The sequence below is a fragment of the Mandrillus leucophaeus genome, unplaced genomic scaffold (assembly GCF_000951045.1).
Source record: "Mandrillus leucophaeus isolate KB7577 unplaced genomic scaffold, Mleu.le_1.0 Scaffold1335, whole genome shotgun sequence".
In the NCBI taxonomy this organism is placed as follows: domain Eukaryota; kingdom Metazoa; phylum Chordata; class Mammalia; order Primates; family Cercopithecidae; genus Mandrillus; species Mandrillus leucophaeus.
In genome coordinates, this window is record NW_012101294.1 from 93,078 (window position 1) to 165,166 (window position 72,089).

The following is a 72,089-nucleotide window of genomic DNA, read 5'->3' on the forward strand; positions in this document are numbered from 1 at the left end:
AGTACTGGTAGTAAAACAGATATATAGACCAAAGGAACAGAACAGAGACCTCAGAAATAACACCACACATCTACAACCACCTGATCTTCAACAAATCTGACAAAAACAAGCAATGGGGAAAAGATTCCCTATTTAACAAATGATGCTGGGAAAATTGGCTTGCCATATGTAGAAAACAGAAACTGGACCCCTTCCGTACACCTTATACAAAAATTAACATGAGATAGACTAAAGACTTAAACATAAAACCTAAAACCATAAAAACCCTAGAAGAAAACCTAGGTAGTACCATTCAGGACATAGGCATAGGCAAAGACTCATGACTAAACCACCAAAAGCATTTGCAAAAGAAGCCAAAATTGACAAATGGGATCTAATTAAACTAAAGAGTTTCTGCTCAGCAAAAGAAACTATCATCAGAGTGAAAAGGCAATCTACAGAATGGGAGAAATTTTTTGCAATCTATCCATCTGACAAAGGTCTAATATCCAGAATCTACAAGGAACTTAAATAAATTTACAAGAAGAAAACAACCCCATCAAAAAGGGGGCAAAGGATATGAACAGACACTTCCCAAAAGGAGACTTTTATGTGGCCAACAAACATATTAAAAAAAGGTCATTATCACTGGTCATTAGAGAAATGTAAATCAAGACCATAATGAGATACCATCTCATACCAGTTAGAATGGTGATCCTTAAAAAGTCTGGAAACAACAGATCCTGGTGAGGATATAGAGAAATAGGAGTGCTTTTACACTGTTGGTAGGAGTGTAAATTACTTCAACCATTGTGGAAGACAGTGTGGCAATTCCTCAAGGATCTAGAATCAGAAATAGCATTTGACTCAGCAATCCCATTATTAGGTATATACCCAAAGGATTATAAATCATTCTACTATAAAATCACATGCACACATATGTTTATTGCAGCACTATTTACAATAGCAAAGACTTGGAGCCAACCCAAATGCCCATCAATGACAGACTGCATAAAGAAAATGTGGCACATATACAACATGAAATGCTATGCAGCCATTAAAAAGAAGGAGTTCATGTGCTTTGCAGGGACATGGATGAACCTGGAAGCCACCATCCTCAGTAAACTAACACAGGAACAGAAAACCAAATACCGCATGTTCTCACTCATAAGTGGGAGTTGAACACAGGAAAGAGAACATCACACACCAGAGCCTATAGTGGGGTGAGGGGAAAGGGGAAGGAGAGCATTAGGACAAATACCTAATGCATACAGGGCTTAAAACCTAGATGATAGGTTGATAGGTGCAGCAAACCACCATGGCACATGTATACCTATGTAACAAACCTGCACATTCAGCACATGTATCCCAGAACTTAAAGTAAAATTTTTTTAAAAAAAAGAGAAACCAATTTTTCTACAAATTAATTTGAGTGCCATTTTGTTCCTACCAGGAGCTTGATGGGAATCAGAGGTTCCTGTATATTTATAAACTGTATATTTACTTTAGAATAATAAATCATATTGTATTAGTCTGTTAAAAAATTTCTCAACAGAATACTAGCAATCCAAATCCAACAAAATATAAAATTACATCATTATGAAATGGGATTTATGTCAGGAACAGAAAATTGACCCAACATATGAAAATCAAATAATTAATTTGATTAAATTGACTCAACATATTAAAATCAAATAATATACCTGAATCTGATAAAAGGACATCTATAAATAACCGACAGCAAATGCCATAGTTAGTGTTGAAGAACTAAAATTTTCCCTTAAGATTAGGAACAACACAAGGATGTCCACTCTTGCCAATTCTGTTCAACATTTTACTTGAAGATCTAATCAGGGAAATCAGGCAAGGAAAATAAAAAAGGGCCATCTAAATTAGAAAGGAAAAACTGAAAATATCTTTATGCACAGATAACACAAAGTTATATATATAAACCCTTTAAAATAAATTTTAAAAATAGAGCTAATAGTAATTTCAGCAAGGTTGCAAGATACACATAGAAGTCAATATAAATGGCCCTATTAAAAATCAGCTGTATTTCTACACTAACAATGAACAATCCAAATATAAAGAAAATCAATTTTTTTTACAGTAGCATCAAAAGAATACTTAGGAATAAATTTAACCATATAAGAGCAAGACCTGTACAATGGAAACTACAAAATATTGTTAAAAGAAATTAAAGATGACCTAAATAAATAATAAAATATTCTATGTTCATGGATCAGGAAACTTAATATGGCAATTCTCCCCAAATTTATCCACAGACTTAATGCAATAGCTATCAAAATTCTAGTGGACTTTTGCGCAAAAAATAGTAGTGCTGATCCTAAAATTTATATGAAAATATAAGGTAATGTTAAAAGAGAAACAAAAGAGAAACTTTCCAATTTCAAAACACACTACAGAGCTGCAATAATCAAGACGGTGTGACTAGCACAAGGATAGACATATAGATCAAAGGAATAGAATTCAGAGTCCAGTAATAAATCATATATGTATGGTGAGTTGATTTTCAACAAGGGTTTTAAGACTACTCAATGGGAAACAATAGTCTTTTCAACAAATGTTGCTATGGCAATTGGATATTCACATGCAACAGAATGAAACTGGGCCCCTAACTCCCACCAAATACAAAAGCAATTCAAAATAATTCAAATACCTCAGTGTAAGACCTCAAACTATAAAGCTATTATAGGATTACGTAGGTGTAAATCTTCATGGCCTTGGATTAGGCAGTGGTTTCTTAAATGACACCAAATGGGCAAGCTACAAAAAAATATAGAGATAAATTTGACTTCATCGAAATTAAAACCTTTTGTGCTTCAAAGGACACCATTTAAAAATGTAAAGACAACCACAGAATGGAGAAAATAGATGCAAATCACACCTAGTTAGGGTCTAGTATCTAGCTAATACAAAGAGCTCTGACAACTCAACAATAAAAGGATATCAACTCCATTTTAGAATGGGCAAAAGGTTTAAAGAGACATTTCTCTAAAGAAGGCATACAAATGGCCTATAAGGACATGAAAAGATTCTCAACATCACTAGCCATCAGGGAAATCCAAATGTAAATCACAATGAGATCCCACTTTATAACTACTATAATAGCTATAATCAGAAGAAAAAAAAAAGACAAGAAGTTTGGGAAAAGATGTGGAGAAATGGTAATTCTCATACATTGCTGGTGGGAATGTAAAATTGTGCAGTCACTTTGAAAACAGCTTGGCATTTCCTCAAAAAGTTAAACATAGGGTTACCATATGATTCCACACCTAGGAACCTACCCAAAAGAACTGGAAACATATATTTCTACAAAAATGTATACAGAAATGCTCACAGAAACATTCAAACATTTAACAGCTAAACGGTGAAAACAATCTAAATGTCCATTAACCGACAATGAATACAATGTGGTATATCCACACGAAATTATTCAGCCATAAAAAACTAAATACTGATACATGCTATAACACGGATAAACCTTAAAAACATTATGCTAAATTAAAGCCAGACACAAAAGCCACATGTTATATGATAGCATTTATATGAAATTTCCAGAATAGACAAATCCATAAATACAGAAAAGTAGAGTATTTGCTAAGGGCTGGGGGAAAGGAGAAACAGTGAGAGATTGCTAATGAGTGTTTTACGGGGGTGATGAAAAGATTTTGGAATTAGATAATGGTGAGAGTTGCACAATTTTATGAATATACTGAAAACCATTTATGTGTTTACTCTAAAATGGTGAATTTAATGGTGAGCGAATTACATATTAATAAGTTTTTAATAAGACCTTATAGAAGGCAATCGTGAAAATGTATCATAAATCTGGGAATGAAACTCTAACCTGTGTGCCTGGAGAACAGAGAGAGATATTGATAAAACTGAGTTTTGGCAAACATGTGGGGAAAAGGTGTTTCACTTTTTTGAATGTCTTATATTCCTTGCTGGTATTAACTGGCACATTTGAGTAAGAAACTGAGCATTTTGCATAAAAAAAAGACACATAAAGCACATATCCTATGATCCAGGATTTTCACTTGTAGAAATCTAATATCGATGTGTGGCTGGCATAGTTGGCACTCAGTGATTTTCTCTCCTATTATAAAGGTGATAACCATAGGGAGAGATAATAAATTATGCAGTAAATTCCTGCAGCCAAACTCAGCTCTCACTTCTGCTTCTTTTTATAAAAATAAGACAGTATTCATACTCTAATGTACCATGACCATGAAATTTCTGTTCTTTTAATCTTTGCAAGTTGCATAAATGGGAAAGCGAAATTCTTCCCTAAAATATAGGGTCTTTTTTCTAGGGATACTGAGCGTATACTAGCAGAACAGTTAAAGATTTCACGTAGAGTTCCAGCCTCTTTTTGGAGTGGGAGTAGGATGGGAAAAGACAGAAAGCCTGAACCTCACCCAATCACCATGAAGTTACAAAAAAGCAAAGAAATATTCAGAGTGACTTATGTATAAAGCTTCATGAAAATGAGCAGTGTCTATGCATTGATAAAATAAAGTACTACTGAAAGAAGTTCCTAAGTGAACCTGTATATATTTTTTCTTTAACTCTCTCTCTGAATGGTGATATCTCTTTAAATATGACATTGCTATTATTTGTAAATACTGTCCTTCGTTCGAATAGAATTCTATCAATTCCTCTAACATGTGGAAAAACATGTGAATCTACTTTTCTAATTAACCATACCCAAGTCTTTCAGTCTATGAAGACATAATCTGAAGTCCACTTGCCCAAATCGCAGGCAGAACACCAAACAAGGAGAAATAGCTTCAGAAATCTACTCCATTATCCAAAAGGTGACAAATAACAACTAAACTTCCAGGATGCTCATTGCATCACCACTCCTCTACAGCTGGTTCCATGGAAGCATGGAGTGTCCACCAACATACCTGCTACCACCCACAAGGCCGCATCCTCCTACCCACCCAGCATGGTAGACACACAGGGATTGTGACATAAGCAAATACCCTCAGACTGATATATGTAAATGCCAGCCTACGAGCTTCCTGGTAGGGACACCAGCTGTGAAGGCCTCATAACAGCCAACTTCTTGCAACTCTCAAGCTGACGGCCTCACGAAGGGGAGGAAGGACTCCTCCACTGGAGAACTGATAGCAGTATTCTGGTAGAGGAGGCATCAAGAGCCCTAGGAGGCCAGCGGTAATCATGTAGGCGCTATGGAAACTGCTATGTGCGTTTGCTGTCCATGTTGTACATGGCAGAGATGTTGTCCTCAGTTATGCTCCTGTCTGTGCTGCAAGTTCATCTTCACCTCAGAGCGGAACTGCACCTGTTTCCCCTGCCCTTACAAAGATGAGCGGAACTGCCAGTTCTGCCACTGCACCTGTTCTGAGAGCCCCAACTGCCATTGGTGTTGCTGCTCTTGGGCCAATGATCCCAACTGTAAGTGCTGCTGCACAGCCAGCAGCAATGTTAGGTGCTACTACTATGAGAGTCGCTGCTGCCGCAATACCATCGTCACTTTCCGCAAGGGCCACCTCAGGAGCGTCCGTATCTCGTAAGTGTCAGACACTGGATGTGGGGCCACATTGGCTCATGAAAACTAGGGACCACTTGCCAGCTGTGAAGTCCACAGGGCAGGCCAGTGCGCCTCTGAGTTCATTTCTTTATCTAAAAGAAGGAGCTAAGAATTTTGTAGCAATTAACTGTATCCTAAATGGTCACTATGTATGTAGACCATGAGTTCCAAATCTAAGCGCCATTAACTATGAAAATGAGCACTTCACTCCTCTGAACCCCAACTCTCTCATCTGTACAAAATAGTAATAGCTAATAGTTAGTGCTTAAGCAACTTGCCAGGAACTTCATGCATGACCCCAGCTAACCCCTCACCCTAAGTCCACTGTCTCCATGAGGAAACTGAGCCTTTGAGAAGTAAAGTTGCCGCAGGATCACACAGCTGGAAAGATGCAGTCAGGATTGGAACCTAAAATTTGGGATCTTAACTTTAAAATGCTATATTGCAAAATGGAGACAATACCCCCTTCCCATGATATTGTAGATATAAGGATTAATGTACGTGCTTTGTAATCTGTATGTGATATAAAAATATAAACTGCTCTTTCTCTTCCTATGAACTCTTAATACCTGCAACATTTAATGGAAAAGTAAGAATTTCTACAGGGCACTTTTGACCCTGAGGATCATATAAATACCCCATACATCCATGAACTCCTACTACCTTGTTTTTCCCATCCAGAAGTCATAGTACTCAGGGTCTCAATTACGCATTTGGAGTACTAACCCTCCATATTAGGTCCTACATTATCCTCACCTGCTCTACCAAACCAGTCTTTTTACGTCACAGATGAGGGGAGTCTGAAGTAGTAAGAGCACACTTCTTAGAAGGGGAAAGATGACATCACCATAAGATGACAGGATTAGAAGAGGCAGAAAAATAGAAGGCAGTCTGAAGGCTTTCAAGCCTGGAAAAGCAATTCTGTAAGCAAAGGTTCAGTGAATTCAGGGGAAAGATATTATCCATCTTGCAATTAAACATTTAGTAGATGCTTAACAAACATAACTCTCCACCCATGACCCTCTCATAGTGTTTGCATAAATAGGAAATCCAGGGATTCTCGATGCAAGTCTAGAAATCCTAAAGCATGGAAAATAGTGTCCACACTCCTCTCTTAACTACCTCATTTTCTGTGCAGCAGCAGCTGAACCTCTGAGCCCATTTCAACAGGAAAGGGATAAAATTGGTGCTTTAGGAAAATGCCTTAGACTCAGTAGCTCCCCAACGTTATTGTGCATTGAAGTCACCTGGGGATCTTTTAAAATTACTGATGCCTGATCCCCACCCCCAAAACATTGATTTTATTGGTCTGGTGTACCACCTGAGCATCTGAATTAATTAGAATCAACCCCCGCCTTCAGGTGATTCTAATGTGTAGAATGGCCTGCAGGGGGCTAGGAGGGAAGCCAGGAGATTTGACAGGTGATACAGCAAGAATCCAGGTGCAAGAACAGGCCTGATTTTGGGAGAGAGGGGGCTGTGCAGAGGAGCAGAGACAGGATATCTCAGCAAGAAGATAAAAGTGCTGGGCTTGATGACTGTTTTGAAATGGAACCATGGCCACTGAATGCCCCATCCGAGCCTAAGGCTTTTGGAGGATGGGCAGGGATGCTACCACAAGTGTTAGGAGGTCAGCTGTGGGTGCTTTTCTTCAATCTAACCTCTCTCCTGGCTTCTGACCCTCTGCCTCCCCTGTTTCTCATCACCACTTTCTGTTCAGCACCTTGCTTGTCCTGCCTCACTCTGGTCTCATTCATCCCTCTCCATCTTAGTCTTTTTCTCACTTCCTTTTTCACCTCTAACACAGCTACCTAGGCCATTTATACCTATCTCTTAGCCCTGAGACCCCTTTCTCGTCCTCCAACACCTCCCTCCCCCATTCTTCTTTCTTTTTTGTGAAAATGCTAGCTCATGAGCTTCCTAGTAGAGATACCTGCTGTGAAGGCCTCATAGCAGTCTCTCTTTATATTATACCTCCAGTCCTTACTTTTTTAGGAAACTAAAGTCCATCTGGGCACTACATGGACAATTGACCTGTACCTCCAGGTGATCCCTTAAGGACCCATGCAGGAATCTGGGAAAGCAGAGAGGAAACAGAGCTGAGAACATCGAGGCCAGCATGCCTGGAGTTCCCAGATCCCTAAGGGACAAATTTTCCAGGTGCCTTAATCCACACAGGAAGCATTCTCTGTCACCACAGGGCCACTCCATTCCAATATACTTGGGAAGCACCTGTGACTGTCTGGACTCAGACATAGGGAGTGGGGAAGACAGGGACACATAAGGAATGCAAGAAGACAAAAGTAGAAAGAAACACAGCCACAATGTCAAGATTAGTATCCAAATACTATTATGCAAACCGAGGAGATAGCAATAGCGGCAAATTGTGTGCCTATTTACACCTCCATTCCCACAGCTAATTCATTTATTTTTATACATTGCATTTGCTGATTGTAAGTTCTTAGAACAGGCACTTGAATTTTACAAGTATGCTTTTACTCCATAGTTCTTACGATTAAATATATGAAATCAGCCTCAGGCATTAGACAAATGGAGAGCTTTAACACACACAAATGAAACAGTAGAAGCACATACTTTTCACAGACTTGGCCACTATTTTCCTTTACTGTGATTTCTCTCTACTGCAGACATTAGCTGGCTAGTAGCAAAGGGATGTAATTATAGTGGCCACATTTACTGAATGCTTACTATGTACCAGCAGTTAAGCACTTACATGGATTATCTCATTTAGACTTTATAAAAACCTCACAAAGCAAGTAGTACTGTGAGCTTTGATTTATAGTTAAGAAAACTGAACATGAGAGAGGTTTAAAAAAACATCTCAGAAGGTACAACTGTAAAGTGGTGCATTTTTATCACACACGCTCTGCCTCTCAAGCCCAGATCCATTACCATTACCTATTGGTCTGGTTGGCAGACCACACAGGTTCTAGGCTTGGCTCAGGTACAAACTTGCTCTGTGTTCCATCTATGTACAATAAATAATGTCAATGTCCTCCAGGAAAAAAAAAAAAAGCCCTAAGAACACACCTGTAGTTGGACAAGATTGTATTTATTGACTCATTGCAACAAGTGAGAATATAAAGCATGGGAAAGTGTAAAGTACCTTGAAAAGTTATTACAGGATTTGAGCTCATGTTAGGTGAGGACACGGGAGTAAATCTACTGAATATTTTAATAAATCTTATCTAGAAGGTGGGAAGAACAGAGTGACCTGAAAGCTGCTGGAAAAAAAAAGAAAAAAGAAAAAAAACACCAGTTTTTTGGTTTAAAAAAAAAAAAAATCAATCAGGATAGGGGGATGTTGGGTCATTTTCGTGATTTAGACAACGTTCTTGTCTGAGTCCAAACATTATAAAGTGGTCTTCTTTCTGCTTTGATCCAAAGTTACAGAGTGGCCTTCTCTGATACTGTGTTCTTTGATATTACCGATGTCCAACGGAACACCAAGGCCTAGCTGACAACGCCTGACCAGTCTCTGCGGCTTTTCCCTTGCTTAATAACAGCAAGCAGTCGCAGCACACTGGCTGTGTACCATGGACTGCTCTTAGTCCATACAAGCGTTAAACTCAATTTTAATCTTCTCAAGAAACTCTGACATGGGTACTAATTTTATAACAAGGAAACAGGCCGAGAGGTTAACTGGCTTACCTGAGGTCACCCCGCTGAAAAATGGTGGAGACAGGTTGAGAACGCAGGCACCTTGGCACTCAGCTCAGGCTCCTCACCACCACCCTAGACTGCCCCTCAGGAACCAAGAGTTCTTTCAGAGGTAGAGAGGCAGAGCAAGCTCTTGAGCCTGCCTCCTGAAACCCTGCCTTTGCGTCTCCTTTCAGCTCCAAGACTGCCCTGCGCATTGGGAGCAGCGATACCCAGCTGGATGAAGTGAAATCAGTACCAGCCAAGAGCCACCTGGTGAACCACCTCAATTGCCCCATGTGCAGCCGGCTGCGCCTGCACTCATTCATGCTGCCCTGCCATCACAGCCTGTGTGAGAAGTGCCTGCGGCAGCTGCAGAAGCACGCCGAGGTCACCGAGAATTTCTTCATCCTCATCTGCCCAGTGTGCGACCGCTCGCACTGCATGCCCTACAGCAACAAGATGCAGCTGCCGGAGAACTACCTGCGCGGGCGCCTCACCAAGCGCTACATGCAGCAGCACGGCTACCTCAAGTGGCGCTTTGACCGCTCCTCCGGGCCCATCCTCTGCCAGGTCTGCCGCAACAGGCGCATAGCGTACAAGCGCTGCATCACCTGCCGCCTCAACCTGTGCAACGACTGCCTCAAGGCCTTCCACTCGGATGTGGCCATGCAAGACCACGTCTTTGTGGACACCAGCGCCGAGGAACAGGACGAGAAGATCTGCATCCACCACCCATCCAGCCGCATCATCGAGTACTGCCGCAATGACAACGAATTGCTCTGCACCTTCTGCAAGTTCTCTTTCCACAATGGCCACGACACCATCAGCCTCATCGACGCCTGCTCCGAAAGGGCCGCCTCACTCTTCAGCGCCATCGCCAAGTTCAAAGCAGGTCCTCCCCTTCTCCACTCCTTCAGCCTAACTTGTAGTTCAGGAACACATGGGGAAGATGGCGTGGGGCAATCTGCTAAGTGAGTGCCTTAACAGATTCCACCTAGTGGAGCAATCAAGGCACCAGGAAACACTGTGCTATCCTGCAAGTCACTATCCTGGTGTCCGCTCCTGGTAACCACTACCAGTCACTTAACTTCTCCGTGCCTTGCTTTTCTCACCTATGAAATAGGGGAATAGTAGTGACCCCCTCACTGGATTGCCGTGAGGATTAAGTGAGTTACTCTATGTAAAGAATGCAAAAAGTCATATGACAAGTGCATAAAGATTCTATAATCTTGATTATAATCTGCATGTCCTCAGGTCTCATTTTCTCCTTTGGAAAATGAAGACTTTGATCCTATAGTATACTGACGTTCTGTGATGTTCTAAGGTGTTCTGTCACTGTTGGATCGCTTTGGTTTTCCTAAATGTGCAGGGGGAAAGAATTAAGTCAGTGCTGAGGATTATCTCAATGTTAAATTTCCCTCCATGAATTTTTTTCCAAAACTTGCAGATGCCAAAGTAAATAAACTGGCAGCAAACATATAACAACAGGGACAACTCATAACTAGCCAATGGTATTCTAGTCAACAGCTTGTTTTTCCTCTGCATTCTTGTTCGTGGTGATTTGGTTGTTTTATATTGTTACATATAATATTGCTTTAAGTGAAATAATATTTCAGTGATGGTTTCAGTGATGGAACCAAGCATAATAATATTTCACAGGATTCAGCAAAGAGCTCATAATTTCTTGTTTCAGTGACAAAACCAAGTATAATCATATTTCACAGGATTCAACAAAGAGCCACATAATTTCTGGGTATGTCTCTACCTGGTCAGACATTAGAATCCAAAAGATTCCTTTAGTGCCCTTTACCCTCAGGAATAGTTCCTTGTATAAAGGCCAACTTTACGCAGGCCTGTGGAGCACATTTTGTCTAATCTCAATAGTGCTACAGTACAGGCATTAAAATGTCCTCCATGGATAAGCCAACTGTGGTTCAAAAAAATAATTAGGACAGGCAGCTAATAAGTGGCAGATGCAGTCTATTTGACTCCAGTGTCCACCATTAATTCCACAACATTTATTTGACAATTTACTCTGTGCTAAGCAGCAACCAGAATCTGAAGATGAAGAGATTGAAGGGGAGGAAGGGGGAACCACCACCACCATCCATGGTCTGTTTCATTAAGGAGTGGCCTGCAGTCAGTTACCAAAGTGCACCAGATCAACCCAGGCCTTTCCCATTGTCAGATCTGTTAGTCTCCAACATTCAGATAGGCCTATACATTGGGAGGGAGGCAGCTTTTCCTTGAGCTGCACAGAAAGGTCCCACTGGATATAAAGGTGGGTCCAAAACAGGCTTTGCTAATGACCACATCACCCCTGACTTCTCAGCAGCTTCAGGAATACCTCGAGTTTTCTCAATTGCCACATACCTGGAAACATTGCTTGTCAACTGACATTTATTTAATTCTGGAACCACAACCAGGGAATACTTCATATTAAAGGAACCCTGCAGGAGCCACATATTATCAAGAAAATGGTAGAACTGTTGGTTCCAAAAGGGTTTTCTGAAGGTGGGACTCACTGCTTCCCTAGGCCAGGGCTTGTCTGAATTCTTTGGCCAAGCATGGCAAGGGTGCTGCTCTCTACAGCCTATTGTGCCTTCCATCCCTCTGTAGGGAACCTTGTCCTTAATACATGTGAAACTTACGATAGTTTTCTGAGTCCAGGGCACCTAAAAGTCAGACAACAAAGCTCAATTCTAGGTGGGGGGAAAATGCCTGTCCAAATTCCAAGGAACCCAGCAGGTGGAAAGGGAAAAAGGGATAATAGGTAAATTAGATATTAGCTAAAAGTAAATAATTTAACCTTTCATCCTTGACGAAGAAAGAAACAGGCACACAACATTTTTTTAACCAGGGTTCAAACTTGTTCGTGAGCACTTGATTCACTTTTCTGGGAGGTACCATAAATTGGCATTCTAAACAGATCTCCGTGTTATTCAAAAGCAAGTGATCTGGGAATACACATTGAGAAACTTGGGGACCTAGAGAGAAGATCCATTTTAGAAGCTTTACTAAAAACTGATGCCCCTCTCCCATCCACACAGAGGTGCAGGCTCAGCAAGACGGACTTTTAAAAAACTCCTCATGTGATTCTATGGTGCAGGCAAGGTTGAGAACCACTGGAATAAAGGGAGCTCAGAAGTTTAGGTCCCTGCCACTCAAAGTGTGGTTCGAGGACCAGTAGCATCGGCATCACCTGAGAGCTCGTTAGAAATGCAGAATCTCAGGACCCACCCCAGGCCTAGTGCACTAGAATCTGCATCTTTAACATGATCCCAGGAGATTCTCTGGGTTAGCTTCTAAACCTCACTGCACACTGCCTCGCCTGACTTCCTGAGCCCCAATACAGGCTCGTTCATTCAGAATCTTAGCAGGTGAGTCCAAGGGAAGAGGTTTTTTTTTTTTTTTAACACTCTCTCAGGTTAATCTGGTAGTCACAGAGGGCTGAGAGCCACAGCTGAAGCAATTAAGAACCTAGTTTGGAGCTAGACAAATAGAATTAGGGACAGAGCCAAGTTTCTCCCATTTACCTGATGTGTAACACTGTGCAGTCACTTCACTTCTCTGGGCCTCAAGCTTTTTCATCTATAAGTGGAAACAATATCTTCCTTGTAAGAAGATATATGTGATATATAATAACATATGGATCTGGTCCATAAAAAGTGTTTAATAAATAACAACTAGTTTTAAGTGTATTACCTAAAAAGAGAGCTTGATTTGACTTCGTTTAAAATCAGCTCTTGCAGAGCTTTCATATTTGTAGAAGTTTGGGATGGGACATTTCTGGCTTCCTCTGTCTTTTTTCTCCTCCTGGAGATGCCTTTTTCCCCTCATCTAAGAAATTTTTATCCTGTTTCTCAGGACTTTGCCCTACATAAGCCTAATTAATCCCTCATACAGCAAGAAATTTCCTATCCAAGTATCTTTAACAGTAGGTAACTATTGAATAGTCAAAGAAAATAATGCACAAAGTAGAATTCTGGCTGCCATAGTCACAGTGCATTGGGGAGGGCAAGAAGCACTTCTCAGCACTGAAATCGCACCCTAGTAGTTTCCCTTTCAGTCTCACCTGCATCACCTCATCTTTTCTGAGCCACTGTGAGAAAGGAGATGGCAAGAAAACAGTGGGGCTTCAGGGAGTTAGCCAGAGAGTGACACTGCTGGCATTCACCAATGAGATGTTAGAAGACAGAAAAGAATGGCTTTTACTCAACAAATACATTTGCTCACCTCTACACACCATAGTCATAGTGGTAATGTGGTCCCTGTTCGCATGATCTGACAGAACTCTAGGGTTTCCCATACTCAAGTGCACACCCTTGTTATAATGACCACCACTCACAGAAGTCCAGCTTCCTATGAACCAGGATAGTGTTATGAACCAAGTCCACTCACAGAAGTCCAGCTTCCTATGAACCAGGATAGTGTTATGAACCAAGTCCAAAAATAGCTAGTCATCCCTACTTCTGAGTAAAATTTAGTGAGGATTATTGCCCATCAATTCACTGAAGAGTTTACCTTCATGAGAAGAATCGTATCTGTAGAAGATTGACATTCTTCTAACGGCCACAGAAGGTTGATATTCTTCAAATTGCTCCTTAATGCCTCAAATCCTCTAAAGCTAACAAAGGTATTCATTTCACCTTTCACATAAAGCCCATTTCACAGATAGAGATGTGCCACATGCTCACCCTGCTATAGCATCCTTCAATTATAGTATCTTTGGATTTTTTCATAACTTGAGCACAGATGCCCTCTCATAATCACATCCATATCCTTAGTGCCTAAAAGATACATGGCATGTAACAGGACTCCAGTAAATGTTTGTTGAATGACTGAGTGAACTTAAAATCCAAATACCATATGAGGGGCACAAGATAAATTGGTTTTCCTTGAAGTGTGACAGCAGACTCTTTTTTGAAAGCAGTGGGGGAAAGGCAAAGAGAAGTGACATAGCTGAACCACAAGACAAACAAAGGGGGGAAAGGGCATGTAAGAGAGCCACCTCAATGAAGGGAAGCTTTGCTAATTTCCCACTGTTGTATAGGGCTGGAGGCTTAGCGAATGATGCAAGACAACCTTTAGAAGTAGTCAGCAGAAACTTAGTTCTTCCTCTCACCATTGCAAAAGCTTAGGTTTCCGACAGGGAAAAGCAGGCACCAGTCACTTTGTGACTTCACCTCTTCTCAAGTCCAACTTGCAGACAATTGAAATCTGGTAAAAACCAATATCAAGGGTGGGCTTGAACTTCCAGTCTCAGACCCAAGGCCATAGGGATTACTGTTACAAGATAGAAATATCCCAGGGAAGGATCAGAGGGAGAAGAAGGGGAAGGTGTACTAAGGAGGCCAAATTCATTTCATAAACCTATTCTAGCCTGTTTCAGCCCAACTACAAGTGCCTTCCCTCCCTCTTCGTTCACCTCCTTGGAGCCTAGGGTAATTTGTTCTAGCTTGCTACTGGCTTTGACACCTGGGGAGATGAAAATTTTAAAAGTAACTAACTTGGCATTTTTGCAGTCCGATATGAAATTGATAATGACCTAATGGAATTCAACATCTTAAAAAACAGCTTTAAAGCTGACAAGGAGGCAAAGCGAAAAGAGATCAGAAATGGCTTTCTCAAGTTGCGCAGCATTCTTCAGGAGAAAGAGAAGATCATCATGGAGCAGATAGAGAATCTAGAAGTGTCCAGGCAGAAGGAAATTGAAAAATATGTGTATGTTACAACCATGAAAGTGAACGAGATGGATGGTCTGATCGCCTACTCCAAGGAAGCCCTGAAGGAGACTGGCCAGGTGGCATTCCTGCAGTCGGCCAAGATCCTGGTGGACCAGATTGAGGATGGCATCCAGACCACCTACAGGCCTGACCCACAGCTCCGGCTACACTCAATAAACTGCATGCCCTTGGACTTTGTTGAGCTTTCCAGTGCCATCCATGAGCTCTTCCCCACAGGGCCCAAGAAGGTATGCTCCTCAGGGGACTCACTGCCCTCCCCCTACCCCGTGCACTCAGAAACAATGATTGCCAGGAAGGTCACTTTCAGCACCCACAGCCTCGGCAACCAGCAGATACACCAGCGAAGCTCCTCCATCTTATCCTTCAGCAACACTGAGGAGAAGGCCAAGGTGGGTCTGGAGGCCTGTGGGAGAGCCCAGTCAGCCACCCCCGCCAAACCCACAGATGGCCTCTACACCTACTGGTGTGCTGGAGCAGACAGCCAGTCTGTACAGAACAGCAGCAGCTTCCACAACTGGTACTCATTCAACGACGGCTCTGTGAAGACCCCGGGCCCAATTGTTATCTACCAGACTCTGGTGTACCCAAGAGCTGCCAAGGTAAGAAAAGTTCTGGGCCCAGTGGGGAAGGTGGGAGGGTTTGGGGTACAGAGTAGAAGTGAGTAGTCAGGAAAAGTTGCACTTATCTCTTTGACCTCTAGGATCTGGTCACTCAAATCTGCTTCTCTAGACTCTTTGTGGTCATCCCATTCAAAAGGGATAAGTTCCGGGAATCTTAAGTAACCCAAGATTAGCTTAAACCAAACAGTCAATATATTTAACTTACAGTCATAAATATATCTGAAAGCCCTACCTCCACTGCAAAGGCAACTTCTCAACTGAAAGAGAACCCAATTTGGGAACCAAAGTAATTTGAAGACACTACTTGGCAGTGTAATGTTTCCCAAAGGAAAGCCTGTAATAGAGACAGCACAGAAATTGGAGTTACAAATGCAGGCGCCATTACCTACCAGCTGTTTCCTCTAAATTGCTACCTTTCCTAAAGCAAATATCCAGACTCTCTATGATTTGGAAAAATTGGGAGGATCATCCCCGATGAAATTTCAACTCTTCTGAGATTCAACCCGCCTTGAAGGCAGAGAGTGAAGAGTGGGGTCTCTCACAGATCTCTATAAGCACCATTGCCTGGCTTCAAGGGACATGACTTCCCTTTGACCCTCTTGACCTAACATGAACAACATGAACAAATGACCTTTTCTTTAACATACCTTTCAAATCTAGTTGAACCCACATTGAATTGTTTGTAGAACACTTTATTAAGGTTTATGGAGGAAAAAAATTAACGTGCAATGAAATATTCTATTTGAGTGCCTCTTTCCTCCTCTTGAATTTTTTTCTAGAGTCAGCCCATGTCCTGCTCCCATGTGGCAGAGTTCATCTTTTGTCTCTCATAATCTGAGAACACTCCCAAAGACTTTTAGATCCTTGAGTTCTAAACTAGCAGTTCTCAAACATCGATGTGCACCTGGGGATCTTGTTAAAATGCAGATTCTATTTTAATAGGTTTCAGTGGGGCCTGAGATTCAGTTTCTCACAAACTTCCAGGTGCTGCCAGTGCTGCTGTCTACAGCCCACACTTTATTATTAAGGATCTAAAAAACGAAGGCCAGACACAGACCAAGCTCTACTTTTCCATTCTCCTGACACATCATAATCTATGTTTTGTTGTCTATAACTGACACAAAAAACAACCTATACTTTGCAAGATAGAACATTCCATGGGCTATTGACATAATGAAGTGTTTCTGCCCTTCACATAAGCAATGCCCATAACTGAGCAGCTGAACTACATTTCCAAATGATACTAGATCAGCAAGGCCTATAGTGTATGCTTATTACCTCAGGGATAGCACTGGGTCTCATCTCCTGACCAACTCAGACCTCTTGAGAAGTTGGCAGGCTCTTGCTATGGAGCCAGAGGATTGGTAGTATCTGCTCTATACCTGGGCATGGAAAACAGTCACCCCATGCCACCTATTAGTCACCCCTGATGAGCTCAAAAAAGGGACCTAGGCAAAACAACTCAGTCAAGTCATTTGCTGTCAAAAGAGGACACCTAAACCTATTTCCAGACAGTGATATTTGATTTTTAAATATCATTGATTCATATTTTAGGATAATGGAATGGACTTCATACAGGAATCATAGTGCTTAGCAATGCAGAAGATTAAGTCTATGTTAACATCACTCTCAAATCTTTAGGATTTTAGCATGGAAAATATTCTAAAACTTAATGTTGTAACTTTTCAATATGTACTGTCAATATCCTAGAGATTTTTTAAACTCAATTTTAGTTCTAGGAATCTCTTCCAAGAAAATTCTTAAAAATTCAGACAAATATTTATGCCCAACAGTATTTATTACAGCATTTATTTATTAGAGTATAAAATTAGAAACAACCTAAATGTTCAACCATAGAAGGATTAAATTATTTCGGGAGAAATTTTAAAGATGGTAGTTTACTGAATTTTTAATGATTTAGGAAAACATACAACATAAGTAAAAGAAAATAGAAATCAAAGCAACATAATCCAAGTTATATATATATATGTTTGTGTGTGTGTGTGTTCTGAAATTACAAAGAAATAATAATGAATTAACTGAATTGTGAGATTACGAGTGATGTTTATTTTCTTCCCCTCTATTTTTCAGTATTTTTCAAGCAGGAGGACAATTGTCACCTCCACGTTGGCTGACAGTAACAGTCACAAACCTTCTGTTTGTGAAACTCATTACAAGCATGATGCCAGGCCTCATCACACAGCCTTTCAAGACTTGTGCATGGTCTAATTAAAAGTCTTCGGCAGCTACAGGGGATAGGGTCAGCTTAAACTCACCCCACAGATAGTCAACATCACAAATCTTTAATGGAAAGAAAACTGAATGATGTATACTAGTACCACACCAGTATGTTCATTTCTTCCATAGGTTTACTGGACATGTCCAACAGAAGACGTGGACTCTTTTGAGATGGAATTCTATGAAGTCATTACTTCCCCTCCTAACAACGTACAAATGGAGCTCTGCGGACAAATTCGGGACATAATGCAGCAGAATCTGGAGCTGCACAACCTGACCCCCAACACAGAATACGTGTTTAAAGTTAGAGCCATCAATGATAATGGTCCTGGGCAATGGAGTGATATCTGCAAGGTACTGTGTACATTATTTCTCAGATTTTTTTTTCTATGATAGGTTCTGGATGAGACCCTGTTAAGATGATCATGAGATTATAGAACTCACCATGGGACTCTTCCTCTAAGCACAGAACATTTGTTAACTTGAGGCCAAAGAGAGGGCTGCTGGCCTCAACCAGACTTCGCAGATGAAGCCTGAGAATTGTTCTATTTGATTCAAAAACATTTGTTCTAGGCATTGTGTAGAGATGTAGAGATTCAGAGGAAAACAAACATAATCCCTGCCTTCAAGGTGCTCAGGGTCCATAAAAAAATAAGTGTTGTGTGAGAAGGATATGAAATGATTGTGGTATGAGAAAGATAAAAATGAGGTGCTATTCTCAGGCAAGGATGGGTGCCAGATTTAACAAATAAAAATATAGGATGCCCAATTAAATTTGAATTTCTGGCACACAATAATTTTTATAAAATATGTCCAGTGCAATATTTAGGACCTATTTATACTAAAAACAATTGTTCATCTGAAAGTTGAGAAACTGCCACTAAGCAGGTCAGTGTGGGTTCCAAAAAAGAAAGGACAAAATTATTCCTATCTTCTTTGTGATCCAAGACTGATTCTTCTTTGTATCTCCAGGGAATACACATTCATGAGTATAATTTTACTGATATGAAAAGGAGAAAGAGAATAAAAATACCAAGACTGCCCAGAGCTGCTCTCTTACCATATAACCATAAGGATGTTCTTTGGAATCAGGGTCGATTATGTCTTAATCAGGAATTCTTTAGAAGCAAAAAAAAAAAAAAAAAAAAAAATCCATTCATTTCAGCTTTTGATAAGATAAATTTATGACAAAGATAGAGACCACTCCTAGGAGATGCATCTGATCTGATACCCAAGGGAACTAGAGAGTTATCAGTTTCTCTCCCTCTCTCTCTTTCTCTTCTCTTCGTCTCTCCCTGCTTCCTTCTCTCTCTCACTCTCTCATTCTCTTTGCTTCTCTCTGGATCTGCACCATTTGTGGCTAGCCCTTAGTTTCTGCTCCCTAAAATTCAGCTTGTATATGGTTTTGAATTGTCATGGCCCAACCTCTGTGTGACCTTAAAGCTCCAATGCCCAACAGCATCTGACCAACCATACTGTCTTTGTTTCCTTAGTCAAATGTTCGAGGAAAAGAATCCAACTGGTTGCTACCTCTAGTAATAAAGGCAAAGCAGGAGTAAGGGTGGTCAGTATACCAATATCAAATCTCCTAGGGTGGGACTACTCATCCTGGTTGCCAGCCCCCGGGGGGGGGCATGCTCTACCTCATAGAGTCCAGCACCCATAGACACACACACACACAGAGAGAGAGAGAGAGAGAGAGACAGGTCAAACCTGGCACAGGAAGGGCGTGGGATGGGGAATTCTGCTAGTCACTCCTCCTGCCAGCCTCCAGCCAATTACACTGCTGCTCAGTTGCCCCAAAGTCCTTCTCATTCTTGATACCCTTCTCTTCAGAGCATGGAATGGGAATGCTCATGGCTGCCCCACATCCGCATGTCTTCTTGACTATGGATTTTTCCTTTCTTCTAATCCCATCTGCCTTCTCAGTTTTTAGGAATTCCTCAAAATTGTCTTGCCCATGAAGGGCACTCAGTGCTGTTGCTAAATAAATATATATATAATTTTCAGATGCCAGGGAAGGAACAGGTGGAGATACCAAAGTATGTCATCAGTCACCACCTCAGTCCCTCTTGGCTTTTCTTAGGTAGAGGTTTTTGTTGCCCTCTGAAACTATGGACGCCTTGAGAACAAAATTCACATCTAATTCATGGTTCTTTCTCCCACAGTGCTTACCACAGCACTTTGCATATAGCAGGTTCTTAATGGTTATTGAATGAGTATATGAGTGAAAATGTGACCAAATAAATGAACATATAAAGAATGTCTAAATTAAAGAGCTAAGAAATAAATTGATAAATAAAATTAATAATTACAAAGTACCATAAGATGCCTGAAAGCTGTTAAGTGTTTTATACAATCAGTCAAGAAATGACATTCCCCTTGAAACTGTGTTTATGTGATTAATTTGCCCTCCCTGTAACAGAAGGAAATGCATTCCAGTCCCTTTCTTTTTTACACAATATCTAAATGAGCAGAGCCCTAATTAATGAGGTTTTCTGAAAGCTTCATTTTTATCTGACTTGAGGAGCTGCAATATAGATTTTTCCTTCAGAAGCAATTCTTCCTCCCTTCTTTGTGATTATATTAGCATTCCAGAGGAAAGACTGGTTTCCTTAACATTTGTCATGATTTGCATAAGTAAAGCCTTCAATACCAAATGAAAATAAGATGTGTGTTTGAATGACATTTATAAAGTTTCATAAAAGTAATGACTTCATTTCTTTCCTATAAAATCAAATTTTTTTCCTTGGCATCAGTTCTATGCAGGTATTCCTGAAAGGTTTCACTTAAAATGTTGCAATGAGGCAGCAGAATCATTTCTTATTCAAAATGTAATATTCTTATCACATGTATTTTTGTTTTAAAAAGTGAAATAACACCTTTTATGTTTTATTTGCATAATCTAGGACTTGGTTTTTAAGAGATGTATTTGGTGTATAATACATGCAGCAAGAAAATTAACTTTAATCATTTTGAAAGATCCTTTTTGAAAGTCATCTTTATGTCAGATGGGGTATATTCACTATCACTAATCATCCCAACCACTGGGAAAGGAGGGAGTGATTGCTTCCATTTTACAGATAAGAAAAATGAGGCTGTAAGAAGCAAAGTGGCCTCATGGAAGGAAGCAAAGTGTCAGGCCTCATGGAAGGACGAGGTGAGTGGACACCTTGGTCCGCATCCAAGCCCACAGCCCTTTCTTCCCCCATACCACAATCAGATAGAACTAAGTCTGGAACAGGGTAGGCTCAGCCCTGGGGACATAGTACTTTACTCTGGGAGAATGATGTCAAAGCCAACAGCAGGGAGGGCTGAACTTTTATTTTTTGAAAGTCAACATTATGCATTGAAAAGAGCATTGTATTTGGTCTTGTGTGCCTGGATTCAAGTCCCAACTCCACTAGCTGCAAGTCCATGAGGATAGGTGTTGGTCTTACACACCCTTCTGTGCCCATTGTCCCTAACTGAAAGCTTCTAACGTCAAAGAGCCTAACTAGTATTTTTGAAGGGTAGAGAAATGTGTTTTTAGGTAAGTCATGTACGTGTTGACCTCAGTTTCTTCTCCTGCTCTTCCTCTGGTCCTCAATATATCTGTTGACCATCATTCCCATTTCTGAAAACAGTCTCCTTAGTTTGACTCACTGTCCTCCTCTGACTTTATATCTCAGCTGACTTCCATGAAAGTTTTCCACAACAAATCTAACTGCCCATCTGTGTTTTAGTTTCCTATTGTTGTTGTAACAAATTAGTAGTTTAAATAATATAAATTTTTTATTTCCTTACAATTCTGAAGAAGTCCAAATGCGTTTCACTGGGTAAAATCTGTGTCCGCCGTATTGTGTTCCTTCTGGAGGACCTGAGGGAGAATACATTTCCTTGCTTTTTTCCAGTTTCTAGAAGCCACCCGCATTCCTTTCATGCCCCTTCCTGAATCTTCAAAGCCAGCAATATTGGGCTGAGTCCTCACACTAGCATCTCTCTGGTTCTCTTCCACCTCCATCTTCTACCTTGAAGGTCCCTTGTGATTGCATTGAGCCCACCTGATAATTCAGGCTAGTCTCCCTACCTGAAGACCAGCTGGGCCAGGTGCAGTGGCTCACACTTGTAATCCTAGCACTTTGGGAGGCCGAGGGAGGAGAATCTCTTGAAGCCAGGAGTTTGAGACCAGACTGGGCAACATGGCAAAATCCTGTCTCTACTAAAAATAAAAAAAAAGTCAGCCGGGTGTGGTGGTGTGTGCCTGTCATCCCAGCTACTCGGGAGGTTGAGGCACGAGACTCGCTTAAGTCTGGGAGGCAGAGGTTGCAGTGGGCGAAGATCATGCCACTGCACTCCAGCCTGGGTGACAGAGTGAGACTCCAAGTAAAAAAGTAAAAAAGACCAGTTGACTAGCAACCTTAATTCCTCTTTGCTCTGTGTGTAACATAACATATTCAAAGATTCTGGGATGGACATCTCTGGGGTCCATTATTCTGTCTACCACAGTGCGTAAAGTGGATGTCCTTGGTGTCTGATGTAGCTCAGGAAGTAGTCCTGCCAGCTGCCCTGAATCTCTGCAGTGCTGCTGTCTTCCTACTCAGCCTGTGCTCCTGCTGAAACCCCAGCCACACAGCAGGACTGCCTGTCCATCATGAAATTCCCTTCCTGATTTTTCCTCTTCCTGCTGCAGACTCTCAGGGTGAGCCACACACCTTCAAAGATTAGGGTTGGAGGTCATTCAATCTGAATGACCACCAATATTTCACACTCAGAATAACTACCCCAAGCCTACCCGCACAGCCACCCACACACTCATAGTGGCTCTGTGCCCTAAAAGGAAACCAAGATGGTTTGCATTCTTTATCTTCTTAGAATTTATTCTTTTCCAAAGAGCTCCTGACCTTTCATGTAAGTAGAACCCTGTTGGTCCTTCCTTTACTTGCCCTGCAGATAGGCTTGAATCCTGGAACAAGTATAATTTAGGATCATGCTGGACCTGATTTCTTTTTAACCTCATGTACAGAGGTCTGAATTAATTATACACCTCAGTTATGGTCCATCGTTAGCACTGATCTATACAAAGATCTATTCTTATTTATATATTCCCTTTTGTGACATTCATTCTGTTTTATGTGTTCTTCCATGATTTGCATTGTTGTTTTCAATGTGTCATTAATTTACACAATTAGCATTGTGTTACATATCTTACTTTGTCTCTTCCCTGTTTTTCTTAAATGTGTTTTTATGTTCCATCCATGTTGTTATGGGCATTTTGTCTTTTATTCCTTATAATACATGATCTTTCAGAATGTGCATTTGTTCACCGCATGTTACCTCTCTATTTCAGGCAGGATGGACACCCAGGTGACCTCCAATAATGCTGTGGTGAACAGCCTTATATATGACACCTTATGGACACGATAGGGGTGTAAGGGTTCTCTGACTTATTGATCAGTTTGCTAAGGCTTCCATAAGAAAATGCCACAGACTAGGTGGCTTAAACAAAAATTAGTTTTTGCACAGTTCTCGAGGCTGGAAGTCTAAGATCAAAATGTTGGCAGGGTTGGTTTCTCCTGAGACCTCTCTCCTTGGTTCACAGATGGTCACCTTCTCACTGTGTTCTCACATAGTCCTTCCTCTGTGCACATGCATTGTGATATCTCTCTGTGTTTAAATTTCCTTTTCTTATAAAGACAAAATTTAGGTTGGATTAGGGTCCACTTTAATGGCCTCATTTTAATTAAATCACCTCTTTAAAGGCCCTATCTCCAAATACAGTCACACTCTAAGTACTGGGGGTTAGGGCTTCAACATATAAATTTGGGGTCAGGTGCAATTCACCCCATATTAGATACATATTATGAGTGAAATTTCTAGGCCACTGACATGTGGATACTTAATTTGACCACATCCATGTACACTTCCATAAGGAGTAGATTAGAGCTACTATACCCTAGGCCCCACCTACATTTAGCAAGATCCAACTTTCTATTATTTTGCTAGCCCAATAGGTATAAAATGATATGTCCTTATTATTTTAAATTTAATTTTATATTTTTGTTAGTTTTCAGGATTTTCTTTTCTGTAAAGGACCTGTTGATATCCTTCACCCAATTTTCTATTGCATTTTTCTTTTTCTAAGTGATTTATAGGATGTCCTTATATATTCTAGGTAGTGGTTTTAGACATTGCTATTATCTTCTCTTCTGACATTTGCCTATCAGCTTTGTTCATAGTGTACTTCATAAAATAGCAGAAATATTTAGTTTTGGTATAATCAAAATCATCAATTATTTTTTCCTTATGGCTTAACCTTTTGAAGTTTTATTTAAAAAGTCCTTTCTTAGGATTAGATCACAAAGATAACCTTCTATATATTCTTTTATTAAATTTACAGTTTCACCTTTCAAATTTAGCTATTTAATCCGTTCAGACTCTGCCTTTGTATGTATCAAATGTATGTATGTACTCTGCCTATGTAGTCTTAGGTAGGGATGTTCTTTTCCACCAAGTAGTGAACCAGTTTTCCCAATACCATCTACCAAGCAATGTCTATTCTTCATATTTATACAATGGCAATGCCACTTTTATATTCAGTTTCGATATATTTAGGGATATGTCTCTGAGCACTCTATTACATGCCACGGGTCTATATTCCTGCTCTTATATCAATACCATACTTGCTTTATTACTTTTGAACCTCAGCTTTCTGCCATGTCTATATGAACTGCTAAGGTAAGTATGCACATTACCCTTCTTTCTTTTTTAGAAATTATTTAGCTAGTCATAGAAATATATTTCTTCATATACATTTTGGAGTAACTTGAATTCTTAGAAAACATTCAGATAGAATTTATTCAGAAGGCATTGTGTTTCTAAATTAATTTGGAAACAAATGGTATTTTTATAATATGTTTGAACATTTACTCAAACCATAGTCTATGTTCTTTACTGGGGTGTTTAAGTTTTCCTACATAGGTACATGTATTCCTGGTTAAACTAGACTGTTTAGAGATCTAACATGCAGCATGAGGACTACAATTAATAATATTGTATTGACAGAAAATTTGTTAAGATTTTAGGTGCTCTTTTCACACACACACAAAAAGGTAACTATGTGAGATGATGGGCATGCTAATTTGCTTGCCTGTAGTAATTATTTTACTTTGTATACATATGTCAAAACATCATGTTGTATACCATAAATAAATAAGCCAAATAGTTTACAGACTGTTGATATTATGAATGTTATTTTATTATATTTTCTAATAGATTACCAGTTTAGAATAAAGACTATTTCTGTTTGTAGGGTAATCTTGATTCCAGCAGTCTCAAAAACTCTCTTACTATTCTGAGACCCAATCTGCTATTTCTGCTTTTTTTTCCAGGCATATGATCCTATCTCCTATAAAGAATGATGGTTTTATCTATTTACTTACAATTCTTGCAACTCTATTTCTTTTTCTTTCCTTATGACTTTGGCCAGAACCTTGAGTCATACATAAAATTGTGGCAGTGTTAGTAGATATCTTTGTCTTATTCCTGATATTAACGTTTCTCCATTGAGTTATTTTTATTTAGTTTGTATGGTATATAATCCTTATTAAGTTAAGGAAAATTACTTCTACTTCTAAGTTTCTGAGAAATAGGTACTTATTAAGTTTTTTGCATTATTTGAGGTAATTACATGATTTTTCTCCTTCAGGCCATTATTCATGAAGTGAATTACATTGATTGATTTTTCTGATACTAAATTCCACTTCCATTCATGGAATAAATCCTGTGTGTTCATGATGTATTACTTTTTAATACAGTTGACTTCGGTTAGCTCATATTTTATTTCAGATTATTGCATCTATAATTATAAGGGAATTAGACTCAATTTTTGCTTATATTGTTTTTATCTGGTTCTGGAATCAATATATCACAAGCTTCATAAAAAGAGCTGGGAAACTTTTGCTCTTCTATTTTCTAGAATAACTCTTTCTTAAGAGTTTGGTAGAATTCATCTGAAAAGCAATATGAGCCTGGGACATTTGGGGCAGGGAAGAGATGTCAACTATCATTTCAATTTCTTTAATATTCCAAGTTTTGTTTTTCTGTTTCTTCTGTCCTCCTTTCTACCTGATTCCTTTGTTCATAGACACACCTCAATTCTCACTGCTCCATTTTCACATCACATACAGTCTTTATCTTTGAAGATTCTGACTATACTTTAAAGCAAAACCTCAATCTCCTATTTATGAGTTAATTCCTAGCCCCTCATAACACCATTCCATCTTCCTCATGCCCTCTGATAATTCTGTGTGTATCTTAGACATTATTTATACTACTTTTATCAGGATTATCTCTATGCATTATTTCCATTTCTATTCAGCAATGGATAATCTAATATCATGTATATAATATGACCTTTGCCTTGCATGCAGCCCTGTGTTCTCTAAAACCAAAAATTTTGTAAAAGTAGACAGCATAATGCTAATAAGGGTCTGGCTTCTTTGTTTTTGCCCTTTCCCTTTATATACAAATATAGAAGGTTAAAAGCTTTGTACATAGAGACCTGTGCCCTGTATAAACATTCCTCTTCACTATCCAAACCTCACCCCCATTCCATCTCAAGTCCTCATTCACCTCAGCAGAACCCATTGATCCAGTGGACTGTCTCATCCCTGGGTCTCGATCTCACTCCATAAATGTTTGGGGGGAAGGAATGGGAATGCTGCCAGACCAGACTAGTGAAGAAACCCAGTATCTTCAAGGTAAGACATGGAGGGCAACAGCTAAGCTAACTTGGTGAGATTTCTAGGAGGGTTCTTCTTACCCCTCGTGCCCAGTACAGTCTTTCTTTTTCAGGTAGCACTGACCATTCACTGTGATTAAAGATAGTATGAAATGTTTCTGCTAGCATCAAAGGAAAACAATTCGCAGATTTACAAATTATAGTTCTATTCACTGTTCATCTACTTCTCTAAGAATCTTCTCTTTTCCATAACTAGTGTTGGGACTACAGAGATGAAATACTGTCATTTCCCCCACACCCCAATCAAGGTGCTCATGGTCTGGTAGGAAAATCAGACACATTAGCTGAAACTTAACAACTGATAAGAGCTGTGACAGAACCAAGTTCTAATGACTGAGGAAGGATACAGGGGATCCTCTATGGTGAAGCTCACCTGCGGTCCAGCCCCCTCACTGTCATCAGCACTCAATCACATAAGCTACCCTAAAAGGAAGTAGGATCTGACCTGTGGAATCACAATCCCAGCACACTGTAGCCGTGGGACTTTGGGAAAGCTGCCTGGTCCTTCTGAGCCTCAGCTTCTTCGTCTATAAAGTGGTGCCAACAGCACTGGCCTCATGTGGTTGTCGTGAGGAGTTAATGAAATGATGTGTGTAGTGTCTGGCATGCAGAAGGGCCCGGGCTACTGGGAGCTGTTGTCTATTGGGTGCCATGACTCTTTGCTTCTGATTGCAGGTGGTAACACCAGATGGACATGGGAGGAACCGAGCTAAGTGGGGCCTGCTGAAGAATATCCAGTCTGCCCTCCAGAAGCACTTCTGAGCCCCTTCAGAGCAGGAAGCAACCTCAGACTCATCACAAAGTAGACATATATACACACACATATGTATGTATATTTTTCTCACCACATTCTTCAAGGAGGTTGTAGAAAAATGTTTCCGTGACCTCTCAGCTTTCCAACAGTAATCTTGTAAGAGCTAATAAAAGGAAATACCTGACATGGCTTGCTGTTTGTTCAGTGACAGCTATTCGTTATGATGGCAGTAATAAGCAAGACAGTCAGTAAGTCTGTATGTTTCCATCTGCTCAGGTCTAGTCCTAGGCTCAGAATTCTGTGGTGTTTTGTAGGAGCACCACCCAGCTTCTGGATGGTAAAAAGAGCACTGTATTTTGCAGTCAGGACCCCCTCGGTGTGCATTCTAATGCAGGCCTAACTAGCTTTGAGTGTTTGGGCAAGTCGCTGATTGCCGCGGAATTCATTACCTCACCAGGTAGTCTATTTTAAGTAGCCAACATTAAAATGTTTTTCCTAATTATTGAACTTGAATTTGCCTTTTCACAACTTTCAGCCCATGGTCTGAGGTCTACTCTAAGTCATAAGGAATGAGAGCCCTCCCTCTTCTCCTTCTGGACATAGCAAAGGAAGAACGGTAGAATGCCCGGTTAGAGGATCCGCTATGGTCATTTGAAACAAGGCATGGAAGAATGACAAAATCATGTATCAGCTCCAACCTCGCTGAACTGAACTTGGCCTTTCAGACAATATGAAGTCCCTAGAATTTCTTGTCATACAAGGCCCCATCTGCCAGAAATGACCCTCTACTGAACCCCACACCATTTCTTCCCAGAAAGGACCACCTGTCTTTCAAGACTCAGCTCCACCACTTTCCCCAGTGATCCTCCAAATGAGGATGACACCTTTCTCCCCTGGGTCCCCACTAAACACAGGGCCCTCCTGTCTCACCCCTATTCCCCATAGAGACACCCATTCCAGCCCTATGATACTTAGGAACCCTTATTTGCCCTGAGTCTTAGAGCAGAGATGGTGTCTCATTCATCTTCTATCCTCAGTGCTTGGGACAGTGAGGCACACATTACATGTTAGTACCAGGAGGGACACACCACAGCTGAAAGGCTGACACATAGAATGACTCTCCTCTGAACATCCCCAGGTGCCAGTTTGCACATGAAGGTTTACACACAGAACTGGGACTACCCATGAAAAGGACCAGGCAGTAACTGGTCTCCATTTCCTCTAACGCCATCCTTTTCAGGAGCTGTGCAACGGGCAGATGTGGTCAGCCCATCTAGCTTCACCAGTAAGACTTCAGCTCTGCAACCCTTTATTTTTCATCACTACCAGAAAAGGGCTATTCCACAAAGAGATCCATAGTGAGGATCTTCTGATAATGTGAGAAAATGAAGCCAAGCAGATTCCTGCTCTACCCCCCAGCAGTATTACAACAAGGCATACCCCAGGGAGCTTCATTATGATCCTATTACTGTAAATGATGGCTGGAATCCACCATCAGATTTGATATTACCATATAATCATTTCTATAAAAGGCTTCAAAATCATTATTAGCACAGAGAACGAATTAAATGACACGCCAGCAGGGATTTTACTACTAACGAACTAAAATGAAATTAAACTAAAAAAAAATAGAACTCTATGAATATTACATTGCAGTGATCACACCTACTCATGGTGCCAACAAGAACTAGGCTAGAATTAAATAAACCACAGCACCCTGATCTTGTGTCTCTAGAAAACATCGAAACTTGCGTTCAGTGACCAAGACAGCTAGCTAGATTCTTTAAGAAGCCCACTTAACCAGTAGCTGACCCATTCTACCAAATGCAATGTGGGTTTCTTAATGGCACAGAAACTGCACATTGTTTGGTCCCTGAGGTTATGGTTTACATCGCTTCCCTCCTCCCAGGCCCATGTCTGAGGTGCAAACATATATACGTGTGTGTGTGTGTGTGTGTGTGTGTGTCTCAAACATAATCAAGAGATTTGTAAGTATATGTTTATTAAAAATTTCACTAGTTGAGCATATTCTCTCTGTATACAGCTACACATTTTAACATCCCTAACAGCCTTTCTTTAGAGAAGTGTCTATGGCCCTAATTAGAGATAATTAGTGGCAGTGTCTACTTGAGAACATCTTGCAGCCTGTTAGAACAGTTGCTAGCTAAATTTGTAGAAGTTTTTCTTGCCCCCCCCCCTTTTTTTTTTGATAACCATTCTAGATTCATTCTTCCTGTTAGCACATCTGTAATGAGACCAGGGGACTGTGGGGACAGTGGTGAATTAGAGAGAAACAGTCCCCATGCCATGGATGTTATAGTCTAATGAGTAAGATAAAATAAATGAAGATATAAGCATGTAGATGACTGGAAATGAGAAGTACTAGCGAGGAAAGAGGCATGGAGCTAAGAGGTACCAACTCTTAAGAGGATGCCAGTGAAAGTCTTCTCAAAGAGATGAATTACAAGATGCTTCCTCAAGAATAAGCAGGAGCCAGCCATGTACAAGCAGAGGAGAAAAGCATTTCTGGACAGAGGGGCAGTAGGTACCACAGCCCTGGGGCAGGAAAAGGCTTGGCATGTTCAGGTAACGAACACAGCTAGAGGCTGGAGTTCAGGGAACAAGGAAGGGAAAAAATCAGGTAAATGGCCCTGGCAGAACTTTGGGCCATCACAGAGAGTAAGTGTCTCAGGAAGCTTGTGAAGGATGTGAAGCAAAATAACATCACACTTGTATTTCCAGCTTAGTAGCTCTCATAAGTTATAGTTGAGTGCCTGTGATTTTTTTCCAGCTGAGGGTGCAAGCTGCCAGAGGCTCTACCATTCTCAGGTGTCAGGGGTGTTGGCCCTATTTACACAGCTCCACTAAGCAACGCCCCAGTAACAATTCTGTGTGAGGACTCCAACCCCACATTTCTCCTTTGCACTGACCTAGTAGAGTCTCTCTGTGAGGGCCCCACCCCTGTGGCTGGCTTCTGCCACATCCTTGTTTTCAATACATCCTCTGAAATCCAGGTAGAAACTGCCAAGTTTCCTTCACTCTTGCATTCTGCATGCCTGCAGGGTTAGCACCATGTGGAAGCCCCCAAGGCTTACAGCCTGCACCTTCCAAAGCAGCAGTCTGAACTGTACCTAGGGCCTTTTGAGCCACAGCTGGAGCTGGAGCAGCCAGAATGTGGGGAGCAGTGTCCTGAGTCTGAGTAGGCCAGCAGCGCCCTGTGCCTGGCCCCTGCAACCATTTTTTCCTCCTAGGCCCCTGGGCCTTTGATGGGAGGGGAGGCCTGGAAGATCTCTGAAATGCCTTTGAGGCCTATTTTCCATTATCTTGGATATTAGCACTTGGCTCCCTTTTATTCATGCTAATTGAGCTAGCAAGTGGTTACTCCACAGCCTACTTGTAGTCCCCTCCTGAAAACACTATTTCCTTCTCTATTACATGTCCAGGCTGCAAATTTTCCAAACTGTTATACTCAGCTTCGTTTTTGTTATAAGTTTCATTTTTAAGCCATTCCTTTGCCCCCATATCTGATCATAGGTTGTCAGAGGCAGCCATGTCAACTCCAACTCTTGAATGCTTAGAAATTTCTTCCATGACGTATCCTAGGTCATCATTCTTACATTCCAACTTCCAACAAATCCCTAGGGCATGGACACAATGCAGCCAAGTTCTTTGCTAAGGCATAACAAGAGTGGCCTTTGCTTTACTTCCCAACAAATTCTTCATTTCCATCTGAAACCTCATCAGACTGGCCTTCACTGTGCATATTTCTATCAGCATTTTAGTCACAACAACTTAACGAGTCTCTAAGAAATTCCAAACTTTCCCTTGTCCTCTTGCCTTCTTCTGAGCCCTCTAAACTCTTCCAACCTCTGTCCATTACCCAGATCCAAAGCCACTTTCACATCCTCAGTTATCTTTGCAGCAATGCCCCACTTCTCAGTACTAATGTTCTGTATTAGTCTATTTTGCATTGCTATAAAGAAGTATGTGAAGCTGGGTAATTGATTAAAAAAAGAAGTTTATTTGGCTCATGGTTCAGCAGGTTGTACATGAAGCATAGTGCTGGTGTCTGCACTAGTGAGGATTTCAGGAATCTTCCAATCATGGCAGAAAGTAAAGAGGAACCAGCATGTCACATGGCAAGAGAAGGAGCAAGAAAGGCAGAGGTTCCAGGCTTTTTTAAATAACCAGATCTCACATGAACTAATTACCATGGTGGCGGGCTGGGGATGGGGTGGGGAGAGGGGTGGGTGTTGGGGGTAGCAGGCACCAAGCTATTCGTGAGGAATCTGTTCCCATGATCTAAACACCTCCCACCAGGCCTCATCTCCAATACTGGAGATTACATTTCAACATGAGATTTAGAGGGGACCAACATCCAAACTACATCACTTTCGAACCACAAGAAAACCCCAAGGACAACTAGAAAGCAATTAGGCAGTTGCATATGTGGTTTTGCCTCTGGAGCAATGTGTCTCAAACCCAGATGAGCATCAGAATCACCTGCAGAGCCTTTAAAAATGTGGATTCCCGGGTCCCACACCAGACCCCATGATCAAATTCTACAGGGTAGGGCACAGGACATCTGTATTTTCCAAAAGTCTCTGGGCAATTCTGGTTAACAGCCCTTTCCCAACCCAACAAGCATTGGGAAACACTAGCTGGTGACCTGAATTGTTGGAAGATGGTTTTTAGCTGTAGGGCCAGAGTTAGGTTTTAAAGACAGGGCAGAAATTGGATGAGGTGAGAGCCAGAAGAAAGACTGCAATGAAGAGAGGATATCATGCAAAAGAGCAGAGAGGAAGCAATGAAAGGGAAAATGAGCACCCAGAAAATGCTCGTTTATTTCCAATATTAAACTCTCAGAGTTTACTATGTGCCACGTCTCCCTTTTCTTGTTTTGAGAATGCCATGGTTTGAATGTGTCCCCCAAACAGCATATGTTGGAAACTTAATCCTCAGTGCAACAGTATTGAGAAGTGGGATCTTTTGGAGGTGATTATGCCACGAGGACTCTGCCCTCATGAGTGAACTGATGTTGTTATTATGGGAATGGGTTCCTTACAAAAGGACAAGTTTAGGTGTCCCCTGCCCCCTACCCCTTGCTCGCTCTCTCTCTCTCACTCTCTCACCCTCTCTTTGCCCTTCTGCCATGTGATGTCTTCCGTCATGTTATGATGTAGCAAGAAAGCCCTCAACAGACGCCAGCCCCTGGATCTTGGACTTCCTAGCCTCTAGAAATGTGAATCAATAAATTTCTGTTCATTATAAATTACTTGGTCTGTGGCATTCTGTTAAAGCAGCACAAAAGGGATTAAGACAGAAAGGTAATGAGAAACATGGCTTGTGGGGAAACGTTGATGTCATTTAAACTGTAGATATCATTTCCACATTGCCCAACTCTAAAACAAATAAATAAATCTCAGATTCCACTCAATGTATGTCTAATTAATAATATAATAAGTGCCTGAATTTAATATGGGAGCATTAGGAAAAAAGCACGAAGAGCTTCAGTGACAAGGCAGGGAATATACACAGGGAACAAAAAGATAACCTGAGTCCCAAGGTGGTGGGAACACTGCTGCCTCTGAGTCTCCCCACTTCTGTCCATAGCCATGTCTTCCTGGGAAAAGTATTACCAGCACACAACCCCCCTTCCCCAGTGGTGAACACATATGTTCAGGCTCACACAAGCACATATGCATGCATGCACGAACATACACAGACACACACTCATAAACACACAAACACACACACATCTGCAGTCACTGCTTCTGAACCACATCATCCATTCTGAGGTCAGTGAGAACTTATGAAACAATGCAGACCTACCTTGAGACTTAAAGGACTAGAAGATGGAGGAGATGTGGTTCTAAGACAACACTTTGATATCTGTAGCAAGAGAGAGGATGAGGAGGAAGGAAGGGCTGGCATAATGAAGAGACTGGAGTGAGGTACTTTCCTGTTACCCTGGTTTTCAAATGATCTGTGAGGCCATTTTCATTTGAAATCAAGGAGCCTCTCTGCCAGAAAATGACCAGAAAAATCAGGTTGTGTAGAAGTTCCCAGAAAAGCTAATACATTCCAAGGCAGATAATTGACTAAATCTAGGAAAACATGCAATTTGGAGAAAAGCCCACGGGGCACATGTTATTGCAAATGTGAACAGGGCCCAGAAGCCTAAATTGTTTATACCAAGTTGTAGAAGTTAGCAAAATAGGGTTCAAAAACTAGTTCTTCAGATGCTGTGAATTTGTGCATGACTTCATTTCCATTCCTTCAATTCCACCAGGAGCTATCTAATTTCTAAATTTTCTTTCAGGAAAAAATCATTTATTTCAGAAATAATGCTTTCTATATAAAACAGTGGCTGTTTCAGGGATTATTTCTTTGATTTTTTTTCTTCCAAGAAAACCATTTAAAAAAAAAAGTCTTTCATCTTAAAGCCAGACATGGGAAGTTTCTCTCTGAGCACCAAAGCAGACAGCAAATTCACTCAATACAAACTGACTGAATGCTACATCGGCCTGACCCCAGGCATGAGGAGCAAATAAAGTTCCATGGGCTTACACACATGAAACAGCAGGAAAAAAGTCCAGTCTCACCCCATGGTGGCTTCAGTGTCCAGGCCAAGTTTTGTGGAAGGAGTGGAACATCCCAGACATCATGAAAATGTAAGAGAATTAGAGCAGCAGAGAAAGAGATGTAGGCATGCCAGTTAGGGGAACACCCTGAAGAAAGGTAAAGGGGCTGGACTAGTATGTTAGATGGATGAATGACAAGAGGGATCTGTGGCCAGATTGTAGAGGCCATTGAAAAACAGAATGCGAGTTTATCCTGTAGCTATTGAGAAGCATATACAGGTGGTTGAGTTGAAAATTAATAATAATAATAATAAGTATAAAAGTAATAGCAAACACTTGTAATTATATTCTAGTAACTATACCAAGTATTTTACATATATTGGCTCATTTAGTTTTCACAACAACCCTATTATTATTAAAAACACTATTATCATCATCTCCATTTTACTGACTTGTAAACTGAGGCGCAGAGATGTTAAGTAACTTTCCCAAGGTCACACAGGTTGTAAGTGGCACAGAGAGGTTGAGATGGATCCCAGCTCTTGCTCTGGAGGCTGTGATGGATGAGGGTTCCATCCTGCTTTCACACTATGCCCTGTCTCACAGAGAACTGGTCTTGAAGAATGATGCTGAAAGGCAGGAGAAACTCAGGTGAGAGGTAGAAGGGACCTGGCTATGTTCCTGGTTCTGTATCGGTATCTACCCTGGCCTCTCAAATCCTCCTTCATGACTTAAGCTGGCTAGAGTAGGGGTTCTGCCATATACGAAATGCTTTCCCTTCACCCTTTACTATTATCAGATTGGGACTTCTCAGCTGGAAAACTGTGCCTTCCTCAGCAGCACTTTAGCAAGTGCTTACTAAACACCAGGCACTCTGCTAATGCTGGAGCCACTGAGATGAGGGAGACACAACCCCCACCCACCATCAGGAGGGAAACTACAGCTGTCCTTCTCCCACCATGATCCTGCCTTGCCCCGCAGGCTGTGGCCTTGTTGCACAACTTCTGGCTTTCCCAGACAGATCCTTCCCCTTCCCCTGCATTGTGGTCTCACCTCAGTGGTGGCTTTTCCCCACAAAAAAAAAAAAAAGAAAGAAAAAGAAAAAAAAACAGTAATGACCACGATTGTCCAAAAGTCAGGCATTCACTGTCCCTAACTAAAGTGTTTGTTTCCCAGTTTAAAAGAAAGTCACAGGTCTTGTGCAAGTAAAAGTGAACAGTTATGGTTTACAGAAATGGAAGAGATGAGTTCTTGAAACAAGCCCATTGGCTCTGTGAGTTTAAAGATGAGAATCTTCCTACTGGGGTGGAGGAAACTCCACCTGAGACCTCTCCTGTGAGCAGCAGATTTTCTCAAAGGATTGGTTCCCAACTATAGAAACTAAGTCTTCCTTCTCAGCTCTCAGGAACAGCGGATGGGGAAGTGAAGTCCCTAACCCATCTGCAGCAATTTCCAGGGTAAATGACTCATTTGAACAAGTGTTGCCTTTCTGGGGTGGTGCTCAGAGAGCCCCAACATCAAGGTACCCAGACTGGGTCTATATGCCTGTTTCTGCCATTTTCCGTAGGACCTTGTCAAGGTGTTTACACTCTCTTTATCTCAGGGCTTTATTCTGTAAAAGGGGATAGTAACACCCCTTGGGAAGGATGGTCGTGAAGACTACAGGGCTTTGGAATGAGAATACATCCCCATAGTCTCAAGCACGGTGCCTGGCCTGTTGTTGCAGGTGCCCAATATTGAGAGTCATTGCTACAATTCCAGTGACAAGCCATGTGACTGCCATCATTCCAGCTAGACAAGCCTTGAGGTGGTCTGCATCTTTCAAGGCAGAGGCGTTCTGAACAATTTCCAGGGATACTGGACTCCGAGACTCTGGAAAAATGGCAGACCCCCATGAAAAGCAGATACATACAAGATTTTGCAAAGGATTTCAGTGAAGTCAAGAAGCCCCTAATCTCAGTGTTTTGCCTCCACAGGATTCCAGAGATGCCAGGTTCAAAGGCCCTGCATTCAAGACAACTTAACTATCTCTGAGTTTGTTTATTTTGCACCGAGATCAGAGTGAGGTGACCTTCTTGCACTTTGTCCCAGCGCAGCCTCGGGAAGGCTATCATCACCTTCACTATGAACAGCTTAGAGGGATCTCCTGGACCAGGGAGGCCCAACATTTGGGGCACAGAGCCACCCACGAGCTCTAGGAATCATCATGTACACCAAGCACTGTGTGCAGACTGAGAAAAGAGCAGCACTTATCCCACACATCAGCTTGTGTCTTTCAAATGCAGGAAGCTGCTGGGGCAATGAACAAATACAAAATACAAAGAGCTGCTAAAAGCACAGGCATCAGCCTGTGGAGGTACCAGGAATATTTTGACATTTAAGGAGACCCTCAAACTTGACAACGTCAGAAATCCCTGCTGTGGTCCAACTGCCCTCTCCCTGGCCACTAATCCAGTGTAGGCATTGGTGATGGAGGGTTGCCTAGGCAATGCCTGAGCAATATGCCACCAGGAACAACTAATATAATTAAAGTGGAAACCTTTAAGAGCACGGTTTAAACAGAAGAGAATCATACCACATCCAAGGGCTCCTTTGTTTAGCTTCTGCAAATAAACCCCATTTTCAGAGTCCCTGGGTTGCAGTCTCTGCTTATAATCACTTTGCCAGCTCTCCATACCTAGATTCTCATACACCAAGAGAAAGGTTTTGGTGGAGTTTATTTCTTTGTTTCTTTTTCCAAAATCATGCTATCTTAAAATCACAGAAACTAAAGTTAATGCTATGGTTTGGATGTGGTTTGTCGTCACCAAAACTCAGGTTGAAATTTAATTGCCAATGTAACAATGCAGGGAGGTGGCTCCTATTGGGAGGTGTTTGGGTTATTGCCTAGGCAACCCTCCATCACCAATGCCTACACTGGACTAGGGACCAGGGAGAGGGCGGTGTGTGGGTTATAGGGGCAGATTCCTCATGAATAGATTAATCCTATCTGGTGGGAATAAGTTCTTGCTCTCATGGGAGCAGATTAGCTGCCATGAAAGCGAGTTGTTACAAAGCTAGGCTGCTCCTCCTGTTTGGTCTTTTTTGCATATGCCCACGTCTTCTGCTCCCTGTCATGTTGTGACACAGCACAAGACCCTCACCAGATGCAACTGCCCATCTTGAACTTTCCAGCCTCCAGGATCATCAGTCAAATAAATCTCTTTTCTTTATAAATTACTCAGATTCAGGTATTCTGTTGTAGCCACAAAAAAATGGGCTAAGACAGTTAAATTTAACAAAAACAGTTTTGTCTAATTTTCAAATTTGGGGAATCTATGGTTTAGTTTTCTCCCAAACCATTACTCAATCAAAATGTTAGGCTTAAACTGTTTTAAATGTACTGTCAAAACATCAAGAAATTTAACAATAGTAACAAGTGGAAATCCTGTACAGCAAGAAATTTAATAGTAATAAGCAGAGATACCTTATAGCAAGAGAACTGAATAAATGAATCGTTTTTTGAAGCACTCCCCTTCACTTCTATACATTCCTCCTCTGGTTCCAAGCCTGTGCTCCTTCCAGACTCTCCCTTCTCTCCACATAAATTTCTAGGGGCATTTGCCTTGAAATAAAGATGAACAAGCTTGCCACTTCCTTTTTTCCATTTCTTTCTTTGCAAATGACTGATCACCTTAATTACCTGTAATTTAGGAAATTTCCACCGGGGGTGGTACTTCATTATTGCAGACCCGGAAATAATATTTGTATGACTTCGGAACCAAAGACGAACATGTTCTATATGTTTCTAGGTAGCAGGATTATAAGCAAATCTTTTTCTGCATCTTTATATTTTTCTTCTACTTTCAAGATAACGTATCTATTTGATAATCAGAAAATAAATAAGTTGAAAATATTTTAAAGTTCTTAAATAACAAAGACAGCAAAATTGATGCCAGGATATAACCTTTTTTTACTATTAAATATAGGAGCATATGTTCCATGGTGTGCATGATAAATCCATGAACTGTGGATACAATCACAATCGATTGCTTGCCCATACCATTAATGGGCGGTTTATTGACTGAGTGTGGTGGTTTACACCTGTAACCCAAGCACTTTGGAAGGCCAAAGTGGGCAGATCGCTTAAGGTCAGGAGTTTGAGACTAGCCTGGCCAACGTGGCAAAACCCTGCCTGTACTAAAAATACAAAAATTAGCTGGGCATCGTGGCACAGGCCTGTAGTCCTAGCTACTCGGAAGCTGAAGCAGGAGAATCTCTTGAATCTGGGAGGCAGAGGTTGCAGTGAGCCAAGATCATGCCGCTGACCTCCAGCCTGGGCAACAGAGTGAGACTCTGTCTCAAAAAAAAAAAAAAAAAAAAAGAGGCTGTTTACTGCTTAGTCATTTTTGCTTCCCCTGCAGTCTGCATGTTAGTTGGGCTCAAGGAGGTAGGTGCCAACTGCTGCTGCTGCTGCTGCAAAGAATCTGAATCCCATGGATTCCGATGTCTCATCTCTCCTTTGGCTTTAAGACACATGTTTACCTATGTAACTAATCTTCACATGTACCCCAAACCTAAAATAAAAGTTTAAAAAAAAGACACCCTTTCAATCTTTCACCGTCAGTCAGTGTACGCATGACAAAAGAGGAAAGAAGGCAAGTGCGGTTTTTTATGGGTTTTCTTTTTTTTTTTTTTGGCCTTTATCTTCTCAACTCTAAATCAGATTTACCACTGAGGCCTTCCATTTTTACATCAGAATTGCCAGTCTACAAAGATTAAAGAGAGTAATAATGCCTCCTGCAATAGTGGTTTTAAAGAAATGTTATATAAAAATATGTTGGGTTTGAATTTCTCCACAAAAATGGTACAGTAAAAATTGGTACGATCTTTATTTATTAGAGTTTATTGCTAATTCAGCAATCCCACTTTTAGTAATAAATTCCATGGAAATAAAGTGTATAAAGATACACATCAGGAATGCTTATTGCAAAGTTATTCAAAGTAACAAAAATAAAATAAAAACAGCCTAGATCTCTCCTATTTAAGAGCTTTGTTATTTAAATAATGACATCTTCATACATTTAAAGGATTGAGGCCAGGAACAGTGGCTCACTCCTGTAACCTCAGCATTTAGGGAGGCCAAGGTGGGTAGATAACTTAAGTTCAGGAGTTCAAGACCAGCCTAGGCAGCATGGCAAAACCCTGTCTGTACAAAAAAAATACAAAAATTAGCTGGGTGTGGTGGCATGAGCCTGTAGTCCCAGCTACTTAGGAGGATGAGGTTGGAGGATCGCTTAAGGCCAGGAGGCAGAGGTTGCAGTGAGTCAAAATTGCACCACTACACTCCAACCTGGGTGACAGAGTGAGACCTTGTCTGGAAAAAAAAAAAAGAAAAAGCAGAAAGGAATGAGAGAAGTGTGAGCGAAGTGTTTATGTCTTGGCATGAAAAGATGTCTACTGATTGATATTAAGGGCAGAAAATTAAGCAGATAATATAAGAAGAATTATAGCATACCCGATTGATACGGGAGTTAAGAAGAAATTATTTAGGTAGATAGTGAGGGTACGGAAGTCCTCGGTAAGGTTCTTCTTTTAATGAAAAGCAGCCCAAATTATCACTTGCATGGGACCAGATTAGTTGTCATGAAAGCAAGTTGTTACAAACAAGTTGTTCCCTTTCAAATGAAGAGCAGCCTGTAAAATCGAGCTGCAGACATAGATACTGGCAGTTGTGACAATCATGTTCAAGATGATGACTCCATCTTCCCTTCTCTTTGTCAGCCACATGTGCAATAAGGAGCAGACAAGAGGCCACAGATCAGCTGGGAAGCCCATCTGCATAATAAGATTAGGCTGGGGTGACCAGCCTTCCTGAGCTATGTAAACATCATACCTGATCGAACCAATCTGTGAGCCCTATGTAAATCAGACACCACCTCCTCAAACCTGACTATAGAATCCAGCACGTCTGCCATCCACCAGCCTTTTCCGCGTGGAGACCCCCTTCTCCATAGAGAGAGCTATTTCTCTTTCTCTTCTCCTCTGCCTACTAAACCTCTGCTCCTAAACTCCTTGTGTGTGTCCATGTCCTAAATTTCCCTGGCCCATGACAAACCCCAGGGTATATACCCCAGATAATGTAGCTGCTTCACTATGGAAAGAGACTTTTCCTTTGATTGGGACTTTTTCCTTTGATTGGCTGAAGCTCCAAAGCTGAGATAAAAAGGTGACATATATATATCCATTCTAAAGAGAATCCCTAGACATATCCGTGCAGGACTTGCTAAAAGACAGCAAAACCAGCCCAGTGACCACTTCTTCATTCTGGTTATAAATGAAAAGATGAGTCATTCAAACAGAGTTCATTGACTGTAAAGTAGGATTAAAGAATCAGTCTCCTCCCTTCCTTTATAATGGAGAGGAAGGGGTGGCCCCCTTAAGACAGGAAGAGGAGAATTACTTGAAGAAATTGGTAACGTTTGGAAGTTGAGTTGCAGAAATGGGATCCCAACTCAGTGATTGTGGTAAACTAGATTTCTGTTGAGTTAATATTCCCTTCAATCAACTGCCTCCACATTCTTTCCCACCCCACTGATGTTGGGCATGACATGTGACTTGTTTTCGCCCTACTGTGAGCAGAGCATACCTACCTCCTGACACCTGGATTTTGAACTCGGTCATGGGACTTGCTCTGGCCAGTGAGAAACTAGCAGACCTGATGTAAGCAGAGGTTTGAAGTGCACACGTGTGGTTTGGTTTGTTCTGCACTTCTATCGTCTCCTGGGCATAGCTTCCTCTGGGTAACTGCTTCCCCTTTAGCTTTGGCAGGAAGGAACATACGTGGAGCAAACCTGAGCCCAACCAGCAGCGAGAGCCCAAGACCAGGAAGAACCACCACTTGAAGCCAAACTGCCCAGGCAAGGCCAACTTGCATTAATTGAACTGCAGCCCATGACTGTGAGAATAAATGTTTCTAGTTACACATCACTGAAGTTGGGAGTGGTTTCTTAAATAATATTACAGAAATAGCTAGCCCATACAATGGCGAGAGTTCTTCATATACCTTAATAATGTCCTTTGAGAGTTTGTGATATAATGAGCCTAGAGACTGTGTTTGATTCCTGCCTGGAAAACTATAAGGACAGAGGCTGGCAGAAGATACCTATGATGTTGGTACAAGAGGAGATGAGACGAAGTTGGGCAGGCTGCACTGCTACTATTTGGTTGGGCAAGGATGTACGGGATTCCCATGTGTCAAGTGAACACCACAGAAGTTAGTGGGTTTGAGTTATCCTAATGGAATCTGGCTCAAAAGTAGTATCTGCCAGGGCAGCAAGAGGACACAGGTATTCCTTTGGGGGAAAAAGCAGAGGGTACAGGAGCCAGTAGCAGGGAGGTGGGGGGACAGGGAGAAAGAGCAAAAAGTCACAGACCTTCTTTCTCACCGAAAGGCCCAAAGTTTGGGTCATCTAAACTGGGAGGAGAAGAGAAGTCACATGTGAGATTAAAGTTTTGACTTATATTTGACTAGACCTTTTAATACCTGAAAATGGGACTGTTATAATCGAGAAGTGACCAGAAAGCTATGAATCTTCTGGAGGTAACATTAAGGGGACAGAAAGATCTAACAGTACATATTGGAAGACAATGATGGAAATTTAAACTGGTCAACAAAATTATTACACCATTATATAAATTATATGTGTATATATGTATATACACTGATATATTTTTATAGATGTACATATATATATAATTTTTATATATAAACACACCAATAGAGATACTTGTATTTTGATTTCTATTTGCAGAAGTTGAATGGCCAGGGGTAGGTCTGAGCCAGGGCTCTGGGTTCAGCAGGGGCTCCTGTGGTGGAGGCAGACCCCTTGGCTTCTCCTTTCCTTGAGTCTCTTGGCACCAACAATGGGGCTCATTCCTCAGCAAATTTTCCTTCAAATGTTCAGCCTGTGGCAATGAGATATTTTTATAGCTTTCTATTGAATACCCTCCTGAGAATGATCATTTGATTTTACAAGGTATTACCAAGAAACAGAGGCAACAAAAACACATTGTAATTGTTCAAGCAATTTGGCTCTTCCTCTTTCAGATAATGGAGAAATCAAAACCCTGGAGGCCAGAGAACTAGACCCAGGAGTCAGAAGATGGAATTCTTATCTGGCCAGTGGCCCAGACTCACTGTGTGGCTTTAACAAGGCCCTCAACCTCTCTGGGCTTCATTTTCTTTCTCATATAGATCATCTGTGAGTTATACCCCAAGCATCCTATGTATCAGGATAGCTTTTGTTGTGGAAAGACCCTCAGCTAGGTTGATAATCTGTGTTCTAGTCCTTCCTATTCCACCAAGGAGCACTATGACCTCAAACAAGTGATTTAATGTCTTTGAGCATCAGTTTCCTTTTCTTTCTTTCTTTCTTTCTTTATTTTTTTTTTTTTTTTCCTGAGATGGAGTGTTGCTCTGTTGCCAGGCCGGAGTGCAATGGTGCAATCTCGGCTCATTGCAACCTCTGCCTCCCGGGTTCAAGCGATTCTCCTACCTCAGCCTCCCGAGTAGCTGGGACTACAGGTGTGCACCACCACTCCAGGCTAATTTTTGTATTTTTAGTGGAGATGGGGTTTCACCATGTTGGCCAGGATGGTCTCGATATCTTGACCTCGTGATCTGCCTGCCTTGGCCTCCCAAAGTGCTGGAATTACAGGCATGAGCCACTGTACCCAGCCTCCTTATCTTTAAAATAAGAAAATAAGTCATGACTTTCTACCTCCCAGGTTTTGCTGTTTTTTGTATTTTTGTTGTCTAGTGCTACATAACATACTATCACAAAACATAGTGCTAAATAATCCTTTACTTTGTTCATGATTATGTGGTTCAAGAATTTGAGGAAGGACTCAGCTGGTTGTTTAATCTTAGCTCTATGTGGTATCAGCTGGGGCCACTGGAGCTGGACGATTCCATTCTATGGTGTGTCTTTACTCTCATATTTAGCACAAAGGCATTTCTTGATCAATTTCCATCTCTCTCTTCTCCCTCTCTCAATCTCTCCCTCGATATCTCTCTATCACTATCTCTGTACCTCTACCTCCCTTCTCTTCTCTTCTTTTCTTCTCCCTCTGCACAGTGTGTCTCATCCCAGGCTCTAAACACATCTCTTGCTTTCTCTCAACATGGAAATCTCAGTGCAGTCAGACGTCTTATATGGAGGCTGCCTCCCAATGGTAGGCAGGAATCAGAAGCTCCCAGTCAATGAGGGGCAACTCCTAGAGCTGGTACAGTGTAACTTCTGCTGTATTTATTCTATAGGCCAAAGTAGTCACCATCCCCACCCAGGTTCAAGGATGAAGAACTCAACTCCACCTCTTGATGGAGGAGTGCCAAGGTCACATTGCAGAAGAGCATATATTAGATGGCAGATATTAAGCCATCTTTGGAAAATAGAATCTGTCACATATTGTTTTTGTTATTATTGGAGGCAAAAATTATGGTAGATGCAGATGCTCTGAAAAGTCAAGTCATACATCAATCAAGTGCCATTATGATCTTCATTTCAATATTTTGTTTTTTTATCTACTTTGGTTATTGTGACTTTGAGGTAACCAGTGGGTCAAAATCCAGATACAATGGTCTCCAAAGCATGATCCATCATTTAAATCAACTCCAATCAGGGACACAGGGTAATTCCTTCAACAGGAGAACATAGGGCTCTTTTGGCTAAAGAGACATACTAGATAACAATCAAGTAACTAACAACCCCAAAATCAATGGCTTAAGATAAGAAAAGTGTAACACTCCCTTACTCAGTGTCTATCACAGGTCGGCTGGGCCTCTGCAGCCTTAAGAGCCAGGCTCACACAGCATGACTTGCTGGGCACCACAGCAAAGAGAGGGAGCACAGCGAGTTGTATACTCACCCAGCAGTGAGACACCTCACCTTCACTCACATTCCACTGGCCAACACAAGTCACATGGCCACATCTGACCTCAAAGAAGCAGGTGCATGCCACTTGCTAATAACCAGAAAGAGGAGAACTGGAAATATTGGAGAATTGCATTCCAAACAACAACGCTTGGATTGGACATTTTCAGAGCTTTCCTCAAGGGTGTTTTCAGAGCCCTTTCTGAATGCAAAAGAAGCACCTGTATAAAGTTTCAGAAAGAAAATGCATGCAGTGATACTATATTTTCCTGCTGTAATATGCTGTAATTTTTTGCCAAGTTTTTCTTAGCTGTTTCTTGTAAGATATTTCCCAGGGGAGTAACAGCATTTGAAATCCTGACCCTGCCTGGAGATTCACTGAGAACAAAATGTTCCCAGGGGGGAGTTTTACAATAGCATCCATCTGCCAGCTCCAGAGAACACATGGAGATGGCCCATGTGACCCACATTAGAGAGTCTCCGCCTAAGGTTCATGTTCTGCCTTACATTGTGGCATGTTACCAAGAGTCAGCACAGGAGAGTCCATAGAGCAGTTCAGTAGGAATCACACTGCCTGGATTCAAAACCACTACATTCTAGCACGTGACTTTCAACAACTTATTTTAAGCCTCAGTTTTCTTAGCTGTGAAATGAGAATAGTAATAGTACTTACTTTTTGGAGGTGTTAGGAAAATCAAATGAGATAATACGCATAGAACACTTAGAGCAGTGCCTAGAACTTTTTAAAATGCCATTGCTGTTGCTGGTGGTAGTGGTGTTACTTGGCCCATCTCTGCAAGCCCATGACTGGTGTTGAACTCTGTGGGAGGATTGATGGTTGCACTCAGACAGCTCATTAGACTGCATACCCAGTAAGAGCTGTGAGGATGAAATTTAAGAATACGTGAAAAGCAGAGGTATTTTATATTTAACTATCACAGAATGAGAAAGTTTTGTGCATAGAACCAGGAGGTAGTTATCCCTTCTGCTCAAAAATATCTCCCCTACCAACCTGCCAAGATGCCTTGATATTTTATTATCAGAAATTCATTCCTTTGGCTTAGCCATTGCCCTGCCTAAGTGCCTCACAAATATTTATTGAGTAAATGAGAAACACAGGAAAAAGGCTTAACAGGAACAGCTAAAGCGTTTTTTTGTTTGTTTGTTTGTTTGTTTTGAGGTGGTGTCTCGCTCTGTTGCCCAGGCTGGAGGGCAGTAGTGCGATCTCAGCTCACCACAACCTCCGCCTCCTGGGTTCCAGCGATTCTCCTGCCTCAGCCTCCCAAGTAGCTGGGACTACAGGTGTGTGCCACCATGCTCAGCTAATTTTTGTATTTTTAGTAGAGACAGGGTTTCACTATGTCGGCCAGGCTGGTCTCGAACTCCTCACCTAATGATCTGCACCCCCTTGGCCTCCCAAAGTGCTGGGATTACAGGCATAAGCTACCATGCTCGGCCCCAGCCAAAGCATTTTTAACATACAGCTTAATAAAAAGGGCCAGAACATTGTCCTGCCTATAATATTCTCCTAGTCACCCAACAGGAGTAACTAAAATTTCACCACATGTGATGACATTTAAAATTCTTACCAAAGTGACTTTTTTCAACGATATCACCAAAACATTTTCTGAACCAGCATTCTTGTCTTCAATCAGTCTCCCCTAATTTAGCCTCTAAATTATTGTAGGGTAATCTTTCTGCAAAAGATATGATCATGGCATACCCTTGTTCTAATGCCATTTGCTTCAAGATGGGTATTAGTTCTTCTGTGTGGCACGGGATACCTTCCATCATCACACGCTTGGCCCCTCTTTAGCCTTGGCCTTGTCTTCTCTCTCCAGCTCCCTCATCACCAACCAACATTCTAACCCACCCCCAATACACACACACACACACACACACACACACACACACACACACACACACACACAATGTAGCCAGGAAACATCACATTCTTTGCCTGTCACCTGCACAGGAGTTGTCTTCTGCCTCTATCACATGCAATAGAAATAGTGGTCTGAGGAAAGTTTTTCCTCCTTCAGCATTGGCATGTGACTCCTGAGGGATGAATGATCACAATTCTTATTCTTTCCAGACATAAGAATGGGCATATGATCCAGGATCAGCCAACCAGAGAGCCACTTTCCCCTGGGAAACAAGATTGGCCATAAGATCCAAATAAGGTGAACCAACGTCTTTCCTTGTGATTTTTTTTTATTCTCTGGTTGAATTTTCCTTCTGATTTTATTAAATGAGGAGGAGTAGGTTTTATCTTTTAGGTCAGGGAGCTGGAATAATGTAATAGGGTCTGCCAGATGCCATCCTCTGCTCTTGCTGCCAGTGGGGAAAGATCTGCCAGCTGTAGGAGCTAAAGCAGAAAAAGAAGCAAGAGTGAGCGAGAGAGAGAGAGATTGAGAGATAATGATGGACCTCATTTTTGACCCTGGATCCAGTGAAGTCTGAGGCTTGGTAAACGTAACATATGTCCACGAATTATTTGACACTCGACTCTTCAACTTTTCAGCAGATGAAGCCTAACTCCCCTCCCCTTACATGTGGGCCGAACCTAGTGACTTGCTTCTAATGAATAAAATGTGGTGGAAATGACTGAGCATGACTTTTGAGGGTAGGTCTTAAAGGCGTTGTGGCTTCCGTCTTGCTCTCTCTGGGGTCACTTGCTCTGGGAGAAGCTAGCTGCCATGTCAGAGGACATTCAAACAGCCCTATTGAAATGCATACATGGGGAAGAACTGAGGCCTGTCAACAGCCATAGAGGAACTGAGACCCCTTGGCTATAGCCATGTGAGTGAATCATTTTGGAAGTGGATCCTCCAGCCTCAGCCAAGCCTTCAGATGCCTCAGCCAACACCTTGTCTACAACCTCATGAGAGACCTTGAGCCAGAATCACCTCACTAAGCTGCTCCTTAAATCCCAACCCTCAGAGATTGTGAGATAAAGAATGTTTGTCAACCCCATCAAAAAGTGGGCAAAGGATATGAACAGACATTTCTCAAAAGAAGATATTCATACAGCCAACAGACACATGAAAAAATGCTCATCATCACTGGCCATCAGAGAAATGCAAATCAAAACCACAATGAGATACCATCTCACACCAGTTAGAATGGCAATCATTAAAAAGCCAGGAAACAACAGGTGCTGGAGAGGATGTGGAGAAATAGGAACACTTTTACACTGTTGGTGGGATTGTAAACTAGTTCAACAGTATGGCGATTCCTCAAGGGTCTAGAACTAGAAGTACCATATGACCCAGCCATCCCATTACTGGGTATACACCCAAAGGATTATAAATCATGCTGCTATAAAGACACATGCACATGTATGTTTATTGCGGCACTATTCACAATAGCAAAGACTTGGAATCAACCCAAATGTCCATCAGTGACAGACTGGATTAAGAAAATGTGGCACATATACACCATGGAATACTATGCAGCCATAAAAAAGGATGAGTTTGTGTCCTTTGTAGGGACATGGATGCAGCTGGAAACCATCATTCTTAGCAAACTATCACAAGAACAGAAAACCAAATACCGCATGTTCTCACTCATAGGTGGGAACTGAACAATGAGATCACTTGGACTCGGGAAGGGGAACTTCACACACCAGGGCCTATTACGGGGAGGGGGGAGTGGGGAGGGATTGCATTGGGAGTTATACCTGATGTAAATGATGAGTTGAAGGGTGCTGACGAGTTGATGGGTGCAGCACACCAATATGGCACAAGTATACATATGTAACAAACCTGCACATTATGCACATGTACCCTAGAACTTAAAGTATAATTAAAAAAAAAAAAAGAATGTTTGTTATTTTAAGTCACCAAGCATTAGGGTAATGTGTTCCTCAACATTAGATAACTAACACATGTCAGGTACACCCTTGTACATCTCATCATATTTCTGTAGTTAAGTTTTGATCTTTTAAATCTGTAATTTCCATAATTCGAATGTCACCCTTCCCTTCCTCTCCCAACTTCTTCACCCAGCTAAGTCCCTCTTCTTTTTCGCATTCTTACTGGGCATTACCTTCTCTGGAAAATCTCGCCTCACTCCCCATGTTCCACCCCGCCACACTGGGTGAGGGTCCTTCTCTGAATTCTTAGGGCCACAAGTGCCTCTTTCCACGCAGTGCAGCCATCATCATTGTTGTGGGTCTCCTCAGCTAGACTGTGGGCCCTTGAGGACAGGGACCATATCTTCCCACCACTAACCTCTGTATCTCCCTGACGAAGAAGAGTTTTCTCGAGAAAACTTTTATCAAGACCTTCGGTCAATGTAGTAGATACTGTTGGTGCCCACACATCCCAGGAATCCCTTGGTCCTGAGCAAATCAAGATGGCTGGTCATGCTTACAGTATCAGGTTACACCCAGGCCCCAGTTCCTGCGTGAGAGTTGGTGCTACAGGTTTACACATGTGGCCTTCTCCAGAGAATCATCTTTCACTCACAGGAGCTGCTTCACCCAGAGACACAGAGGGAGGTACAGCACCACCTCAGGGGACCACTGGCCAACTAATACAGGGGTATGAGAGCACAGCCCCGTTATCTCAAGGTGGGGCAGCTCTGTGGTGCCATTTATGCTCTGGAGCCCCTGTGATTCACAGCAAGGCCACACTACACTCAAGATCTCATCCTTGCTCAGCTCTTTCCCCTGCCCATCCTGCTTCCTTCACTTCCTTACTAGAATTTTCTGAAAATACCCCCTCAATACATCGGATGCACCCAAATACTTGCATCAGACTCTGCTTCGTGGGAACCCAAACTAAGATAGTAAATAGTTACTGAGTTATTGAATGAGTAAGTGAATGAATAAAGAAAATCTTAGTCACCTAATATCTCTGAGCCTTGGTTTTCTAATCTGTAAGCAGGAGTCGTAATGCTCATCCTATAGAGATGTCATGAGAAATAAAGGATGTGGTGTTTGACAAGTGCCTGGTGACATGCCTGCCCCACGAGGGGTTGTTCTAGAGCAGCTCTCCAATTCCCCTCCTCACCTGAAAGCTCACAGCATGGGCAGTCCTCCACTCGGCCCTTGGGTGAACCAGGCCCTTCCCTCTCCCACAGTGACCTATGGCTTTCCTGAGTCCAGCCCAGCCCTGAGGCCTGACTTTGGACAATGGTGTTGTTCCTGAATTTAAGACAGGTGCCATCTGTGTAGAAAGCTAGGCAGGTAGTCAGAGAGTGACTGACAGGCCATCTGATAGCAGGTTTATGTCAAAAAGCTGTTTGGCTACAGCACATCTTATTAGTTTCTTTAAGATAAAGCTGGCATGTTGAGAGGCTGCTAACAGGAAAATGTGAGTTTCTGTCTTGAGGAGAGGAGATGCCAGACTTTTCCCACTTTAATCTCTCCAAGTTCATTTGCCCTGTTGGTGAAGAGGCCTGAAACGTGCATGGGATCCTGGAGACAGCAACAGGCTATGTGTGATGGGAGTGGATGGAGCTGCACAGCAGTCAGAGAGAAGTACTCAGACCCTCCCAGCGGCTACACAACAGTCACCTGACCCAGCTACACATGGGCTTCTGACCTATCTCCCAAAAAATCAGGGCTTCAATGAGAATAGCGACTCATACTCAGAGATTGGAGGTTTAGCAAAGGGAAGACCCTTGACCTTGCTCTGAAACCACAGGCCTCTGAGGGGATGGACAACACACTCTGCTTATGGCCCTCTGGGGAAAACTGCCCCACCTCCACCATCTAAACATGTAGCAGGCCTCTGGTCCAAAGCGTGGCTCTCAGGATAGGGAAAAGAACTACTACCAGAAATACCCCAAAAGTCTCAACATAAACAGACCCAGCTTCAGAATCAGGCAGAAATGGACATAGCCTGGCCCTGCTCTCACTGGCTCTGTGATTGTGAATGAGGGCACATCTCCACATCTCTGAGTCTCCATTTACTCATCTATAAAATGGGTGTAATCCTCTCTGCTTCACAGGGTTCTGGGTAAGATTAGTGAACACAACTTCAGAGCACTGGGTTCACCACAGGCAACTCAGGACCTGTGGTGTCCTCCTGTGAGCCTGAGAATTGAGCTGGGGCACTCAGGCCAGGTACTGGACCCATCACAGAGCTCAGCTTCAGAATCCCCAAGCTGTCTTCTCCACCTGTCTTCTTTCTTCAGACAATACTGAAACACAATCCCAGCAAAATCTAGGGTAAAAGGACCTTGCATTCTAAAAGGGGAATTCCAAGTAGGTTAATGTCTAACCCATAGAAATAAATCAGTAATGGTGGAATTGCCACACAAAAATAATTGTTGGCTATTGAAGGTTCCACTTGTTACCGCTCAACAAACCAATTCAAAACATAGTGCTTAAAACAGAAACATACATATATCACCTTGGTTCTATGGGCTGACTGAATGGTGGTCACTTGGGGTCTCTCATGTGGCAACAGTCAGATAGTGGCTATGGCTGGAGCCATCTGAAGGCTTGAGTGGACTGGATATGGAGACTCAGAGATGTGGAGATGTGCCCTCATTCACAATCACAATCACAGACTGACTGACAGTTGATGCTGGCATGTGCCTAGGCACTCAGCTGGGGCTCTCAACCATAGTGCCTATACATGTCCTCTTCATATGATGATGGCAGCTGGCTTCTGAAAGGGGCATTCCAAGAGCAAGCCTTCCAAGAGGATCAGGAGAAGCTGCAAGGCTTCAGCTCCTAGCAACAGAACCTTGAAATTACACAGTATCATTTGCACTGCATTCTGTTGGTTAGAGCTAGTCCAGGTTCCAGAATGTGAATGTTGGGAGGCCTGGCTCACTGAAGCCCATCTTTGGTGACCAGCCACCACAGAAATGATGTTCATTGCAGATGGAAAGAGGAAGATCAGCATTTACCAAGTGCCTATCTTGTACAGGGTACTTCAAAAATATCACCCTAAAGTCCTCACAATAACCCACAAAGAGGTGTTCTTACTCCCCACTTTAGAGAAAAGACAACTGAATTCAGAGAGATTACATGGCTGCTCAATGTCATAAAGCCACGAAATGGCCAGCCCAGAGTTTGAACTCAATTCCCTGACCCACCTCAGATGAGCCTGAGCTGCAGGGGTTCCCCAGGCAACCATTTCCTGCCATTCTGCCTCAAGAAGCTGAAGACTTCACATGCTAATAATTCTCTTCTTCTTTCCACTTGAACGGTTGCCCTTTCATTGGAAAGAAAATGACTTCCTGCTCCATCCAGTAAATGCTCCTTACTCTGTCCATGGAGACAGCGTGGCTCACCCATCACTAAGGTATGGTTCCCTGGCTCCCTCCTTGCTGCATTAGCTCAGACCCCTGGGTCTGCCAGAGCAGAGGCAGCTGCGTTCTGGGTCCTTTTCTCCTCCCCTGTGCAGCTCTGAGACCCCATTTCTTCATGGATTTCAACTGGCTTAGCTAAGGTTCCCTGAATTTTATAGACATGAGTCAGAACTAGGTCATTAAGCCTGAATATTTTGAAATCCCAGAGATTCATAATCCAATCTAACACCTGAAGTGGTGGAGGGCTGAAGTACATGTGATCTGACACCACAGGTTCAGAGCCTGTTAACTGGGCATCTGAGGACCCTGAGGGGCCTGGATTAACTCCACAGGACTCCAGAATCTGAAGCTCAGGAGGTACCATAACTCTTTCCTGCATATCCTGTGTAACCAGCTGTGAGTTAGGGCTTGTGGGAGATGGAAGAGAAGAGTAAGGGGCCCTGCCTCCCAGATCTTTAATGGTTCAGCAGAGTCTTGGCATATAAATATTTGCTGATAAATGCATTAAAGAATGAATGCATGAGTGAAACTTACATTAACAGCACAAAAGCACATTCTATAGGAGGACATGCAATACCGCCAGAAGGCAGTATGGTAGGAAAAACACTAATTCTATTCATCTCCACTGAGCACCTATTTTATGTCTTCACCATTTAAATGATCAAGTCCCAACAAATAGCCCTAAGTTCACGTACCCACTTAAACATCTGGGGTGGAGAAAAGACTGAAGTGGCCCAAAGCTGAGGAAGCAGGCTCTGCCCAGGTGAACTTGCAGAGAGAGGAATCGCACTGCCTGTGGACATAGGACATGACAAGAAGCATGCCTGTAGGTCCCCTAAGACATAGTAACTCTGCCCTTAGTAAATGTGGCCTCCTCCAATCAGGTGCTAATTAATTATTCACAGAGGAAAATAAAGCAGGGTGGACACTGTGTTTGAAATGCCCCCACTCAACTCCTCCCTAATAAACAAAGGCTAAAATATGAGGTGAGGGCCAGAAACTTTCCCCCATCCCCTCTGCACAGAAGTGACAGCCAAATCAGTAGGTCCCACAATGCTGAGACCTGTGTTTATGAAGGTGGCCTTCCTTGATGGAGACCAGAAAGCATGTACCCCTGGCTGAAGGGTTTGCCTGAAGATTTTAATTCATCAGCATCCTCAAACAGTGTCCCTCTCCTTGGGCTTCATGCCCCCAGAAATCGTGAGGCCTTCCCCATTGAGAAGAAAGGATGCACATCTTCCTGTGGGCTCATCTGCATCATGGTTCCAAGAATCACTGTTTTCCCCAGACAGATGCCCTTGCTTCTTTCCCTGAAGGGCGTGAGTCTGGGAGGGTGAAATCACCCTTTCCCAGTCTCTTTCTTCCACAAGCACAGAGCACCTTCCTAACTATTGCAGCAAGTACATATTCTCATATTAGCCTTACTTTATGTCAAAATTAAACTGTTCTAGCTCACTTTCCTTATCTGTTTGAGCTAAATAAAAGCTCCTCCCGGGCCTCAAATCCATGAATTTTATGTCAGCGCAGTTGGGGTGAAGTTAAAATGGATTCACCCATACAGAATTACCTATAACTTTTTTATTAGTGTTATCTCTACTACTTTCAATCCCAGGAGTCACTATCCTTTCATTGCTATTGGTTTCAATCCCCAGTCTGCCACTGTGTCACCTTGGGCAAGTTACTTAACTCCTCGGAGGTCCTCTCTTCTCATATGAAAATGGAACTGAAGTTAGCTGACTCACAATGTCATTACAAAGATCAAATGAGATAATGTCTGCCAAGCACCTGGCTCAGAATGTACTCAGGAGATGCTCAGGTAATGTTAATTCCCTTTGGGTTCCTCTGACATTCCCTGCTCAGAAAAACATCCCCCAAAGCCTCACCTGCTCAGCTCCTTTGCTGTGAGAGTAAGGTTTCTCCCATCCGGCCCACGTCCTTCCTGTACTGGCTCATGCCAACTTATGAGAGCTGATTGTGCTCATCTCTTCCCAACTCTGCACTCAGCGACCTCATGGTGGAAGGATTTACACTACAGTAATCAGCAAATGCTAAGAATCAAAACTCTCATCCAGCAGAGCCAGCTTACCAGCACACCCCTGCTGGCAGGCTACACTTCACCGTCCTCACCCATGGGGCCCACCCAGAGCCCACAGAGGCAGGAGGATGGACACTGTGGGGAACTTTGGACCCAAAGCACAGCTTTCCTCTACAGTAAACAGAGTTTTTTCAACAAGTTCTTCAGGGCCACTCAAAGGCCCATTGACAGCCAACTGCCATTGATTTTCCCATGAGGAAAACACAGCAAAAAGAGCATGTGCTCAGAGGCCAGCCAACCTTCAGATGAACCCAACTGTAAAATAACTGCCGACCGGGCGCGGTGGCTCATGCCTGTAATCCCAGCACTTTGGGAGGCCAAGGCGGGCGGACCACGAGGTCAGGAGATCAAGACTATCCTAGCTAACACTGTGAAACCCTGTCTCTACTAAAAATACCAACAATTAGCCGCGCATGGTGGCGGGCGCCATAGTCCCAGCTACCAGGAGGCTGGGGCAGGAGAATGGCGTGAACCCGGGAGGTGGAGCTTGCAGTGAGCTGAGATCGCGCCACTGCACTCCAGCCTGGGCGACAGAGCGAGACTACATCTAACCACTGTGTTTTTTAAACGTACAAAGTTGACAGCTTTTCTCTCCAGAAATTGAAGAAAAAAAAAATGAAAAAAAATTTTTAATTAGATAAATCATATGTAAAGAAATGGTCAAAAAAATTAAAGGCCACAGCTTGTTCACAATTATAATACATACACTATATTGCCCATCCCACTCACCAGGCCCTGTTTTAAGCACTTTAGAAATGTTCATTCATTTAATTCTCACAATAATCGTGTGAGGTGTATGCTAGCATTCTTTCCATTTTATAAATGAAGAAACTGAGGCAAGGAGAGAAACCCTGTGAAGTCAGTATTTACAAACTATGGCCAGGTGGCCCCTGCCAGGCATTCTCCATCGTTTGGAGCTGCTCATACCTCACACCCTCCCCAGGTTGTTCTTCTCTCCAGCAGCCTCGTCTGCCGGGCCCACTCCTTCCTACGTTTTATCTGGCAAACTTCTGCTCATCTTTCATTTTGCATTCTCATAAGCTGTAGAAGAAAGAGGTTTGCTTTTTCCCTCTCAGCTTGCTTTCCTTCCAATCCACTCCCTTCCTCAAAGAGAAACTAATAGCATGATGGTCCATCAGATGATGCTAGGAAATGCCATCGAGGACGTGAGGAGAAAGACTTGCTTGTCTTTTGGAGCAAGCTCTGACAACTCTAACCTTCCCCTGGGAATCACAAGACTCAAGGTTCTTAAGCAGGACCTTAGAGGAGACGGCAAAAAGACAGGAAAAGACTAAGTGTGGAGGCAGCTCCTGACTCCAACCATCATGGATCTGTGAGACTAGCTGGTGACCCTGTGAGAACAGTTGGGGAACATCTTGAGTTGACACCCCCAAATTTTGAGCGTGGGCTCTATCAGCTAAGAAAAAGACTCGCGGATGTCACAGGTAGAACTAAGAGGTCATGTAACACATCTAAACAGCACAGCAGGATATAAAGTAAAATGTAAAAATCAAGTGTGTATTCAATAAATATATGGAAAAAGGAAAAACAATGATGGAAGATCAAGGAATAAAAAAAGAACATAAAACTTTGGTAAGTCACCCAAACACTGATTTTTACATGAATAGGGAAATCAACCTGAAAGTACTTTAAAAAATGGAAAAATCAATATTTAATGATCATGAGTAAAAGCTATATTTTAAATACTGAGCTATAAGTCAAGAAAAATAGAAATGAATAATCCCATTTAGGTTTTTACTTGACGACTATGCTATTTTCATGAATTTAGGAGTGTCGTTTAATATATCTGTTACTTTTTCACCTTTTTAAAACATTAACTAACACAATTTTCTTTCATTTGAAAAACAAAATCAAGCCCCCATTTAATCTCACTCAATTTCCAGGAAAATTGGTGCCCATCCAGGCCTACTTCTTCATTCACATACATACACTCACACTACATTTTCTACATAATTGGAATCATACTCTATCTATTATTCTGTGACTCAATGCCTTAGAAAATCTCCCTGTCAATACACATAGGCTGACAAAAGTCTTGCTTGCCATTACATTACATTTCATTCTGTAATACAATACAATCGTTCCTTAAAGAACAGACAGGTTCCAACATTCTACTAATGCAGGCTCTTACAATGAACCTTGGACATGTTTATGCTCATTAAAGTATTGCTGAAGAAAAGATTCCTAGAAATGAAATTGCTAGGTCAAATGGTGTGATGTGGCAGATACCGACAAATTTCCTTCTCAATAATGAAGTAGCAATTAGCCAGGCACAGTGGCAGGTGCCTGTAATCCCAGCTACTCGGGAGGCTGAGGCAGGAGAATCACTTGAACCTGGGAGACAGAGGTTATGGTGAGCTGAGATGATGCGATCGTGCCGCTGCACTCCAGCCTGGGCAACAGAGTAAGACTCCATCACACACACACACAAAAAAAACCAATGAGGTAGCAATGAATCTAATGCCAAAAAAGGATGTATATTACTGGATTTATAAAATAATTTGAGAATTATCATCTTTTAAATGTTGTCTCTTCCCATGTAGAAACATGGTATGTCTGTTACCTTAAACTTTCTCCCATGTGGATCACGTTCCTCTCTTGTTAGGCTTACTCCTAAGCATTCAGACTTTTCAATTTGCTACTAGTTCTAATGTTTCTCAGAAGTGCCTATTTCATTTCATCTTTTATTGTATTATTATTTCAACTATTTATCTTGAAGTAAGCTTCTTCAGGAAGCCTTCACTCACCCCTCACTCTGCTTCCCTTTAACATAGACCTTAACAGGATACACAGAAATCATCTATGTGCTGATATCATCCCACTTGCTTCTTATCACCACCATTTTAAACACATATAATGTGCCAGGGACTGGGCTAAGCAGTTTACATTCATTGTATCATTCAATTATTATAGTATATCTCAAAAGAAGTAATTTTTTTTCTCATTTCACCAATGAGGAAACTGAGGCTCAGAGAAGTGGTGTTGTGATCCTAGGTCCACACAGCTAATAAGATGAAGAGCTGAAATTTTAACTTTCGTTTGATTGTCACAAGTCAGCAACACCCCTACTCTGTTATGACACTTTCTTAAGGACAGCAACTCATGTTATATTCATGTTATATATCCCCTCATGCCTCCTTCTAGCACAGTCTAGGATGCATCATAGATCCTTGGCCAATGTCACTCCTTTTATTTGCCCTCAGTTTAGGAAAATTCTAAATAATTCCCCTAAGCATAAACAAAATCCATCAGGTCTCTACTTGTGATCTTCAACACGTGGAAAATACTTTTAATAATACCACAGGATTGGAGTTTCAACAACAAAAGAGGAATCCTCTGGTAGGAAGATGTATCAGACACCTCCTGCGCCTCATCTCACATCCTTTTTACCTGCCCTGTTACCACATCCTTTACTGAAGACACCAACTATAAGCAAAAGTAACCAGAGAGCCCTGCTGGAGCTCTCCCACTCTCTCTCCTTGCTGCCCCCTGCCTCCCTGCCTGCTGGAGCTCTCCCACTCTCTCTCTCCTTGCTGTCCCCAGGCTTCTTTACTCCTTGCCTATGAAATGCCCATGGCAATGTGGTCAGCCACTCTGAATCATGAGGAAGCCTAAAAGGGCGCAAGTTATGAACGCCCCCAGAAAACGACCGCCTCTCCCATCCTCAAGTGGGCCATTCCCAGGCACATCCTGGACAGTGCCACAGAGGGTTCCACAGGGGCTGAGCCCAGCCACCCACGGCAGGGACCAGCTTGATGACACATCCTTGGATTGGTGGTCCCACCTTCTCTGTTTCCCATCTCTCAGTTCCCCATTCCTGTTCCCTGGATTCACTTCCCAAAACAAATAATTGGCACAAAAACCCTTGTATTGGGCTCTGCTTTCTGAGGCTTTCTAGTCTGAGCTAACAGAGGGCATGGTGCATATGCCCGCTCACATGGGCACAGGCATGTACACACTCACCTCCTTAGTCATGTATGTACATACATGTAGACTACACACACCGGTTTAGATCCCACAGGATTTGAGTTTTTCTTTATATTTTCCTCCTTCTCCTTCTCCTCCTCCTTTTTCTTCTTCTTTTTGGTCTTCATAAAGGAACTCAGCTATGGTCAAGAAAAATGAAGCATTTGCCCTTTCAGCATCATTAGGGCTGTTTCTAGACACTATCATCCTTTATGCCACAGTGGATAACATCACTAAAAATCCAGACTCCCTTTACATAATGTCAATAAAGTCCATGCCAAGTCCATTTAGAAAAAAATCTTTTTTTCATTTCTCTCTCTGTGCCTAATCCCCAGTTCAGTCCCTTCCCATCTATGAGAGGGAGGAAAGCCAACTGCCAAGGAACTAGTCATGGGTTGCAGTCACTGACAATCCAGGAAAAGCGTATTAGATCATATCACAGTACATCTCACTAACAGTAAGGAACACTTGACTGGCAGGACCAGAGCTACAGTCAGGCTCTGATTTGTAGTATGACCCAAAGCAAATCATATAATTTCTCTGAGTCTATTTCCCCATCTGTAAGATGGAGACATTTTCCCCAAAACTGCCTCAAATTTAGATTTTTTTACTAACTCACAATTATGTCTCCAGTTACTGTGAACCATTGATACCTTGTATATCTATGGGGAGAAAGAGGAGATATTTAATACTACTGTACTAGGCACTGAGCTAGCCATGACTTGATTACAGCCCTTATTTCATTATGTCCACAGTAGCCTGCATTTTAAGCTCCATTTTATGATGTGGCCACTGAAATTCAAGAGTTGAAATAACACTCTGAAGGTCAATCAGTTGATAAATGGTAGCAACAGGTGTTGGACTCAGGTCTCTCTGAGCATAAACCCATTTACTTCCCACTGCTTCACACCACTGCTAGCTAAGGATGGAAGGAAATAATACTGTGCACAGTTAGCATTCAAAGATTCCTGTTGGTCTCATCTCAGCTCCTGAATTGAAAGCTCCTTAAAGGTAGGATCCCATGGATGAAAATTTTCATCTTAGCCCATTGACTTAGTCTGTTCTGGTTGCTACAACAAAATACCTGAGACCAGGTAATTTATAAACAATAAAAATTTCCCATGATTCTGGAGGCTGGGAATTCCAAGATCAAGGTGCCTGCAGATACAGGGGCTGGTGATGGCTTGTTCTGTCTGTTACAAGATGGCACCTTGTTGCTGCATATTCTGGAGGGGAAAACTGCTATATCCTCACATGACAGAAGAAGTGAACAGGACAAAAAAATGGACCACACTCACAAATATTCAAGCCAAACCATCCATGTATTAGTTTCCTATGGCTGCTGTAACAAATTGCTACAAATTTGATGGCTTACAGCAATACATATGTATTCTCTTACAGTCTTAAAAGTCAGAAGTCGAAAATGGTAAACAGCCAAAACCAAGATGTTAGCAGGGCTGTACTCCCTTTAGAGACTCCAGGGGAAAGTCTCTTTCCTTGACTTTTCCAGTCCCTGTAGCTGCATTTTTTTGCATATCTCGGCTGGCTCATGGCCCCTTCCTCCATCTTCAAAGCCTGCAGCTTTTCTCTCTGCTTCTGACTCCAATTCCCTCTGCTTTCATCACACGGCCTTCTTCTCTTCTGTCTGTAACCCAGTTTCTCTTTCCCTTCCTCTTATCAGTAATTGTTCTCACTACATTTAGCAGCCACCTAGACAATTCAGAAAAATCTTCCCTTCTCAAGATCCTTAATTTAAGCACATCCACAAAGTCCCTTTTTCTATATAAGGTAAAGTTAACAAATTCCAGGGATTAGGGCCTGGAAATCTTTGAAGACTATTAGTCAACCCACCACAGCCACTCTAGAAAAGCAACCCAGAAAACTATTAAATTCTCAAGTGTACAGCCTTTTCAATCACATGCACTTTAGGCCAACTCATAACACATTTATGAAATCAGCAAACTCCAAAGGCATCCCTGATGCCCCGGCCTGTCTTGCCACACCTGTCCCCAGGTGCTCAATGCCCTCACGTTTTAATCCTCTTCTTTTCCTTCACATCAATCAATTCCCAAGAGAGAGAAAAATTAGCAATTTATTATTCCAAGGTGATATGGTTTGGCTCTGTGTCCCCATCCAATCTCATCCCAAATTGTAATCCCCATGTGTCGAGGAAGGGACCTGGTGGGAGGTGATTGGATCATGGGGGCTGTTCTCATGATAGTGAGGGAGTTCTCATAAGAGCTGATGGTTTTAAAAGTTTTTGGCAGTTTCCCCTTCATACTCTCTCTGTCTCTCACTGCCATATAAGATGTGCCTTGCTCCCCCTTTGCCTTCCACCATGGCTGCAAATTTCCTGAGGCCTCCCCAGTCATGCAGAACTGTGAGCCAATTAAACCTCCTTCCTTTATAAATGACCCAGTCTCAGGTAGTATCTTTATAACAGTGTGAGAATGAACTAATATACAAGGGCTTTCACCCCTCGCTTCATTTTTAATAGTAGAATGAAAATCCTTGTCCTCTGAAGAAGGGATTGGCAGCATCAGAGACTGACTGGGAGTTTCCTACTGTTCATGCAGACAGCCAGTTTGGCCCTTTTAGCTTTTTTCTCGCCAAGGAAACACTCAGTGTCCAGCCAGAAATTTCCATCCCTAAAAATGCATTTCTATTGCAGGCATCTTCACCTGAGTAGATTTTTCTGAAGATGTGTCTTCTCTCCTCCATCTTTTATTTATTTATTTATTTATTTATTTATTTGAGATGGAGTCTCGCTCTGTCGCCCAGGCTGGAGATCAGTGTTGCAATATCGACTCACTGCAAGCCCCGCCTCCTGTGTTCACGCCATTCTCCTGCCTCAGCCGCCTGAGTAGCGGGGACTATAGGCTCCTGCCACCACGCCCGGCTAATTTTTTGTATTTTTAGTAGAGACAGGGTTTCACTGTGTTAGCCAGGATTGTCTCAGTCTCCTGACCTCATGATCTGCCTGCCTCAGCCTCCCAGAGTGCTGGGATTACAGTTCTCTCTTCCATCTTTATTGCTAGCAATACCTGCTATGTTTGTTTAACAGATTTTTGGCCTGCATGCTGGCCTCATCACCAACCATGGCAGGAGAAGCCAACAGCCAAAGCAAGCCCAGTCCCCTGCCACTTCCAAGCACTCATCCTTCTCCAAATGGCTCTCAACTCATCCCTTACCAGGTTTGACAGATCATGAAGAATGTTGAGAAACGTAAAAACACTTAAAACTCAAAGGAAATAAGAACTAATGGTGACATTCAGGGCATCATAACAGGCAAGAAAGGAAGATATTTGGGGATAGGAAAGTCTCCCAGGTGGCCTCCAAATCATACCATATAAGCAATGATACACTTTCCTTGCACATGCCCTGCTGGGCAAGAATATTGTACTTTGAGCTTTGTCTGGTTCCTACTAAAGGATAATTTAGGGATTCACTTCTATAAAAGTTCCAAGATGCATTGCTTCTGGCCATCATCCTAGGCTGCTGCTCCTCCAGCCATAGTGTTCTCTGTGCCCTTGAGTTCTTTAACAGTCAGATCTAATTAAGTGTAGCTTCTTTGCATGACCCCAACACCCACTATGGGACCGGGTCCCTATGAACAACGATCCTGAAAGGCAGCTTGGGTTTTCCAGTCCCACAGTCAACTCCACAGAGCTCAGCCAGCACTAACTTAGAAACTTGAGCAGATTACTTAATCTTCCTGAGCCTTACTCTTCCCCCTGTGGAAAATGGAAATAATGCCTCCCAGGGTTGTTGGGAAAACTAAATAAGGTAGATATGTAAAAAGCATAGCACAGTGATTACTATTTATTAGGTACTCAGTAAATGTACTTATTATTAATGTTATTTCTGATAATAATATTAATACAAAGTCATACTGCTAGCGTATAGATTCTAATCTAAAATCATAATCTATAGCTATCTGAGAACAAGACCCACAGAACTCTCTCTTTTTATGTTTAGCTATTAAGCATCTTCCAGCCCTTTGAATATGAAGCAGTATGTTTTACTTTGCTCTTCAACATCCATAAATATCTACGGAGTGCTTTTTATGTGCAGGAACAAAACAAACTCAAGAAATGAAGTTTGTCCTCAAGGGCATTACCACCTTAATCAGGAGTCAAGAAACAACAGGTACAGAAAAATGTGGGTCACAGTGCTGTTTCTCAGATCCCATTTGGTCAGAGTGCTTCCAGGATTCAGAGAAGGTCCTGGTTTTAGGAGCAGGGGGCACACAAAAGTCCTCTTTGGGAAATTAACCTTAAAGGAAAGGTAGGATATGAACATATGGAGAAGAGTAGAGATGCATCTTACACCAAGAGCTTGCAAGCAAAGAGTGCTGGGGAAGGAGTGAGGGGAATTTAGGTTGAGGATCCTTCCTCTATTTGTTCCCAGCTGCCTTTATGATGGGTACCAAGATAATGCACAGGGGCCGGAATGCTTGGTGAGTTCTGCAGTTCTGTGAATCAGCACAGTAGTGAGCTATGTAGGAAGTTCAGCCTGCAAGCCGATTTGCCAGTTTGTGCAGAACCTGCCCTGATCAACAAGTTGGGCCCTTCTTAGCTGGCTGAGGGAAAGAGTGATCTTGGAATTTTGCTTTCTGAAATAGACTTTCTCAATTCAAATTAACTACAGTTGCGTTGTTAATCCCCTTGTTATGGGATGAGAATATACTGCATTCAGATTAGAGCCTGACAGATATGTTAAAGAACTTTGGATTCAACTCAAAGTTCCAAACAATGCAGTCTTCCCAGTAGGCTCTGCGGGCTTTGGCTGGAACAATGGCACCACCCGGTGGCCACAACACTCTTTATTTGGAAGAATTTCCTTTGGGGCACATTTCATGAACTCCAAAAGCCCCATGTGTGCTGGGGCTGGAGATACAACGCTGAATAAAGTAGGGTAACTCCCTCAGGGGCTTGCAGGCTGAGGGGCCTCACCAGTCCAGGTCCTGTGGGCTCACTCAGCTCTGGTCCCCAGCGATTGCCCAGTGGGGAGCAGAGACAGACCTTTTTTTAACCCAGAGCTGACCTTAAGGTAGATGTCTACAGAGTGTGATTCCAGGGATTACAAAATGGCCTCCTGGACCCACCTATCCTCTAATGCCTTAAATCACTTTCACAGTTGACAAAACCTGTTCTGTGCTTATTCATTTATTTAGCACGTATTTATCATTTGCCTCTATGACTCAGATACTATACTTAAGGCTGAAGACAAAAATATGTCTAAGAATTAGCCCTTACTTTCCATGCATGGCCAAAAGCTAAAGACAAGTCCGTCCATTATCCCCTGCGCAGACTATGGAGCCCTCTCCAGACTAGCAGGGCCCTGTGTCATCTACCATCTCACTTCCCTCAACACAACAGGTCCCTCAGCCCCAGTGCCCACTGTTCCTTGCACACCCCTCAGTCAGTCCTGCCACCACACTTTTTCTTGGCTGCTCCTCCTAGAAGAAATGCCTTCTCTGTCTCCTCAAGGATGGCTGTTCTGGAGGCCCCGAGCAGGGAGGGCCAAGCCAATGCCATCGGGGAAAAATGATCTCCAACAGCAGATACTGATGTGAGTGGCTGCAAACTGCAGCAGCAATTGCAGGTAGACAAGCAAGGCTGGACCTGCAGAAAAGAGAGATAGTAGCTCACAGGGCAGAGATGAAGGAAGCTTTTCATGAACAGAAGCTCTTGTTTCACCCAGGAGTTCTAAGACAGGCTGAGAATAGCAACAGGATTTAGATCTAGCAGCTCTTAGGCATGAGAAAATATGTTTTACCCTGAAACTCAAGAAAAAGTAGGAAATAGAGAGAGGTGAATGCTGGAGATGGTGAGAAGCAACAGGACTCTGTGGAATACAGGGTGAGTGGAAATGTCGCTGAATGTAGTGACCATAAGATAAAGTGTGGGAGTTACTAATTCAAACGAAGATTGTCTACATCCTTGGAAGGAAACTTCTAAATCCTCAGGAAGGCTGCTACACTGACATTAACAAAACCTTAGGGTCAGAGAATTACCTAATAAAAGGAAAGTGTCTCCATGTCTGGGTCGATGCTACGCCACATGGAAAAAGCACCCACAGGCCCAAGAGCCTGACCCATGAAAGAACAGTGGACACATAAGCCCCTGAGAAATTAACAACATCCACTGGAGGTCTGTGAGCTTCCACAAGGCATAGAACAGGATTCTAAGCCAGCGTGAGGTCCTAGCAGCTGGAAAACCCAGCAGATACCTTGTCCATCCATGCACTTCTACATCCTTTCTCACGATAGGCCTATTTTCTATCCATTGTCCCTGGGAACAGTGTGGTATTATGGAATAAACATAGGCCTTAGATATAAGAATAGTGAATGCTAATCCCAGTCCCCTTCTTCCCCTCTGTGTGACCTTAGCAAATTGCCTTTCTGAATCCCAATACCACATCTAGAAGATGTATAGAAACCATGTTTTTGAGGGTCAACAACTTTATCAGTGAGGCTGGAGGCTCCTGGTCTACGGCAAATATTCCCTAGTGAGGATCCAGTCTGAGGGACAGAAAGGAAACTGGGCTTGGGAGGAGTGGCGACATCTCCCCGTGCCCCTCTGCCAAATCAAACTGCACAAGCCCTAAGAATATGATGGCAAGCATCTGGGATTTACATCTGGTCACAGCTCCACATAGAATCAGAAATATATGTTCTCTGTCCTGCCGTAACCCCTTGTCCACCAGTAGGTCTTTATGGGCTTCATTGTTAGAATGTGAATTCCAACATGGTAGGCATCTCTAAGTCTGTTTTCCATTGTAGAGTGGATCTGGGTCCTTGTTATCAATGTAATGGGTGCAGCCTGGATTACATTCTTCCTACTGCTTTCCTAGGAATTGACCCTCCCTCACCCAATCTCAGGGTTGTAGCAGAAGCTCTATGGGATAATGTGACCCACTCATGGCTACTAGAGACTGGTTCAAGGAAGGGCACTGCATTTAAGACTGAGAAAGAGGTCAGACTCTCTCTGAGTGGCTGGTTTCGTGCATGCAAATTTGGGAGTGGTAGCAATGACCCTGTTCCACTGTGAGAACTGTGCAACAAAGATGGTTGGACTACTGTAAGTCAGAAGGGCAGAGAGAAAACATGGATAAATGACAGAAAGTAAAGGCTCACTGGCTTGCAGTGGCACTCCAGGCCACCCCTGGTCCTGCTGCCTGGCTTTATCTCTGGGATTGGATTCAGAAACTCACTCTGAGATTTTTCCTACTAGTCCTTCTTCACTTGAAGTGGAGGGAATGGAGTTGCCAGAGCTGACATCCAGAAGAGGCCCAGCTAATGTGCAAACCAAGGTTTCACTTGAAGGAGAGGAAGGACAAAGATGCTGACTACATGTGTCCTCAGATGAACAAATTGCCTCCAAGCTCAGCAATTTGGGAAAACATACTCTAGTATTGTACACCTACAATCCGATGCCTCCCCTGGATGGTAATTTCACTCAGACACAGCAGTAACATTTTAGTATTTAATGGGATGCTTGTAGAGATTTCATTCCACAATGAGAACATTTCCTATTACAGGAACAAAATGAAAAAAGAATCATTCATTTCACATGAAAAACAGAGACTTTTTGAAATGGAAACACTGTCAATCAGGCTGAATCACAAGCTGTGATTAAAGCCTCCAGACTTTTTCCCATTTGTGCAAGCACATTTGAATTTTAGCCCAACACTGAGCCTGTATTATAAGAACGTCTAATGTATTCTACTTTGAACATAATGCCAAACATGTCGTAAAAGTAAAATACTTATCACCTAAGTTCAAGCAAATTTTGGTCTTTTATTCAAGAAGCAGTCACAGCACCTCATTTACAACCTTAACTCAAAGTAGATCTTCCTAATCAGAGAAATGAAGATAAAGTTGGAGTCTATTATCATCTGTACTGCTGGTACATGAAGCATGGTTTATGGAAGAGAAGCCAGACATCTCTGGAAAAGTCAAGTTGCTCTCCCCAGCCCACTACTGCTGTACCCAACAATGAATTCTTTTTGCTGTTTTCATCCAAACAATGATTGAGCACCCTGGGCTGCGGGCTGGGTAAGTTAGACATGGTCCCTGCCCTCTGGAAATCTACCAGCTCATACAGGACGACTCTTCAGTTAAGGGACAATTATTACATGTACCAAGAGGCTGTGGATACAAGGAGGAGAGGCCTGGAGTGGGAGGAGCTGTCAGAAAGGGCTGCTGCATGATGTTTGAGTCAGCCTTGAGACGAGGGGAAAGGCCTCCAGGCACAGAGTGCAGCATGATGGGGCAGATGTATGAGGAGCCTAGTATATTAGGGGAACAGTGTGTCCTATGGGCAGCTCTCCCAGGGGCATGCAGTGACCTTTGCCCAGCACCTGAGAGGCCCGGGAACTGAGCAGCATCCCTTCTCAGGGAAGCAGAGGTGTATGCAGGTCTTAAGACAAGGTAAGAGAAGCAGAAGATGGCGCCATGTTTCCTTGGTGATCTAAAGTGTTTCCAGAGACAGTACTGGTCCAGCTAATGGGACAACTAAGGAAGAAACTAGAAACTGTTAACCCAATGCTCGGATGAACTAAAGAAAGTGGCGTGACAGGCCTCAGCTCAAAACCTACTGGCCTTGCCCTCTCTGTGGTCAGTACCCTTGCTGATTCCAATCTGGGGCCTCTGCTCACCTCAGAGACAGCCAGATCACCACTTCCTAGATTAGGGCTTCTTCTTCAAGTTCATTCTTCTTTTTCCTTTCCCCAGTATTCATCAGCAATTCTAATCAACTTTACCTCCAAAATATATCCCAAGCCTGCACATGCATGTCCCTCTTTTTTTGTCTCCACCTAAGTCCTGGTCACCATCACCTCTTGTCTAGACAACTGCAACAGAGAGACATTTTATTTCATTATCAATCAGACCACAATATTCTTCTCCAAACTCTCCAAAGACTTTCCTTCACACTTGGAATAAAATACAAGCTTTTTTTCATGGTCAGGGGCCCAGCCCAGCTCTCTGGCCTCACCTTAGACCATCCTGTCCATGCTCAGTAGGTCCAGCTCCATCATCCTCCTCTCTGTATCTCTCTTTATCCTGGCTCTTCCCACTGCCTGGAATGTGATTCTCACCTAACTCAAGAAGCCAACACAATGCCTAACTGATTGTCTTCATGGAACGTATTACTATTTTCTTATTGCCTAGTCTCCCATCTCTGCTATACCATAGGCCTCATAGGAGGAGGGGCTTCTGAATTTGCATTCCTCAAGACTGTATTCCTAGAACAGGATCCATCCCACAAAGGGTATTCAAGGCACATTTATTGAGTGCTCAAGTCCATGCATCTGCCAATATCCCTGAAAGCTTTAGACGTTATAGAAGCCATGCCCCCCGGAATTTACCAGGCCAGAGAAGTGCTGCCCTTATGGAGGCTGCTGATGCAGGGAAGGGAGGGCATGTGCCCTGAGGTCTCCCAGACTGGGATCAAAGGCCCAGTTTCCTGTCTTGGTAGAGCCTTTGTGACCGAGCACTGATGCCTCCGCCACTGGCTAGCTCCTCTGCTTCGTAACTGTGCTGTATTAGTCAGGGTTCTCCAGAGAAACAGAAGCAATAGGGTGTGTGTGTGTGCACGCGCGTGTGTGTGTGTGTGCGTGTAAGAAAGAGGGGGATGGGAGAGAGAGAGATTTATTACAAGGAATTCATTCACATGATTACGGAGGCTGACAAGTCACAAGATCTGCAGTCAGCAGGCTTGAGACCCAGGAAAGTCATTGTTTCTGCCCTAAGTAAGGAAGGAACCAATGTCCCAGCTCAGCAGTCAGGCAGGAGGACTTCCCTCTTAATCAACCTTTTTGTTCTATTCAAGCCTTCAACTGATTGGATGGGGCCCACCACATTCATGAGAGCAATCTGCTTTAATCATTCTGCAAATGTAAATGTTAATCTCACCCAAAAACACCCTCACAGGCACACCGAGAATAATGATTGACCCAATATCTGGACACCATGATCCAGTAAAAGTGACGCACAAAATTAACAATACACACGCCTTTTGTGTCTGTGTGCCCCACTAGGTGTGAGCAACTTGGGAAGAACTGGGTCTTATTTATCCTGGATAATCTGCTTTAATACCTAAAACTTGGTAGGTGCTCAACAAATATTTGTAGAATGAATGAATGAATGAATGAATGAATGAATGAATGAATAAATCTCTGGTTCCAAGAACTAGTCTCAGGTCTGGTCTAAGTTAAGACTCACAAACTTGGGTCACGTTGAAGTGTCTCTTGGCAAGGAATGGGAAGAGATCAGGATAATGTTTAAAGGTAGACCACCAGGCTGTCCAGAGGGTACAGAATATGTCATTCAGACCGTGAGAACTCACCCAGGGATCTCTGCACTGGCCAAAGCAGACAGGAGCAGTTTCAGAGCACAGGCTAGGTACCTAGGTACCAGCTCTAATGGCTTTGTCAGTTACTACCTGTGACCTGGTCAAGGACAATGACTCCTTGTGGCCTTAGTCTCTTCTTCCCTAAAGTGAAGGTGATAGTAATAACTTATTCACAGATTGCTGTGAAGATGAAATTAGATAATCCATGAACAGAAAGTATGAGTTCGTTTCATGACCCTTGGGGAAATAAAGACTTCTTTATTTCTCAAATCAGATAAGTTTGGCTTGGATTGCAAGAAAATCAGATACATAAAATGAAGTTATGTATAAAGAACTCATACAACTAAACAACAACAACAAAAACTTGATTTTAAAAAGGGACAAAGGACATGACCAGATGTTTCTCCAAAGAAGATATACAAATAGCCAACAAGCATATAAAATGATGTTCAACATAACTAATCACTCAGGAAATGTAAATCAAATCCACAATGTGATACCACCTCATACTCATTAGAATGGCTACTATTAAAAAAAAAAGTAATAAGTGTGGGTAAGGATGTAAAGAAACTGGAAACCTTGTGTATTGCTGATGGGAATATAAAATGATGCAGCCATTGTGGAAAACAGTATGGCAGTTCCTCAAAACTTGAAAACATAACTACCACATGATCCAGTGATTTCAGTTCTGGGTGTATACCCAAGAGAATTGAAAGCAGAGTCTTGAAGAGCTATTTGTATACCCATAGTCATAGAAGTATTATCCATAATCATCACAATGTGGAAGCAGCCTGAGCGTCCACTGACAGAAGAACACATAAATAAAATGTGGTTTTGCTACATGTTACAGTATGAGTGAACTTTGAGGAGCTTATGCTAAGTAAAATAAGCCAATTGCAAAAAGACAAATGCTACATGATTCCACTTACGTGAGATATCTAGAGTCATAGAGACAGAAGGTAAAAGGGTGTTTGCTAGGGGCTGGGGAGAGGGAGAAATGGGGAGTTGCTGTTTAACGAGTATAGAGTTTCAGTATTGCAAGATGAGAAAAGCTCTGGAGATTGACTGCACCACTATGTGAATGTAACTGCTGAACTGTACACTTAAAATGGTGAAGATGGTAAATTTTATGTTACGTGTATTATCAGATAAATCCACCTACACAACCAGTGAATCACCTTTATATTGCTCCTTGGGACTTTCTTTTCCATGGCCATGTTCATCAACTCAGTTGATTTTCACAGCAACCCCCAGCAATCAGCAGAATGGGTGGAATCCAGAGGGGCTCAGAAAGATCGTGGATCTAGGACTAAGTTCCAGGTCTCCCAACTCCCTTCCTATTGGCCTCTTTCTACTGATCATCTTTCTTCTTGGGGACTATAAACTAGTGTTTACAGGGACTAGCCTGTCAGTGAGCCTGTAACTGGCATGACTAAGTGCTGACCCTACCTTAGAAATCATAAAGTCTCCAAAGAGAAACCCTGCCCACTGTCCCTGAGGAATTAATGCTTTAATGAAGCCGTGATTGTCCCTCAACAAAGGAAAAGATTGTCACTTTACTGTATACTCATGGCTGGAAATGTACCTTACATCTGATGGCTCAGGGCAGACAGCTTCAGAGAGTCCTCCTTGGTCCTTGCATTAAAAGTGGCACATCACATCAAGTCAGGGACATTCAACAACTATAATCCTAACTCGGTTCCATCTCCCCAAGGAGGCCCTATAGCTGTTAAATCCACTCCAAGAAGCTACAGATCCTGCCATGCCAGGGCCATGGGATGAGATCTGCATCTTAGAGGACAAAAGTCACATCTGTTAATATATAGAGAGCACTTAATACATGTAAGGATCTACTTCTCTGTATTTTACATGTGTCCTGGGGGAAGTTGTTAAGAAAAGAGTTGTTGATGTCTTCTGGTTGTTTTGTACAGTTGGGTTGGTTGGTTTTTTTGTTAACTGTTACTGATTTATTTTTATTATGGGTTTTATTTGTTCATTTGTTGTTGTTTTAGTATTAGAGAACAGAGTCGAATTGAATGTGGTTTTTTTGTGACTACCTGAAGAAAATGTCCAGGAAACTCTTAAAATAAAATCATTAAGCATAAATAGGTTGGTTGCCTTTGTTTCTCTGGAAAATGTAATCTTCCCCTCACTGATTCTTCTTGTGATCTGAAAAGTTGCTTCATTTCTTGTAATCATTGGATCACACCATCAACCACAGCAGAAGGCTTTGGGGAAGAGGGAGCCCTTTGGATGACAGATATTGTTGATGCAACTCCAAGGAGACAATTAACCTCTTCCCCTAGGTTTTACTCCACCAATCCAACCCAATGCTCATCACTGAACTTTTCAATCACTCACATATCCATTCAATGTGTATTTATTGAGCATCTACTATGTATAAGGCACTGTGAAGGGCAAAATAGACACAATCTCTGACTTTATACAGCTTATAGTTTAGTGGGAATATTGACATTAAACAGATAAATACATAGAGCTTTCACTGCAGTTGTGGTATCTGCTAGAAAGTGAGACAGGTAATGTGCTTCTTCATTCATCCACTAGGTATTTACCGAGCACTAAGACAGACAAAACTCTATCTCAAGTGCTTATTAGAACACATAACCAGACAAAAGCTGGGATGCAAGAGAAGATCCCCTAAGCAACTGTCATTCAAGCTGAGACCTGGGGGACAGAGAGAAGCTGGCCTGGCAAGGAGAAGAGTGGAAGTGCATGCCAGCCCGAGAAACGGCATGACAGGGTCCTAGAGCAGGACGTGCCTGTGAGAATGAGAAGGGAGGCCAGTGGACCTGGAGCACTGGGGCTGGAGCAGGACAAGGAGACGTTAAAGCAAGAGGAAAGACCAGGGCTCTCCAGTTTCCGCAGGCTCCATGCTCCTCTAAGAGTTGTCACTTGATCCTAATGGTAGGGGGAAACTTCTGAGGGGTTTTCAGCTGAGAGGTAATGTTCTCATCATTAACACCATAGTATATTTTACTCCTATTTTGTCAAGATCCTAAAACAGGTCAAATTTTAGTATGTTGTCCATCAAAAATGTCACGCAAGTTCACATCTGAGACATGACACACCCCTCCCCTTGGTTCCTTTCAACATGCTCTTCTCCTGTTTTGTTTTTTGCTCTTTTCTTCCTGGTGAATGCCTATTCATACTTCAAAATTCAATCTGGCCCTGGCCTCATCTATAAAGCAATTTGACTTCCCCAGGCCTTGACTGCAACTTATACTCACCTCCAGATAATAGGAGACTCAGAGCATGGGCCAGGACCAGGGACGACCACCAAACTATTTGTTACCCACACACAGAAAGTGAGATAAGCACAGAAAGTGAACATGTTCAAAAACATTTAGAGCAATTACACAGCACAATTTTATGACTATTGAATCTAATAATTTTGAAATGCAGAGCTTGAATTTTGGTAGCTATTTTTTCTAATGATTCATCTTTATTGTATTTTGTAAAAGCATTGATCCACAAAGAATTGAAATTTATTTTAAAATGAAGGAAGGGGGCCTTCAGCACAGATGGTTTGAGAAGCCCTGTCCAGAATACCTCATCCTGAAGGCCTTTCTCTGCTTCCTCCTCCCTCTTCGCTATCAGCTGACCACTGCAAGTTCACTACCTCATTTCATCCACACAACCCCCTTACAGGGAAATCAATCCCTAGCTTACCTCCTCTCCTCTTATTAGAAGTGAGCTAACTGAAGCTAAAAGGTAAAGCAACTGCCTATATTGGTTTCCTATTGCTGCTATAACAAAGTACCACAGACTTAGTGGCTTAAAACTATACAGATTCCTTATCTTATAGTTTGGGAAGTCAGAGAGCCTAAATGGGTTCACTGGGCTAATATCAGGGTGTTAGTGCATGGCCACATTCCTTCGAAGGCGCTAGGAAATAATGCATTTATTGCCTTTTCCAGCTTCTAGAGGCCTCCTGCATCCCTTGGCTTGTGCATCCCTCCCTCCTTCTTCAAAGCCAGTAGTGTAGCATCTTCCAAATCTCTCTCTCTCTCTCACCTCTGCTTCTATCACCACATCTCTCCTCTTCAACTCCATTCCCTCTTATAAGGATCTTTGTGATTACATTGAGCCTATCTGCAATATACAGGATAATCTCATTTCAACATTCTTAACCACATCAGCAGAGTCCCTTTTGCCATACATGATAACATTCAAAGGTTTCAGGAATTAGGATGTGGATATCTTCCAAAGGCCATCATTCTGTCTACTATAATGGCCAAGATCACACAACTACTAGGGCAGCTACTTCCAAGATTCAAACCCCCAGGTCTTGGCCTCAGAATCCATGCTTTTTGTTTTGTTTTATCTTTCCCAACTACTCCACTCTACCTTCTAATATATGTGCACATGTTAGTAGAAATACTTTGTCCCAGCTACTCAGGAGTCTGAGGCAGGAGAATCGCTTGAACCCGGGAGGCTGAGGTTACAGTGAGCCAAGACCACAGCATTGCACTCCAGTCTGGG

General features: G+C 42.3%; 1 protein-coding gene across 1 annotated transcript; it reads left to right on the forward strand.

Annotated features, from left to right (window-relative positions):
• Window positions 1-4,998: 4,998 nt before the first annotated feature.
• Window positions 4,999-27,554, forward strand: TRIM42 (tripartite motif containing 42). The gene is made up of 5 exons (XM_011973040.1): window positions 4,999-5,545; window positions 9,424-10,121; window positions 14,755-15,575; window positions 17,964-18,188; window positions 27,292-27,554. Exons 1-5 carry the CDS (start codon window positions 5,205-5,207, stop codon window positions 27,376-27,378), a joined length of 2,172 nt encoding a protein of 723 aa, XP_011828430.1. The 5' UTR covers window positions 4,999-5,204; the 3' UTR covers window positions 27,379-27,554.
• Window positions 27,555-72,089: the final 44,535 nt, after the last annotated feature.

What these genes read in the sequence shown, in the direction of transcription:
- TRIM42 (XM_011973040.1), top strand. Translation starts at nt 5,205, where the DNA reads ATGGAAACTGCTATGTGCGTTTGCTGTCCATGTTGTACATGGCAGAGA. An exon ending in CATCGCCAAGTTCAAAGCAG is followed by an intron (nt 10,122 to 14,754) that starts GTCCTCCCCTTC and finishes GCATTTTTGCAG; the next exon opens with TCCGATATGAAATTGATAAT. An exon ending in AATGGAGTGATATCTGCAAG is followed by an intron (nt 18,189 to 27,291) that starts GTACTGTGTACA and finishes TTCTGATTGCAG; the next exon opens with GTGGTAACACCAGATGGACA.